The sequence below is a fragment of the Artemia franciscana genome, chromosome 17, assembly GCF_032884065.1.
Source record: "Artemia franciscana chromosome 17, ASM3288406v1, whole genome shotgun sequence".
Classification (NCBI taxonomy): domain Eukaryota; kingdom Metazoa; phylum Arthropoda; class Branchiopoda; order Anostraca; family Artemiidae; genus Artemia; species Artemia franciscana.
The window spans coordinates 35,653,266-35,725,354 of record NC_088879.1 but is presented as its reverse complement, the minus strand read 5'-3'; the positions used below and the strand labels follow the sequence as shown (position 1 = coordinate 35,725,354).

The following is a 72,089-nucleotide window of genomic DNA, read 5'->3' as shown; positions in this document are numbered from 1 at the left end:
TCATTAGTTTTTATATTGGCCCGAAAATTTACTAGGGCCCATTCAAAATGTTCGTAATAAATTCTACGTATAGGCATGCGCTAACAGCTATCCCTTCTCTCTGTGTGAAAGTATGTGCACATCTTCAACATAGCTGGAAAGCTTATTTCAATACTTGAAAAAGAGGGGCACTTGCCCCCCCCCCAAAGATTTTTAGAAGAACACCTTTTTTGGTATTTTCATTGAAAATGCTTCTTTTATGGTATTTGTATTGGAAAGATTAATAAAACAACGAAATTACCGCCCTAGATTTTGAAAAATAATAATTCGCCTCCCCCCCCCTCCTGCCTCAATATTCTTGAATTAGCGCCACTTTTCCATTAATACTTAAAATTACGCTAAGACCCTGGAAAGCCCTGAAAACAGTGCCATTTACTCGTATTGGCTCGCTTGCTCATAATTATAGGATGCCTTGGACATTTTGATATTTCTAAACGGGGTGAAAATACGGTTTGAAAATTTTTGTGGGAAGTTTCTTTTTTTTAGAGTTTTATCGACATTTTGTTTTAAATAAAACTTAGAGCTAAAAATTTGATACTACATTATTGTATGCAGCTGAATAATCTTTTTTTTTTCGTTCTTTAGGAAAGTAATTGTTAACTTAAGACAATTTTTATTTGTTAAAGAATAAAAAAAGTAAAAGTTAAATAAAAAAGACCTGTGTAAAAAAGGATCGAAAAAAGGGGAAAAGATAGTTTCTTTATTATTACTGCTAAAAACCCTCCTCTTGAATGAGGACGTACCCTTACATGAATATCTACACTAAGGAAAAAACAACAAAAGCACCAGTAAAACATTAGAGGGAAAGCAAAGTTGGGACTGATAATTTAGAATCTACAGGCGCGTCCATATCAAAACATGCTTTCGTCGAGTAACTTAAGCCCGATCAGGACACGTTATTTGGCCGCAATTCTCTCTTTATTCTTTTAAATGCTTGACAGGATCTTCTTTGGGGGATGGGATCAGTCTTAAAATAAGTCAAAACAGTCCCAACACCATCCAGGACAAAGGTTAAAATGTTTAAAAAATGGGATATTTCCTCCTGAAATTAGTTTTTTTAGATCAATAGAAACTGCTGACCTTCATAAAGATCTTAAGGCAGGCCAGTGTACCTTGATACTTGAGTTTTTTTTGTTTTTTTTTTTCTAAGGACTTGCAAGTTTTTCGAATTGAAAACATAATTGTTTCAACGAAGGGGTGGAGATCCCTTTGGACCAATCTGGAAGGAGGAATTCTTCCTGTTTGAACAGATTTTTTTGTAAATATTTAAAATCCATTAGTAATTAATAATCAGTAATCAATTAGTAATTAATCTGTTGTCAGTTTCTTTTGCCTCTGAAGGTCCTTACGGGGTTTCCCGGTGAGTAAATGTATTCATCTTTTTATATTTATTTTTCAATTTTCATGTTTTTTTATGTACCTTTTTTAATTAGTTATTAATTAGTAATTAATGAGTTTTTTTTTGTTCTTACTGTGTACTCTGGTAGGTAAATATATTGCCTTTTTTAATGTTTGGCTATTCAGCAGAGAAACCAGTTCGCCTTTTAAGAATCAATTCCCTTTTTCAATAAAAAAAACTGTTCGGATCCTTTGTCAAGGTCTGGAATTGTGTGCCTACATTCTTTGCCATACGAACATGTTAGTTCAGTCCGTGGGATTTGGAAGATATCCGAATATTCTTCCAACGAATGGGATGGGTGTCCAAAATGAGAGAATATTGGGTGACAGGACAGCGAACAGATGTGACATAAAACATGCATCACATATATGAGATATATGCGTAGCTCATGGTCATTATTCTAAAAATCCCAAAAAGTTGTTTTTTAGGCCACTATTTATAATTCTCCAAGAGAAGCTCTTGAGGCCATCCGTAAGAGGGGTAATTAACTTATCGCCCCCTTTGTGCAGGTTCCCCAAAATGTTTTTCAAGGTATTGCCCCTAGTTTGGATTTAATAGATAAATATCAGATATGTTTTTCTAGAGGAGAGGGTCGTGCTGCTTTAGTAAAGTATCTTTTAAAACTTGAACCAAAATTTGTCTTATAATTATCTATATTAAAAAGAAAAATTGGTGCTGGAGGGTGGGGCATTGTGTCAATACTCCACATATTCGTTCAGGTGTGTTTGTCGACATTTACATTGTAAGACGCTCGCATACAATGAATGGTATCGTTTTACACTCTTTTATTCCAACACCTGTGGAATTGATCGTCTCATTAATACTTTCTCTGTTTAAATTCGTGTGCGAATTTTTGGTCAGAACTCTCAACTGATAGAATTTTTGGCGCGTCATCTTGGTGATTAACAAAAAAGACATATTAATGATTTTTGCCAGGATTTCTTTTATTTTTAATTCGGTCAAACTTTTCATATTGCTTTTATGGCATGCAAATTGCAAATGACGGAAAGTAACCTTGCAAATATTAAGATGTGTTGAATGGATGTGGGCGAGGTATAATACATCTGTCCGTAATACCCCGCTTTAATCATGGAAAAAAAAAAACTTTAATGGGCTATTGACATTTTTTTTGTCATCTACTTCCATCATTCTCATTACTCTAGGGAGCTTGCGGGTATTACAGAAGCTCCATAGAGCATCGAGAGTGATCTAAAAGCTCTACGGAGCATCTTGTCATCAACTGTCATCATTCTCGTAACTCCAGGGAGCTTGTGGGCTAGCGCAAAGAGAAAAAGAAAATATTTCCTCGTAATTCTACGGTAAAAAGTGAACCTTAAGGAGAGACAAAAATCCCGCCTTTTTAAAATCTGATTGGTTATCGTGTATTTCTGTGTGGAATTTTTTGTTACTTTTTTTGTTACCAGTTCTTTTACACACCAGGTGGTAACAAAATGAATTCGCAAATGAATTTCAGTATATATTTCTGATTCAATCAATACCTGCTACCATAGTTTTAAATAGTAAGTACCCAAACCAAAATGAATTGAAATTGTGCTTGAATATCAACTCCCGACTTGCACACAAATAGTACATTTACAGCGCAGTTTGCTATAGTCAGTCAAACTATTTATTTAGATAATTGAAAAAATACACTTTGCTAAAAACCATGCGTTTACCAATTCAGATACTTGAAAAGTGAAGTTGTTTTTTGAATATGGGAACCAAACGCATCCTGGGAATGGGGGATTTTTTTTTCTATGAAATAAATTGCTGATGCATATCCTCTTGATTTAATTGGAAACTTTTTGTTCTATTTTTTGTGATCAGTTTTGGCTTTTTATATCCATCCTTAATGATTTATTAAATAAAAAAAACCTTTTTTTTTTACTGAATTTTTTTTTTATTGTTTAAAAAAATAGAGTTGGGAGAAAGAGTCAAACTTTAGCATAAAGAGCTAGGCGTAGAGGAAGGGACAGCCACTTTCATACATAAACCCTTTATGGAAACCTTCGTCGTTTCTAAATTTTAACTCCAGACGCACTTTCAAGAGGCTATATAATATAAAATATTATTGTATACTTGTGATTATTTATAAGCAAAGCCTGGACAAAATTTTATCGTGCAACGCATTGAAGGTCAACCACGTAAGCATGAATTAGTTTTTTGGAGGGGTCTGTCTCAGGAGCACCCTAAGTTGGTTTAACTAGGCAGGTCAGATACAATTTGTGATGAGTCATAAAAGAAATTTTGTGCTATCTCGGAAAAGAACAAAGCGCATTGCCTCTGTCAACATAGCTCTTGACAATCAGTATCTAAAAAGCAACCTTAACTGAAGTCGTAACCCTGTTGCAAAATGGTTATTTTTTTGGGGAGGGGGGAGGGTTAAACCTTGCTCCCCTGCACATGGGTTTTGGCTGCCTTGGATCGAACTAGCGTGATATCGAACTCGAATCGGAAAAGATCACTAGTCAGATATCAAAAGGTCGTATCTCGATAATTATAAATTTTCAGAAGAGCAAGTAAAAAACCTCATAACTTTTTTATTTCCCCTCAGGTAACTGTAAAAAAAACGGATTCATACGTATTGATTTTGCATATCAATCTGTTTTTATTTTACGGCTATTGGAGGGTAAACAAAAACCTTATGAGGTTTTTTATTTGTTCTTCTGAATATTTACAGCTATGGAGATACAGGCAAACAGCAATTAACAGATCTGGTAAACGACCTGGGGCTCGGCTTGACATGTGGCTAAACTTTGCCCTCGGTTCGCTTAGTTCAGGAACCACGTGCGCAGGCTCAGAAGCTAAAAAAAAAAAAATTTAAATCATGTAAGGTAGTTACACCATGTGTGTAGGGTGATAGCTGATAGAAGTTTTATAAATAATTTTGAACCAAAGACTTTATACTAGACGTAACCCAGTTCCTCTTAATCCCTTTGGTTTGCTCTGGATAGATTCAGATGAAGACCACTGGGTAACGGTGACCTACAATAGTTAGGATCCACCGATCGTTTTTATTTCGTTTGCAGAAGAAACCGCCCCACAAAGTTGATTCATGGTGTGTTGTCTGCGAGTTGATGGTTTTGATAAGCGGCATGTTTTCTTTATATATTCCGGATAATCTGGATAGGAGTATCCGGTGCATAACATCCTATGCCTGAATTTCGAATTGAATATCTTCTTATTTGAAATTTAGGGTATTCTCAGTCGCAGAGTGTTCAACAGTCACAGCAGCAGCGATATCCGACGGCAAATAATGTGTCTGGCTACCGTCAACAAAACTATATGCCACAGTCAACCAATCAGTATTAGCAATCCCCTGCCCAGTATCAACCACCACAACAGGTCTCCCAACAGTTATCAGGTCAAAGGCAGAGTCAAGTGAAATCAAATCAATCAACGGGATATCAAAGTCAGGGACAGTATCAGTCACCAGCCTATCAGGCAAACCCTGCTCCGCCACAATATCAAACAAATACGGCTTCACAATTACAGTAGAGTCAGCCACAGTATCAGAATAACAATATGCATGAGACATACTTGCAGCAACAGCAATATCAGCCTTACAATCAGGCGTCGATGCAAAGAAAACCACAAGGAGTAAGTATTAATCTTTTTTACGGTTAGAGTGGTGATCCTCAACGTTGGGCACAGGCCCCGTCGGTGGGACACAGCAATATTTTGGTGGGTCATGGGCAGAATGTGCACCCTTCGTCTGATCACATAATAAACCCTTAATTTTGAAAAAATAATTCACATTCCAATGTATTTAAAGACCAGAAAAATGCATGATAGTGTTGCAATGACGTTATATATTGTATAAAAGGGGCTGTTTTCTGACAATATTTATCATTAGCAGGTATGAAAAAAGTTCCAAAACTGCCAGTAGCAAAATTCGACAGAATTCCAAAGGCTGGCGACACTTTAGCAGCACACGTGTGTTTTGACAGCTTTTCTTTGAGCAAAAGTATTTTTATATGTGAAAAAAGGTATTTTCAGACAAAATCTGCCAACAGATTTGAAAATTACCAAGTAGCATTGCTACTTTGCTTCCCCCACTTTTTCTACGGTGGGTCATTTGTATAAAATATGCCCCCAAAAAAGATACCAAATTAATGGCCTTTAAATCTTCTTTCAGGTGAATACACGTAAGGGGACATTAGCATTTTAGAAATGTCTAGGTGGGCTATGGCCCAAAGCTAGTAGGGAACCAGTGGATTAGAGTGATGTTTTGAGTTCATAAATGTACATATAAATGTTTTCAGTGGAGGGACTAGACAAATATTTTACAGGGCTTCATCTTAGGCCCTCACTTTAGGCTTTTCCCTTCAGTTGTACATGTTTAAATGTCTTCATTGCTATTTGGTTTTATTTTTTGATTTTAAATGGCAATTTAGCTTATTTTAGTTTATGATAATCATTTTCAAATGATGCGTCGTCTTACCGGATATAATGCTAATAAGCAAAAATTTGATTTCTCGATCAAGTCAGATTGAATATGCCCACCCCCCACATGTCTTCAATTGTTGTCATAAAAATGGAGTTCAAACCATGAAAGGTTTTTGTTCGGAAAATTTTGGGCGTCGGTGTGGATCAGGAAGCCCGGTTTCCTCGTCTTCCTTCAGTTGCCCAGGAATGACTTGAAAGCGCATGATTGCTCTTACGTCCAAGGGTTGTATCAGACATTTTAACCCACTTCTGATGTAGTTGCCAGAAAATGTTTGCTAAGATGTTTTTTTTTACCCCAACAGGACAGTGTGTATGTTCAATCACAGTTCTATCTTCTTCATCTGTATTGTCACGTTGATCCTCAAGTTGGGAACAGCTCAACAAGCAGCTTTTGACAATATATCTATATATATAAAAATAAGTTGTCTGTCTGTCTGTGGATCAGGTGACGTCATATTTCTGTGTTGACTGACGTCATGAAATTAGTTGTCGTCATTTTTGCTTTGACGGTGACGTCATTAACGGTATTTAAGACATTTGTTCACGGAAAAATGTGACGACCGGGAACCTCAAAGAGAAATTACAGACTGGGACACCCGGACACAAATCACGACCGGGACACAGGGAATATAAATGACGACCGGGACACAGGGACACAACTACAACGGGGACGCCGGGGGCACAGGCGGGATATATAAATGACGACCGGGACACAGGGATTGTTCGAATAGAAATTACAGACCGGGACACCGGGACACAAATGACGACTGGGACACCGGGACACAGGGAATATAAATGACGACCGGGACACTCAAAGAGAAATTACAAACTGGGACACCGGGACACAAATGACGACCGGGACACAGGGAATATAAATGACGACCGGGACACAGGGACACATCATTAGAATAATGAGGTATAGATCTGAATACGGATTGTTTTTCCCATGGACAATTATATGTTGCATGTTCAAGAGTCAGTAAACCTGACAATCTATTTATATGCACAGACAATGGGACAGCGAAGAATGTTGTATATTCGCATGTTTTACGTAGTTAAAAACATATATTTATATCTATCTCTATTCACAGGTGGGACACAGGGACACAACTACAATGGCGCGTAACTAATATGGCGCGTAACGACTTACGCGCGCGGGGGGGCTTGGGGGGCGCGAAGCGCCCCACCAACTAGGTGTTGGGGTGGCGTGAAGCGCCACCCCAACAGCTAGTATATATATATATATATATATATATATATATATATATATATATATATATATATATATATATATATATATATATATATATATATACTACTCAAGAGTGTATCCAGGAATTTTGTTCAGGGGGGGGGTACAAAAAACTTAAAATACACAAAAAAATAGTCAAATCTTTGTTACATCTTTGCGAGTCAGACAAAATGGGGGGGGGGGGGGTCAAACCTCTCAACCTTCTCCCTCTTCCCTGGATATAGCCTTTGTGTTACTGCTTCTAGTACTAGCAACTCACAGCAACACAAGGCCGCTTGAATTCAACACACTCTACACGCTCATCTTCCGTCCCAATCCATTCAAAGCTCAATTTTTTGCAGGAATAGTTTTTTTTAAGGGAATTTAAAAAATTCAAAGATTACTTGTGAAGAGATGTGATTACTCAATCTTACCCAACCTGACGACTGCTGGGAAGGAGTCAACAAAAGCCCTTGCTCCTAACTATGTTCGCAGGGATACTAGCAAGTAACCACTCCAACTACAACATTTTTCTTTTATAAATATTTCGGGCGCTTATGAAGGAGGAAGGGACATTCAGGCCCAGAATCTCAGGTGTTTCCTATAATTGTTATAATTTTCAATTTATTTGCTCTTTTTAGAATTGGTACCCTTCTTTTTACTCCAAATGTGTTTCATGACATATGGTCTTCCCTGCAAATTTAGGACATGAATTCTAGAGTATGAGTGTGGTATTCCTTAAAGTTCCCTATAAATATATTATTTTTAGAATTATTGATTAAATGTTTAGTAGGGGGTGGGGAGGGCCTAATAGTATGGTTGAGATAAAGAGTAATTTTTTTTCCACTATTGCAATGAGATGTTGAAACATTCCTCACATGGAAAGTTAAAAGTAACTTTTATATATGGCTAATAGGTCGATTTTCATGGGCGACTGGATTCTACCCATGAAAACACCTACTTCTTGCCGTGGCCTACATTGGTCTTACACGGGCTTGGATAAATGGGACCACCGTATTATAATTATAATTTTGTTCTTCTTGAAAAGATTCACTACAGAATCTGGAAACAAAACATTTTTAAATTTCATTTTCAGTTCGTTGTGAACAGATTATCATTCAAAATTTCAAAACCCGAGAGGGTGGACGTGCTAAAATTGTGAAATTATTTGTCAGGTTTTGTTAAATTAACCTCTTAAACTGCCGGAGAAAAGAAAATGTCATTTCAGGTGCTATTTGAGTTGAGTTTACAGTTTTTAAGTTTTACAGTACTGTTTACAATACTGAGTGGTAATTCAATGTTTTTCTCTTTTCTTAGGCTTATTAAATAAAAAAAACAAGTTTTTTCTACTGAAAGTAAGGAGCAATATTAAAATTTAAAGTGAACAGAAATTATTACGTATATGAAGGGGATTGCCCCTCCTTAACACCTCACTCTTTACGCTAAAAATGTTCAGTACTTTTAAAAAGGCTACTTATTGTTTTAATTAAACGACTCTTGTGTTTTCAGGAGTCGTTCTTAAAGAATTAGACAAAACCAAACTCTAGCGCAAAAAGCGAGATGTTAAGGATGGGGCAACCACCCTCATATAGGTTTTAAGCTTTAATGTGGCTCCTTATTATCAGTTGAAAAAACTTGTTTTTTTAATCTAACTTCTGATTGTTTTTTTAAACAATATCAGCAAATCTGGCTCCACCTCCACGGAAATATCCTCTAGACAATTCAATCCCGGTGAAAATTTATCCCTTAAAAAGTCCATGCTTAAAATTGAGTCGGTGAAGAGAAAACAAGACATATGGAAACGAAGTTCACTTTGGAGATCTGCAAGTTCCCCCATGGTAAAATTTCCTGTTAAAAGTTTACCCCCCGGAAACTCCCTCCCAATGAAAAATTCTCCCACATTTTTGCTAATGTTTGAAACCTCTACAATAGGGTTTTCTGAAACGTTGAATCTGATTTTCATTCAGATTCTTTTTATTTCTCGGAGGGTTTCAGCGCTTTTTCGAAAACCAGACAATTATTCCCAGATTCGTAGCTATTAAGTTTAGTGCTCTTATTACTAAACTTAATGCAACCTATATATTTAAAATCAGCATAAAAATCTGAATCTTTCGATATATCTATTTGTATCAAAATTCCATTTTTTAGAGTTTCGGTTACTATTGAGCCGCGTCGCCTCAGTTCGTTATCACGAACTGTTTGATTATAGGAGGGATTAAGTACAAACGAAAGTTATGCTCGAAAACCAATTATTAACCCGTTATGACTAAGATGATTCCTTTTCTTTCTAAACTTCCGTGCTCGAAATAGCTCTTCATGCTCCATGAAACTTTTCCTCAATTACACAGGAGGTGCATAGATCTAAATAATGTTTATATGCTTTTAAGGGGAGTTGATACTTTCAAATATCGCCCTATCTTGTCCATTATAAACTTTTTAGTTTGTGTTGCCAAACTATTTAGAATTGAGTGAGTGAACTTGAAGAGCTTGGATAAAAGATCCAAATAAACGGCAGAAAACTGCAAGTTAACATCTACTTCCTAGAATTCGCAATTTAACTCCTTCTGTTTTGTGCCGAAGATAAAATATATTTAGTTTTAATGAAACTGTCGGTTTTGTGGGTTTGCTTTTTTCGTGAAGCGTGGTGATTTTTACAACATCGTTGTTTTTTAGGGGATTTGTATAATAGAAAGTAAATGTATGAGAAACGCAAAAACTATTAAGATAAGTTTTGGATTTTGGTGAGCAAATGGTGGCCACTTTACTGTGCCAGAGATAAAAGATATTTAGTCTTAATGAAACTGTCTGTTTTAGTTTTTTGGGTTTGCTTTTTTTGCGGGTGGTTTTTACAACGTTGTTGTTTTTTAGGGGATTTGTATAATTGAAAGTTAATGTGTGAGAAGTGCAAAATCTATTAATTTAAGTTTTGGATTTTGGTGAGCAAATGATGGCCACTTTACTCTCTATTTTGATCAAATTAAAGCTGTGTTATATGACGTATCGCCTCCTCTGTTCATCCTAAAACATTAAAATAAAGACCAAGCTCTTTAGATAATAAAGGTCCGTAAAAGTATATGCATAAAACTAAGTATATGAGTCGAAATACTCCTTTAAAGGTCGGAGTAATCATTTAAGAAGAAAAGATTTTCGAAAAATTGTTTATAAAAGAAGGCATTTAAAATTGCATCATTAGGAAATGTGAATTTGTTTTTTCGATTAAACCGAGCAGAATTGTGAGGGAATAAGTCCCTAAAATAGTTTGAGCATGCTCGCTAAGAAAGTGCTAAGAATTAGCTCAAAGGAAACATCATTTAAGTAAATTGGCAGCTTTGGGAGTTTTCTATGGTGCTAACTGCTTTGATTGTAAATCATGCGACACTGGAGATATAAAATTTCACATTTAAATATTTCAAAATTTCACATCTCACATTTGGTGCCTACATAATTTATTTTTTTGGATTTTTGAATTTCATTTTTGCTTCATTGCAAACAAATTACCATTCAAAATTTCAAACCCGAGAGGGTGGACGTGCTAAAATTGCGAAATTATTCGTCAGGTTTTATTAAATGAATAATATCTGTTCTTTTTAAGTTTTAATGTCGCTCCTTACTTTCAGTTATAAAACTTGTTTTTTTATTTAATTTCTGAACGTTTTTGAATCAATCCAGGTTTTGATTTTGGCTTACCGTACATGAGTAATTAAAACGAAATTTATATATTAATTTTACTTTGTTTTTACTAAATGACTTTCTCAAAATTTTGATCAGAAGATTTGGAGAAAAAGGGACAGAAGAGGGGGCCTAGTTGTCCTCCAATTTTTTTGGTTTCTTAAAAAGGGCACTAGAACTTTTAATTTTATTTACGAACGTGTTTATTAGTAATAAGTATATGTAACTTAAGAATTAACTTACGTAACGAACTTCTATATTCGTACATTTGTATTGTGTTTATTAGGGGGCTCACCCCTAGTCAGTGCCTCGCTCTTTACGCTAAAGTTCGAATTTTGTTCTAATTCATAGAGAATGAACCCTTAATCACAAAGACCGTTTAACTAGAATAAATAGTTCTTATGAAAATACTAATTAACCTTTGCGTAAACAGCGAGGTATTGACTAGGGGGTGAACCCCCTCATATACGTAATAAATTCTTTTCGTTTTAAGTTTTGATGTTGCTCTTTACTTTCAGTTTTTTTTTTATTTAATTTCTGACCGGTCTTAAATAATACTTAGAAATCCGGCGCCCCTTCGTAGCAATATCCCTTCCCACACGAAAACTTCTTTCATGGAAAGATCCTCCCACGTAACCCCAGACCCCCCCCCCTACCAGAAAAAATACCCCCTGAAAACGTCTGTATACTCCCAAATAACCAATACTATATGTAAACATTGGGAAAAGTACATGACTTGCAGCCCTTCCCCGGGGACTGTAGGGGATTTAGTCATTCTCAAAGACATATTTATTATAATTTACGACCATGCTGAACAAAATAGCAATCTCAAAATTTTGATCGGGTGACTGAGAGAAAAAATGAGCGTGGGAGGGGGACTAGTTGCCCTCCATTTTTTGCCACTTAGAGAGGACACTAAAACTTAATTTCCGTTCGGGGAGCCCTCTTGCGATATTCTAGGTCCACTGGGTCGATACGATCACCCCTGGGAGAAAGAAATAACCAATAGCACACTTTTGCAGATAGGGAGCTTGGAACTTTTGTACTAGGGTTCTCTGATACGCTGAATCTGAGTGTGATTTTTATTAAGGTTCTATGAGTTTTAGAGAGTGTTTCCCCTTTTTTTTTAAAATAAGGCAGATTTTCTCAGGCTCTTAACTTTTGATGGGTAAGACTAAACTTGATGAAAGTTGCAATACTTGAAATCAGCATAAAAATTTGGTTCTTTTGATGCATCTATTTGTACATAATTCTATTTTATAGAGTTTCAATTACTATTGAGCCGGGTCGCTCCTTACTTACAGTTCGTTAACATGAGCTGTTTGATAATCCAGGAGAAACTCTTTTCGATCTACTCCAAAAGGCTCGACTTCTGTATTACTATTATTACAACTAATAATATTACATGTCTTTGGAAAGAAATATCTTACTCAGGGTGATATCCAGGATTTTTTTTTTTGGAGGAGTGTTTACAAAAAAAAAAGGTTTAAAAAACGAATCAAAAATGTGATTATATTCCTTTTTGTTACGTTTTTATGAGTCTGACAGCCATTTCGATAGGGGTTCACCCCCTCCCCCCTCCCCCTCTCGGATACGGCATTGGTCTCGCTCCTCCACCCCAACTAAACTATTAATCAACAGTTTTAAAATTATTATGTTTCAGAGATTTTGAATGAATCCCAATGTCATAATTTACAACTCACCATAATTCCTGACACATACCGACGACCATAATAATGCAATATTTTTGTTAATTTGTATAATGTATTTTATTTATTTAGGAAGCAAACGTCCTGTTTGTCTAGTTGGAAACAAAGTTGATATGGTACCGCTAGATGGTAAAGGATCTTTGGATAGAATGAAGACGGCGCTCATTGAGTCTGCAACCGTTGCCGGTCTAAATAAAGTGAATCTGAAACACGTGGTGCTGGTTAGTTCTAAAACAGGTTTTGGGATTGAGGAACTTATTACCAAGCGTTGGAATTCGTGGAAAAATAAAGGTTAGATCTACTCTATTGTTTTATATGTTTTATTCGTTTCCTTAGTTGATTAATTTTGTACACAAGATGCCGAGTCGTAGTGCAGTTAAACTTCTTGATAAAAGAAAACTGTGGACGAGTAAAGTGGCATTAATACATCTCCTATGTATTCTGTTGATCTTGCCTACACCCAACTTTCAAACTTACTTTATATGATTAACTAACGGAATGAAGATCGAAAAAAGGATTTTATAAAAGGATTTTTTTTGGGGAGTTACAAAAAATAACATAAAAGACCCATCAAAAATTCGTCCCCCCCCCCTTGGTACGGCCTTGTCAAGTGTCTCTGTATTATGGCTCGGATGGCTAAAAAAGCTTAAAGCACAATTAACACAAAACAAAGCTACTTTTTTCGGCAGAATGTACTTTCATATTGCTAACACAGACATGAATTATGTTAAAAACAATAACAAGTAAAATAATAAGGGATTTATCTAAAATAGTGAAATTATTTATGTCTTACATGAAAATTTTGGCTCTATAGCCAAGAACCGCCCTCAGCAAACCATATAATCATAAGATTAATTTATTTTAAACCCTCTTTACATACATAACATGCACTTAGATGAGTACAAATACACAAAAAATAAAAAAATAAAAACAGAAACAATAAACAAAAAAAGACTAAAAAAAAGCAAACAATATTTCAGCTGCTTAAGCAGCACAATTAAGTGGAAAGTCGACAATATTTTCTCGACGCTTGTGGAACCTATCCACAAGCTGGTTTATTTTTTGGAACTATCGAAAACGTCATTTATACTCGAAATGTACTGGTGTACTGGCCCAGAGCGGCAATTGCAGAAAATATTTGCAAAAACGGAAGAAAAAAAAATCTAATTTTCTTCCGCTCAGATATTGGTCCACAAAGGGACCAAGAAGAAGACATGTGGGTCAAAAAAGTGTTGTAAAGTCTTCCCAGGGCTATTTTGTGAAACTTGCCTTTAACTCGAGCAAGTAGCCCGTACGATTTTCCAATAAAGACTATTTTAAATGTATGAAAATAAATTACTATGGGAGGGTCAAAAGAAAGGTTAAAAAAGATTTAATGGAGATACTTTAAAGCAAAAACCAGATTTTGCATAACTGATTTGCAGATTTTTTTAAAAAAATTCCTTACCAGCCAGGACTCGGCTGCAGAAAGAAATAGATCCTCTCTAATTGTAGATAAGGAATCTGTTTACAGATCTTAATTAATATGCTCTAAAGCACAAAAAGACTACGTACCAAAGAATTGAAGAATCATTTCTAACCAAGGAAAGGGTTGAGTAGGGAATGGGTTCTTTAAGCTCAAATTACGAGTAAGTCCTCGGACCGTTATGGGGTTAAGAAGTCCTTCGTAACCAGGAATGACCTCTTGGAGGGAATAGGCTTACCAATTGTAAACGAAGAGTGAGCTTTCCAATGTCAAATAGGCAGTGTGCTTGATATATAAAAAAATCGAAATAAAAAAGCAAGCTTTTGTTCAAATGAAAGTAAAGAGCAACATTAAAATTTAAAATGAACAGAAGTGAATCAGTGTTTAAGGGAAGCTGCACTTCCCCGACCACCTGCTCTTTACGCCAAAGGCTTTTAGTCCTTTACTGAAAATATTTGAGAGTAATCAATATATTATAGTTAATGGGCCATCGCATGGGAACCAAATTTCCTTTAAAACATTTGAAAAGAAAATTTTATTGTCTAAAGAAAAAGCCCATAAATGAGCTCTCCCATTATAAGACATTGCCAAACAAATGCTTCTCATTCTGCTCCTTGTCTACTTGTGGTGGAACAGTGGGGACCTGAAATCCTTATAGGCCTAGGGGAACTTTGAATACCTAGGGCACAACGAGTGAAACTTTAGTGCAAGAACAACACGCTGAGGAGGACCCTTAATTATTGAAGAATATCTGATCGTTTTGAGTTTTAACCTCACTCTTCCTGTTTGTTTAAAAATAGTTGACTTAACTTATTTAGGTTTTTGGACCACCCTCTAAATTTTCGAAAAGACTCTGTAAATCAGTTGTGCAAAATCTGGTTTTTGTGCAAAAATGGCTCCACTAAATCTTTTTAACCTTTCTTTTGATCCTTCCATGGTAATTTCTTTTCATGCAATTAAAATAGGCTTTATATAGCTATAAAGCTGTCTTGCTACAGTATTAGCCAATCAAACAGTTCGTGGTAACGAACTGTAGTAAGGAGCGACCCGGCTCAATAGTAACCAAAACTCTAAAAAATGGAATTTTGATACCAATACCTACATCAAAAGAATCGCATTTTAATGCTGATTTTGAATATATAAGTTTCATCAAGTTTAGTCTTACCCATCAAAAGTTACGAGCCTGAGAAAATTTGCTTTATTTTAGAAAATAGGGGGAAACGCCCCCTAAAAGTCATAGAATCTTAACAAAAATCACACCATCAGATTCAGGGTATCAGAGAACCCTACTGTAGAAGTTTCAAGCTCCTATCAACAAAAATGTGGAATTTTGTATTTTTTGCCAGAAGGCAGATCACGGATGCGTGTTTATTTTTTTTTGTTTTCTTGTTGTTTTTTTTTGTTTTTTTTTCCCAGGGGTGATCGTATCGACCAAGTTGTCCTAGAATGTTGCGAGAGGGCTCATTCTAACGGAAATGAAAAGTTCTAGTGCCCTTTTTAAGTGACCAAAGAAATTGAAGGGCACCTAGGCCCCCTCCCACGCTAATTATTTTCCCAATGTCAACGGATTAAAATTCTGAGATAGCCATTTTATTCAGCGTAGTCGAAGAGCCTTATAACTATGTCTTTGGGGACGACTTACTCCACCACAGTCCCCGTGGGAGGGGCAACAAGTTACAAACTTTGACCAGTGCTTACATATAGCAATGGTTATTGGGAAGTGTACAGGCGTTTTCAGGAGAATTTTTTGGTTGGGGGAGGGGTTGAGAAGAGGGAGATATGCTGGGGGAACTTTCCATCGATAATTTGTCAAGGGGGAAGAAAATATCCATGAAGGGAGTGCAGGATTTACTAGCATTATTTAAAAAAAAAACAATGAAAAAGTAAATATGAAAAAGTTCTTTCAGCTGGAAGTAAGGAGCAGCATTAAAACTTAAAGCGAACAAAAATTATTACACATTTGAGGGGCTCACCTCCTCCTAATACCTCGCTCTTTACGCTAAAGTATTTTTAGTAATTTCAACTATTTATTCTACGGCTTTTGTGATTCTGGGTTCATTCTTAATGAATTGGGACAAAATTTAAGCGTTAGTGTAAAGAGCGAGGATCTGACAAGGGGGCGAGCCCCCTCATATATGTAATAAAAATATGAGAATACAAAAGTTCTTTACGTAAGCTAATTTATAAGTTACGTAAATCTTTTACTAATAAAAATATTCGTAAAAAATTAAAAATTCTAGTTGCCTTTTTAATTAACCAAAAAATCGGAGGGCAACTAGGCTTCCTCCCCCGCTCTTTTTTCTGAAAATCATTTTATCAAAATTATGAGAAAGCCATTTAGCAAAAAAAAAAAATGCAAATTTTGTTTTAATTATTCCTCTGCGGAGAGCCGAAATCAAAACATGCATTGATTCAAAAACGTTCAGAAATTAAATAAAAAAACAAGTTTTTTTAACTGAAAGTAAGGAGCGACATTAAAACTTAAAACGACTAGAAATTACTTCGTATATGAAAGAGGCTGCTTCCTCATCAACGCCCCGCTCTTTACGCTAAAGTTTTTTACTGTTTTAAAAAGAAGAATTGAGAGAAAGAGTCAAACTTTAGCGTAAAGAGCGGGGCGTTGATGAGGAAGCAGCCTCTTTCATATACGAAGTAATTTCTGGTCGTTTTAAGTTTTAATGTCGCTGCTTACTTTCAGTTAAAAACTTGTTTTTTTTATTTAATTCATTCAGAACCAATTTTCCTTACCTTATTTTTTTATAGATTGTAACTTCACGTTCAGTCGGAAAATTATTGACATGAACACATGTATAATGTTTAACTCATTATTTGTTTAATGTTTTTTCTGTTTACGCTTCACCTTTTTAAGCCTCGCAATGGCCAATTTTGTCAAAAAGATTAACTTGTTGATTAAATTGAAACATACTCAAGAATTACGCTTAGTTAGATCTCAGAAAACTGGCTTCATAACAACAAAGACAAGTGACCGGGTGTACAGTACATTGGACTTGTATGATTTGGGCTATATATTTGCACATTAGGGGGGGGGGGGGGGGCGATGGGCGAGTAGTTTAGGTTATACTAGGTTAGGGTCGCTGTCAAAATACTTTACTTCCCCCCCCCCCCTAATGTGCAAATGTATAGCCGAAATTATATTAATATATAAACTCAAGGTAATATGAAGGTTTTTTTCATTAGGATCAACCTAACTTAACTCCTTCGTTGTGTTTCGTGTTTTAACAAGTACCCCTGTAGCTATTATCTGTGCTTAAATAAACGAAAATGAACGAAATTAAATGAACGAATGAACGAAAAATTCGTTTTTTTTTTGCAAAATACTTTGTAATATCCAGCTGCCTCTTAACGAAAGCAATTATAGACATAGACATAGACATTTTTTATTTTTATCTAAAATATATAAATTAAACAAAGAATTACCATTAACGGCCACTCTTAAGACAAAAGATTCCTGACTGTGGCCGCAATTCTAACCACCATAAAAACAAAACTAAAAAATTCACGATTGTTTCGGGACATTTATTTTCTATATCACTGCATTTGTAATGACTTACTTTTTTTTATTCTTTACTCTAATCTTTTCTTTACTTACTAGTCATTACTTTCCTTTAGATTCTCAAATAATTTTTTGTTTTGCTTTAATTCTACTAGTTTAATATGCGACTAATTTTCTTCAATGGCTTCTTCCTCTGAATAAAGTATTTTCAGATAAATGGAAAATTAACTGACATATTAAAACTTCTATTCAACCTATAAAAACTGTCTATTTAGTTTTTGGGTAAGGTGCAATTGACACTTTAGCCTTTTAAGGGTTTTGATGGGGTTGCAACAGCCCTCTTGTGCACATAATGTTAGTTAGAATGTTTTTGTTGTACAATGTGTTTAAATTTTGTTTTGTAATTTTTTTCGTTTTCTTCAGTTTTCACCGTCTCATGTTTTTAGTATTAGGTATCATTCTGTCATTTATTGCTATTTCTTGTCTTTTAAGTCTGGAATGGCATAAACTTATTGTTTCTCATTCGATTGTTGAGTTTGCTCTTTACTTATAGTGGAAAATCTTCACTTATTTCTATTTAGTTTCTACTATGAGTTGTTCTTGCGCAAGCGAATTTCTTTTAATAACCCGTATATGTTTTAGTTATAGATTTCAGGAATTTCTAGTTATAATGGTATCGATAAAAAACATTATTTCTATTATGTAGTTTTAATCTTTAATCTTAATTTGACAAATTATTAAGGCCATCTATATCTAAAGGCTTTTAAGAGTGTTATATCTAGATGGCCGTATAATTTGGCGTTGAAATCCAGTTTGGATCTTTTTTCTCCAGGTTTACTTTAGCGTGGCAAGACTGCTTATCTAGTTAGCTTCTTCTTCCTTAGATTAGAATGGAGACACTTTTGCATAACCTCATCACCGGAACCCCATTCCGAGCCCTGCAGTTTGTTGCTGCAGCTGAGTTTGAGCTCTGAGTTCTGTTTTGCTGAGCTGAGATCAAACCCAATACGCCACTACAGGATAAACCTGGCTATAAAAATTTGTTATCGATGTTTCTATCTTCTTTCTATCAAGTAGTTTTCATCTTTGAAGTTTTCATCTTTTCATCATCTATATCTAGAAAAAAACAGAAAACTTTTATCATGATGAATGGGAATAGCTTTGCTATAATTAATAGTAGCAATTTTGTCACAGTAAAACATATTATTTGCTGAAATGTCATGGAGAATCACCACTATTATTTACACCTAGTAATGCTGGGTACACCAAAACAAGCAAGACAGACTAGCCCCATGTGATTTCTAAGTAGCTATGGTTCTAAGCTAATGTATCAATTAAAGTGTTGGTCCCTTGCCCAGAGAACTATAGGTTATGTTTATTCATTTATATTTATATTAATGAAACCCAGTTGTGTCTAAAAAAATAGGGTATTAAACTGACTCATCTAATGATATAGACTTACTGAAATAAACTGAATTGCAAGACACTTCCCGAACCCAGTTTTTATAGAAAAATACTGTAGTTTTTGGCCTTCAATTCAGGAAACGTAATAATTAATGGAACCTTGAGTATTTAAGCTCTGATTATATAGGTAAAGCTAAAAGCAATGTTGTATTTTGCCCCCGAAAAAGGTGATATATTAACTAAATTTTGAGCTTTAATTTGAGCTTAAAACGTTGCAATACTGTTCTAATTCTTAGTTTTCTAAGCGGTTTCAGCCAATACATTGCTAGATAAGTATTGGTTCTTACGTATTATAGATGGCGTCTGAGGAAGCTTGTATTCGTCGGATAAATGGTCTTGTGGTACTTGTAACAACAGAGCTCACGTGCAAAGATCCAAATAGGGAAAATTCTATTCTAATTTAAATACATTTGTGTAAATTAATTAAGATTTAAATAGAGTCTTGGGATTTTTGGTATTGAATTATGCCACAGATTTCAGAATATAACCTATTTTGCTTTTATCTTTTGTGTTACAGTAAATAACTACTTTTTGAGCAGCTCTTGAAATTTCAAAGTCCGAGCCCTGTAGCCTACCAAGAGGTATCTTAGGTATATACTGTCTGACGTCTTAAGATACGTTCAAACTATATGGATTGTTACAAAGGTATTACCCAATAATTTAAATGTGCGCCGTCAAAAGTTGTTGTGTTTGTAGCAAATTGTAAGTTCTAGAATCTCTTATAAGCTTAAAATCGAGGTTTGAATTTGCCTCGACATATTATACCTTTCTATTTCCTTATTTTTATTGTATTTATTGTCTGTCTTATTGTTTTATAGGTGATATCTACATTTTGGGATGTACTAATGTTGGAAAATCATCGCTATTTAATGCATTATTACAGTCGGATTTATGCAAATCAGACGCTGTAGATCTTATAGATAGAGCCACAACTTCTATTTGGCCTGGGACAACTTTGAATCTTTTAAAGGTAATAAAATAGCCCCCCATTTATTCAATTTTTCTTTTCGAACAAAAAGTTGTGAATTGTGGCCTGTAACTCCCTTACTTCTACTTAATCCCTCTTTCTCCCAAAGCTCTTCACAAACTGGAGGTATCTTCCCTCCTTGTAAGACCATAACATGCAAAGCATGTCGCTTGGAATTATTAAAAATTAAAATAGTCTTTTTTATCTACATCCTCACCCCTCCTTTAAAAGACATTTCAGGCATAAGCACCACCTTTTAGTCTTTTAGATATTATTTTCGTTATCAAGAAATGAATTCTTTAATTATTGTTTAGATACGAAGAGTCCCTGCTGCATCTTGTTAACCATATTCAATATCAGAACCAGTACTTGGGCTATTTCTAATAATCTTCCTTTTCATCACCATTGTCACTGGTGATGATGACTTTTATGTGACTTTTACGTGACTTTTGTCTTTAAATCAATCAATAAAGGGCTAATTTTAGATGAAAAAAATTCCAAATTTACGCTTTTTAATGAATTTTATTGAATTTTCTCACTTGGATTATTTTGTACTGCTTGTGAATATTAGGAAGCATGAAAAATTCTTTTACCTCTTGATGATTTTATTGCTATACTTATTTTTATCTTTCTTGCCACCAGGAAAAATAGAAACATTGAGACTATGGCACTAATTTTATATTGATTCTTCAAAATGGAAATTTGGTTGCGTATCTTCTACTTTGTACTTCCACTCCATAGTTGAATCATGATTTTTGGAAACAAACGTGTTTCATTGGTCTTTAGCTCAGTTACTCAGTTTTCAGCTCAGTTGCTCGCGGTTTTCTGGAAGAGTGAAAATAAATTGGGAGTTTGGATTTCAACATTAAGCATTGTGTTAATATTAAGATTAAGTCCTATTAAAAAGAAATGATCTACTTAGTTTGTTGAAATTTACATTAAAATCTGAGTTTTTTTCTTACATCAAAATCTGAGTTAAGGTTTTTTTTTAAGATTCAAGTTTTTCTATAATATTATGAAAAAATGAACTGCTTTTTTTGACAAGATTTACGTTAAGACTTAATTTTTCTTTATTATTAATATTTTATTAAAATTAGCAGTTAGGTGTTTTTCTATTAAGACTTTATTAAGATTTAGAATTATTGTTAAGAATAAAATTTTCTTTTTCATAATAATTGCCTTTTCATAAAATCACATATACACTCAAATTAAAAAAGAAATAACTATTAACCTTAGTAAAATCGTAATTAAAAAAAAGGTAAAAATCTTGACATAAATATCAACAAAACTAAATGAGTCATTTCTTTTTTATAAGAATTAGAACTAAACTTTGGCTGCTTTAAAAAAACATTCTTGTACCATTTCAAACCGAGAAGCATCCAAGAAGACATGAAATCAATCTTTGGTGCCTAACCACAATGTTAAAAGGGTGGGAATAAAAGTAGTTCAAATTGAATTCAAAACCAAATCAGCCCATTTTAGAAAGTAACTTTTCAATTTCAGGTTTGGTCCTTTATACCTTCTGTGGAGGGGTTTTGAAAGAAAGGTTCTTTATCAAGTAAACATCCGCTGGAGGTGGGAGTGTGCCTGTTGGATTAAGTATTACAACCTTTAAAATTTTCTTGAAAGTAATGCTTATCTCTCGTCTTGTAGTCTTATTTTTGCCTGTATTGTATGACTTTTATTTCAGATGAATGGCAACCCTGGTTGGAAAACCAAGATGTATGCATAAAGGCAATATTAAGAGAGGATTGGTGATAGGATTTTTTTTTTCAAAGACAGAAATTTTAGGTTCAGAAACACTACATTTAAAAATTAGATTCTTGAATTTTAAGGGGGAGGGTGGCTTTAGGCATATCGTCCCAGGAATTCTGAGGGAGCATACTCTGTAACAATTAGACTTTTACATTGGTCAGCAGTAAATTTGTTAGACATTGTATTACTGCACTGAGCGTGTTTCAGTTATCGCGCTTTTTTTCGTCTTGTAGCAGTCATTCATTTGTGTGATTCTGTATCACAGAATTAATAAACTAGTATTTAGTGTGATTCTGTGGAGTGGTAACTCTTGTAAGTTAACGATCATATGTACATAATCACAAAGTCAATAGGGGCGTATCATAGGATCTTCGTGTACTGCAGCGTATATTTTGAGACCCACTTTAACAAATTTTTACTTTTTTCAAAATTTAAGAGTTTTTTTTAATTGAAGAGGTTTTTTCTACTAAAAATTTTCTAAAGAAAATATTCTGATGCAAATTGACTTTTGCAGTAGTTAGGAGCACATATATTTGGCATAGTGTTGCAGGGTTGAACTTTTTTCCATTGTTGCACTTTTTCGTTTTGTAGCATTTATCTATCTGTCACGTTGTGAGCTTCACTTATTCAAGTGGTTACTTGTTTGATCTCCCTTTCCACGAGTGAGTGTTCTCATATGAACTCCCACAGTTTAGTTCTAGTAAATAAAGTTTTTCTTTTTCGAGTTTCCACTGGCATCTCCCTCTGCTATTCGTGTTTAGGAAAGAACTCAACGATTAATAGAAGAACGTAACAAGAAAAATCTGGAAACTCAACTCCAAAAAGAACAAGTGAAGAAAACTCAAAATCCGGTCTATGCCTCGCTGATGGGTGAGTTGTTTTTTTTATCATACTTTTGTTTATCACATATTGTACAGGTTGTCTTCCATGTTTGTGTTTTATCATACAGGACTTAAAACTAGATTTTGTTTTTAAAATGGTCTTTTGGACTCATGGGAGGGATTTTTCTCTGAGGATACTCTAAATGCAATCCCCCCTGGTTACGAGTTTCTATCACACTTGAGCTGTATCGCTCCTTACAATTGAAACATTATCATGAATTTTAGATGTTGCTTTACAGAAAATAAGATATTACTGATAGTTAGAAATCTATATATATAAAAATAAGTTGTCTGTGTGTCTGTGTGTCGAGTGACGTCATGTCATCAGGTCATCATGTCGTCATTATGACGATGACGTCATTAAAGGTATTTAAGATATTCGTTCACGGAAAAATGTTTAATTGTAAAATGACTGAAGAACCTACAATGCCAACAGCCGAGGAAGCTGCTCAAAGATTTTATGCCAAAAAACTCTTTGCTGATAGAGAAAGTAAGAAAAGAAAGCGTAACGAGGAATCACAAGAGCAACGCGAAACCAGACTTGCTGCTAAAAGAGAAAGTGAAAAAAGAAGGCGTGCCGAGGCATCACAAGAACAGCAAGAAAACAGGCTTGCGGCTGATAGTGAAAGTAAGAAAAGAAAGCGTGCCGAGGAATCACAAGAGCATCATGAAACCAGACTTGCTGCTAAAAGAGAAAGTGAAAAAAGAAAGCGTGCCGAGGAATCACAAGAACAGCAAGAAAACAGGCTTGCGGCTGATAGAGAAAGTAAGAAAAGAAAGCGTGCCGAGGAATCACAAGAGCAACCTGAAAATTATCGCCTGGCATTCAGGTACAGCCCAGTCGATGATTATAGCTTGAGTAGATGTGGTCAAGTCGGGACTATGTCTAAAATTTTTCCCTATTGCAAGGCCTTGAAATTCAATGGTGAAACAAGGGGAATGTGTTGCGCCTCAGGAAAAGTTGAACTTCTTCTATTGGCTGCACCCCCAGAGCCATTGAAGACTTTGCTGACTGGAACTACGTCAGAATCTAAGCGTTTTTTATCACAGATCAGAAAATATAACTCATGTTTCCAAATGACTTCTTTTGGTGCCCAAATCGAAAATCCAGATCAATTTATGCCTACTTTCAAAGTAAAAGGGCAAATTTATCATAGAGTAGGGTCCCTTCTACCATTATCAGGCGAGAATCATAAATTTTTACAATTGTAAAAATTCATCAGTGATAGAAATTCTGAATTGAATGCACGTTGCGAAATTTCTCCCAATGTTGAAAGGACAATCGTTTCTCAATTGCAATATCTTTTCCACGAAAATAATAATTTAGTGCGTCTGTTCAAAACAGCCATCGATTTGATGCCTACTGATACGCATAAAATTGTTATTTCCGCTGACAAAACGCCTCCTGGCCAAAATGTGCGTAGATACAATGCTCCAACTATCGATGAAGTGGCAATCGTTATGGTCGGTGATTAGTTTTTACCTCGAGATATTATTCTTCATAAGAGAAACGCTCAGTTGGTAAGAATTGCTGAAACTCATCGATGCTACGATGCCCTACAATATCCTATCATTTTTTGGGATGGAGCCGACGGCTATCACTTTAATATTAAATTGATGAATCCAGCCACTAACAAAGAAATGAATAAGAAATGCAGTGCAATGCATTATTATTCCTATAGACTAATGATTCGGCAGGATGAAGACAATTATATTTTAAAATGCCGGCAATTGTTTCACCATTACGTCGTTGATATGTATGCAAAAATTGAATCAGAACGTTTGCTATTTATCCGTCTGAATCAGACCAAGCTCCGCTCTGAACAATACATTCATTTTCGAGATGCGGTTGTAAATGCCGGTAATACCACAAACGTTGGAAGATTAACGATTTTACCTTCATCATATGCTGGCAGTCCCCGTCATATGCATGAATATGCTAAAGATGCTATTGCGTATGTTCGTTTCTATGGTCGTCCAGATTTATTTATTACATTTACATGTAATCAATCTTGGGACGAGATACAGCAGCTTTTACTTCAAGGACAATCGGCGGTTCATAGACATGACATTACGGCCCATGTCTTCCGGCAAAAGTTGAAATCACTGATAAACTACATAGTAAAACTTGAAGTGTTTGGGTCAGTGCGATGCTGGATGTACTCAGTGGAATGGCAAAAACGAGGTTTGCCACACGCACATATACTAATCTGGCTACATTATAAAATTACTTCTAACGAAATTGATGATGTGATTTCCGCTGAAATACCTGATGAAAATGTCGATAAGGGTTATATGATATTGTTGTAAAAAATATGATACATGGACCTTGCGGTGCACTGAACGAAAATTCACCATGCATGGCCAAAGGAAGGTGCACAAAGCAATATCCTCGACTTTTAGTATCCAACACAATTACTGGCAATGATGGTTACCCACAATATAGAAGAAGATCTACTGAAGATGGCGGTAAAACAGCAATAATAAAGAAGCGTAACGGTACCACCATCGAAGTAGATAACCAGTGGGTTGTTCCATATTCCCCATTATTATCAAAAACATTTAATGCACACATAAACGTTGAATACTGTAACTCCGTAAAGGCAACCAAATACAAATGTAAATACGTCAACAAAGTCAGTGACATGGCAGTTTTTGGCTTGCAGTCCAAAATCAAAGATATCGACGAAATCATACAATATCAGGCTGGAAGATACATAAGCAGTAATGAAGCTGTTTGGTGAATTCTTTCATTTCCGATACATGAACGTAGTCCAGCTGTTGTTCACTTAGCAGTACATTTACAGAATGGTCAACGTGTTTATTTATCGGAATCCAACGTGAAACAAAGAGCCCTGAATCCACCGGATACAAAGTTAACTGCTTTCTTTTCGCTATGCAAAAATGATTCTTTTGCAAAAAAAACTGCTGTATAGTGAAGTGCCTTCGTATTACACGTGGAATACTAAAAATAAAGTATTTGAACGTCGAAAACAGGGTAAGTCAGTCGACGGCCAACCTACCATCTTCAAAGATACCACGATAGGAAGACTCTACACCGTTCACCCCAATCAACATGAATGCTTCTTTCTACGCCTGCTTTTGGTGAATGTAGCCGGTCCGACGTCCTTTGAGTATTTGAGAACTGTAAACGGTACTATACATGACACTTACCGTAGTGCATGCCAAGCTCTGAATTTATTGGATAATGACCAACACTGGGATAACTGCATCAATGACGCGTATGAAGCGTCAACTCCAAGTCAAATTCGTGCATTGTTTGGCATCATACTAACAACTTGCTCTCCATCAGCTCCTACAGAGTTATGGGAAAAATATAAATCAAAAATGTCCAAAGATATACTCCATCAAAAACGGTTAGAGACGTCAGATGTGACTTTTGATTTTACATCAGAAATTTATAACTACACTTTAATTATTATAGAAGATTTGTGCGTATATATGGCTAACAAACCTCTGCAGGATTTGGGAATGCCTTCACCTAATCGTACCACTGCTGTTTCGACATGTGTAGAATTGGATCGTGAACAAAGTTACAGTACGAATGATCTATTTTCGCATGTACAAAATAACATTGCCAAGTTAACGTCGGAACAAAAAGACATTTAGGATACGATAATGCATTGTGTCGATAACAACGTTGGAGAAATTTACTTTTTGGATGCGCCAGGAGGTACTGGTAAAACGTTTGTGATAAAACTGATTCTGGCATCAATTCGATCAAAAAATGATATAGCGTTGGCAATTGCGTCGTCCGGAATAGCCGCAATGTTGCTGCCTGGTGGAAGAACTGCTCATTCCGCTTTGAAATTGCCTCTGAATTTGCATTCTACAGAAACTCCCACGTGCGATATTTCCAAATCATCTGGGATGGGCAAAGTATTGCAGCAATGCAAACTTACTATTTGGGACGAGTGTACAATGGCACACAAAAAATCGCTCGAGGCTCTGGATCAATGTATGAAAGATTTGCGAGGGAATTCAAAACCTTTTGGCAGCACATTAATATTGCTTGCGGGAGATTTCAGGCAAACATTACCTATAATACCTAGATCAACCCCTAGAGACGAAATTAATGCTTGCCTGAAAAATTCTGATTTATGGGCACACGTAAAAACATTAAAATTAACTACAAATATGCGTGTCCGATTGCAAAACGATGACTCTGGTCAAACATTTTCACATCAATTGCTGGCAATTGGAAACGGAAAGCTCCCAGTAGACTCAATTTCAGGACGTATGCAACTACCTGCTGAATTCTGTAATTTAGTGACGTCCAAAAATGAATTGATTGAAAAAGTTTTTCCGAATATTCTAAACAATTATAAAAATAATAAATGACTAAGTGAAAGAGTGATTCTCGCACCCAAAAATATAGACGTCCAGGAAATCAACAATATTGTTTTGACCAAGATTCGAGACCAGGCAGTCCTTTACAAGTCAGTCGACACAGTTTTGGAACCAAATGAAGCGGTTAATTATCCATCTGTATTTTTAAATTCCGTGGATCTTTCAGGGTTTCCACCACACGTGCTACAACTAAAAATAGGCGTACCAATAATACTGTTAAGAAATATCAACTCACCAAAGCTTTGCAATGGCACGCGACTTGCCGTAAAAAAAAACAATGGAAAACGTAATAGAGGCCACAATCTTGACAGGGCCTTTTGAGGGTGATGCTGTTCTTATTCCTCGCATTCCCATGATTAAAACGGATCTGCCTTTTCAATTTAAAAGATTGCAATTCCCAATTCGATTAGCATTTGCAATAACCATCAACAAAGCTCAAGGTCAATCATTAGAAAAATGTGGTATAGATCTTAATACTGATTTTTTTCCCCATGGATAATTGTACGTTGCATGTTCGAGGGTCGGTAAACCTGACAATCTATTTATATGCAGCGACAAATGGGCAGCGAAGAATGTTGTATATTCGCAAGTTTTACGCAGTTAATTTGTATTATATCTATCTATCTATCTATCTATCTATATAAAAACGAGTTGTGTGTATGCATGTTTGTTTGTTTGTAAAAAGAGCGTTTGCATATGACGTCATTATAAGTACATAAGGCTTTGTATATGCACAGACAATGGGAAAGCCAAGAATGTTGTATATTCGCAAGTTTTACGTAGTTCGAAACACATATATAAATCTATCTATATTTATAGGTGGTACACAGGGACACAACTACAATGGCGCGTAACTAATATGGCGCGTAACGACTTACGCGTGCGGGGGGGCTTGGGGGGAGGCTCGAAGCGCCCCCACCTAATAGGTGTTGGGGTGGCGCGAAGCGCCACCCCAACAGCTAGTTACTGATATTACTGATGGTAGATATTACTGATACTGATAGACGCTGATGCTGACCCATGCAGATATTACTGATAGTAGATATTACTGATAATGAGATAACTCAAAATCTGTTCTTCGTCCGGTTGATAGCTATTTTTTTTCCATGCTCGTGTTTCGTCACACATATTCTACAAGTGTATCGTTTGTGTTTGAGTTTGTTGTAACTGGACTTACTATTGGATACTTTAAATGGACTGTTGGACTCAGCACGCAAAGGGTGAAACAGAAGGGAGGTATTTTATCTCTGAAAATAGTCTAAAATGCCCCCCCCCCCTAAAAAAATGAAAGAGTTGATCATTAAATCTATAGTTAAAAGAAAGGAAAATAACATACATAGTAGCCATTGAATTTTTAGCCTGCTTACCTTACAAATTAATGTCATTCCTATATTTACTTTGGATACTCCCTTGCCTCAAATACGTTTGTGTAAAATAATATTGCAGATTATAATCAAAAGTAATTTTTTCTCTGAGAATAATCTAAAAACAACCCCGAAAGATTGAAAAATTCCGAGCGAAACTGATAATTGAAGAAGAACAACAGATGTTGCAGCCCTTTAACTGAACAATGTTTCTAAAAATGCGGATGCCGATAGCAAGAAGTATATCTGGACCTCTCTCCCACCTTGAAAAAACATGACCCTTTGGCGAAAAGCTTTGAATCAGAAGAGCTAGATGAGGAATTTAACCCCCATTCCCTTAGAAGACCAAATTTAAAGAAAAATCGCAAGACTTCTAAATCTAGGGCAGAAATAAGTTAACACCAGATTTTAATTGATGTCCAATATTTGCCCTCGTTGGATAATTTTAGCGTAGTTACAAAGATTAGAATAAAAAGTCACAATGACATTTTAAAGGGCTCCATACTGGATTATTTGTTTTGAGTGGGCTGTTGAACTCTGTACAAACAAGAAGATAAAGATGTGACAGATTTTTTTTCTGAGAATAGCCTAAAAACAACCCCGAAAGATTAAAAGATTTAAAGCGAAACTAATAATTTAAGAGGAAGAAGAACAACAGATTTTGCAACCCTTACACTAAACAATGTTTCTAAAAATGTGGATCTCAATAGCAAGAAGTAGATCTAGACCTCTCTCCCACCTTGGAAAAACATGACACTTTGGCGAAAAGCTTTGAACCAGAAGAGCTAGATCAGGAATTTAACCCCCATCCCCTTAGAAGACCAAATTTGAAGAAAAATCACAAAACCCCTAAATCTAGGGTAGAAATAAGTTAACACCAGATTCAAATAAATGTCCAATATTTGCCCTCTTTGGATAATTTTAGCGTAGTTACACAGATTAGAATCAAAAGTCACAATAAAATTTTAAAGGGCTTCATACTGAATTATTTTTTTTAGAGCTATTGAACTCTGTACAAACAAGGTGATAAAGACGGGAGGGATTTTTTCTCTGAGAATAGTCTAAAAACAACCCCGAAAGATTGAAAAATTTAGAGCTAATCTGATAATTTAAGAGGAAGAACAACAGCAGATTTTGCAGCCCTTAAACTAAAGAATGTTTCTAAAAATGTGGATGCCAATAGCAACAAGTAGATCCGGGCCTCTCTCCCGCCGTCGAAAAACATGACAGTTTGGCGAAATACTTTTAAACAGAAGAGCTAAATCAGGAATTTAACTCCATCTCCTTAGAAGACCAAATCTAAAGAAAAATCGCAAAACCCCTCAATTTAGAGCAGAAATAAGTTAACACCAGATTTAAATATATGTCCAATATTTGCCTTCTTTGGATAATTTTTAGCATACTAACTTCGCAGATTACTGTCCTTTTTATATTTACTTTGGATACATTCCTGCCTTAAATGTATGCTATAATTTAGCATATTAGAATCAAAAGTCCAAGTTTCTGTATGTGGTAAAATTCCCCGATGCTATTTCTGAAAGTTATCCCCAATTATATAATTTGTTGTTACTGTGAGACCCTTTGTTTAATTTAAGCGCGAAAAATATTAAATAATCAACGGATGAAAAGCTGAGCTTGTCTATAGGATGGGAAACGCCCAATTAACATAGCTGAGATAGATCCTTGCAGATTTCCAGAAATTAAACCTATTTGATTTTTACTTTTCATAAAAAACTTTTTTTTTCTATTTAACTTAGAGGCTGATTTAATTGTATAAAAGGAAGTTTTTGTGCTTGTTATTGGTCTGAAATCCTCTAGGTAAAGCACGAAAGACAATGAAAATGGAATCTCATTGTTTGTAATGTTTAACTGGGGATGCCCGTATTATTATTTTTTTCCAAAACCACGCTCCCTTTTTTTATGCCGAAACAAATAAGAGTTTTAAGTAGGGACTGGTCTTTTTATTAGACATTGAAACAAAAATATATACAAAGGTTCTAGATATTTTGATGACACAGTCGGTCATCATCAGCAGTAGAATAATTCTAGCTCTATAATTTTTTTCCAGTTTTATGAATTTGTAAACAACCGATTGATATTGTTTGAATTTTTACCGACTAAAAGTGATGTCAAATTTAGCTATTTAGTTTTGTCTATTCATTTTCATGGTCTAACGTGGTGACACTGACGGAAATGTAATACTGGTTATAAAACTTCACGATTTTTAAATGGCGAAAAGGGAAGTCTTGGAACGTCACGGTTTTCAGGACGGAATTAACTTAATTTGAGCCACGGAGGAGGGAGTTCAAGAACTTTTCATACACAATAATAACTAGCTATCCAAAAATTAGAGCTTGTCCATGGAATGGAAAATACTTAATTACCATACTTTATAAAAGAAGAGACAAGAATGAGATGCAGTTCAGACCGAAATCTTTTCAAGTTTGATCTTTACTTTTCATAAAAAACTTCAGTTATTGTAACCTAAGGCTGATTTAACTATTTTAAGTGAGGTTTTGTTGTTGTTATTGCTGGGAAATCATTTACTTAATCAATCATACAAAATAATAAACAACTTATAAAAGAAGCAGAGTGTGTCCATGAAATGGAAAACAGTCCATTAACATACTGTTTAAAAAAAGAGTTCTTTGCTGCAGTCCAGAAGCAAAATATTTTTTTTTTCCTCTTTACCGTTCATGGAAAAAGTTGGTTTATTTTTATCTTAGACTCTAATATCACTGAATTGAACAGTTGAGAAATGATTGAAAAATAAAACAGGTTATTTTTAAGTTATTAAGTATTAAATAAAACACGAATTAGGGAACTAGACTATGTTAGAAAAAAGATCTGGATTTTGAGCTACATCAACAAATGTTGCTTCTCCACATCTGGGTCTTCGATAATTTTGGTATACACCTTATGTACAGTTCAAAATATTTCCATAATTTTGTGGATTTGCCTTTCAAAATTTATTTCCAACCCTATTTTTTAAAGAACCCCCATTTTATTTGTATGCTCGTCATTTCTGTTTAAGTATATCTTTTTTAGAATGAAGGTAAGTAGAGCAAACTAAAGAAAAACTTGCTCCAGTAGAGTTCTGATCATACCTTGGGTTTAGGCCTTGCTGGGTAGTTTTTGAAAAAGAAACATGGTACTTGTATGATATACCCCCTATCTAATATTTTTCTTATATGTTTTCCTGACGCTCAACCTTATTGAAATATACCAAAGTAAGATAAAAATATGATACTTTAGAACCAAATTCTGTCTATATATTTGCACATAAAGGGGGGGGGGGTAGAATATAGCGGGTCTTTATGCCTAAAGTGCTGGGTACAATTATTCTGCATATTATTTATTTTTTACTTCACACTGTCCAAATACTTTACCTCCCCTCCCCTAATATGAAAATATACAGACCAAATTGTATATTTTCCATCTATTCTGTCACTCCTCTTTGTCTTGTCTAATGCTAAGTTAAAAAAAAAAAAAAAAAACGGTTCTATAATGTGTCAATGAATTAACAACCTAGACAGTAGGAGGTTTATCATACAAGCACCTTTTTCAGCAACATATTTATCATTTTATCAGTAGCCATCCATTCAGTTTTGAAAGTCAAGTAATAATCCAGAAAAAGGCCCTCTACAAAATTTGTTAAAGACTGCTAAAGAAATTTTAGTGGGGAGTAGACAAATTTCACGAAATACAGGGCCATCTACATCTTACGATAGGTTTCATCTTAACATTTGCTATGAGAAATAATTACAGATTCCGTTTCATTTAAGAAAAATGACTAGAATCTTGAATTAAAAACACTGCATGAGGAAACTTTCCAAATTAATAGAAATGCTTTTACCAAAAATTGATAATTTTGTAGAAAAAGTGGAAAACACTTACTTAGGTGAAGAAAAGCTTAGCTGCATGCAAGATGTGTTAACTATAATTATTCTGCATTAAGGCAACGCACATTTATGCAGACGAAAATTTGGGTTGGTTCCAAAACTTTTGCACTGTTTATGCACAACCGGAACTAACAAAAGATTTCGAAAAAAGCTGTTGTTTTTTCTATTATCTTATAAGCTAAACTTGTGATTTATAAACGAAATCTGTTATGATGGGTAATGCAAATACAGTATCAAGTCCAGACAAAACCATTGAATACTCTTGTGTAGGTTTGTAAGCTATTTACTTGGTAATCTTATAAGAGAAGATACCATATATACCCGCACAACGTATCATTTGGTTGGAACCAAACTAAAAGCAGAACGTCATCCGATAGGATTGGATTTGAAGATATCATAAGGAAAGATTTAAAGGGAGTAGGGACCTCTTTGGGGGAGTAGAGCTCTGTACAGGGTGGTTTAAAGGAGGGCGTGTGACTATGCCAATCTCAAGTGGGTTGGTACTGCAACAAGTCAGAAGAACAGGGACGAATCTCCAGCATTTGGGGGGGGGCAAGGAGGGTCTAAATCTGGACAGTCAAGGGGCATGGGATATATAATAATTTATTCTCCGCATTAATGGAGGAGTGCAGCCCCCTCCCCTCCTAACGGCACCCCTGCAGCAGAATTAATAGTAATTATAGTAGTTCTAAGTTTAAAAGCAATATTATCATTCCAACAATATCCAGAATTCTGGATATTTATTATTCAAGATATCTGGATATCATTATACATTAATCAGTCAGTCTTGATTCATCCGTTTTTCTCCGCCTTTTATGTTAACATTATTTGTTTCATATCAATCCTACTTCTTTTGTAATAATATTGCTTCATTTATGTTAATATTGCTCCTTTTATATTAATGCTACTCCCTTTGTTTAATGATACCCCTATTAATAGTGCTTATATTAATGCTACACAACAACAGATTACATTAATGGGCTTGACGTAGAACGGACGTGGCATGGCCACTTTTCATTTTTTTACTTTTTACAATATCAGTGTGAACAATGGATCTCTAGAAATAAAAATCATTTCTAAATATTTAAAATTTTAGGAAAAATTGGAAGGACTTTTTTGTCAAAACAAGAGCTGAAGAAGATGAAAGAAGGTGAAAATGACCCATTTTCTGTAAGCTCGAATACAATTCCATCGACTGGAGATCCTCGCCCAATATATGACCCAAACGACCCACGTGAAAATCGGCCTAAATTCTGTCTTGACTCGCCTGGCACAGTAAACAACGATCAACTTTTGTCACTGCTCACTATGAAAGAATTGGAGCTTGTGGTACCCCGAGAATATATACGTCCAAGGAGTTTCTTAATTAGGCCAAGAATGACTCTGCTTCTTGCTGATCTTGGACAAATTGACTTTATTGATGAGAATAATTACATTTATGTAAGTTTTTTCTTTATATATAAAAACTTTTTATTTAGCTCCATAAAGTGGTAATTTTAGTGCAACTTCTTAAAACTCATTAAAATGTAATTCTTATAAATTCTCATCACCCCAATTTTTTGTGCAATAAATTTGTGAATATATAAAATATCGATATCGATAGTGTTTCGAAAAAAGGCCAGGAACAACTCTGCTTCTTGCTGATCTTGGACAAATGGACTATTTTCCAAAACAATAAGATTATACAATTTTTTCTTAATAGGTAAAAAAAACTTTATTTGGCCAAAAAAAACTTCATGGTAATTTTACTGGAACTTTCAAAATCTTAATTTAAAATTCTGTTATTTTAATTTTTCACCCTTAAGTTTTTGTGAGCATTGTCTATAGATAAAAGATTGATATCGATTTTACTGATATCGTTAGAGAATTTCTCAATAAGGCTGGGAGCGGCTTTGTTTCTTGTTGATGTCAAACAAGTATACGTTATTAATGGGAATAATTGTAGTAATATAATTATAGGTTGAATAATTATGCTGAACACTAGTAATTATAGCTGTTTTTAACAGAAGAAAAAAGCTTTATTTAGCTGAATAAAACTTCATAGTAATTTTTGTCACCCTTATGTTTTTGTTTAATTTTACTAATAGATTCAATGACAGATTTAACGTACTTTTCTGTTATTTTAGTGATAGATAAATAGATCAATCAAAAATTAGGTAAATTTAAATTTACTGTAATCAAAATAAAGTGAATTATTAAAATTCAATAATTCAATTAAAGTTATTTAAAGGAAATTTTATAACTGTGTAGTGTGTTTTCTTATTAGAGGACAAATACTTTTTATTTGGCTGAATAAAACTTCATGGTGATTTTAGTACCGCTATTAAAGCCTAACTCGTAAATGCGATCATTATAATTTATTGTCACCCCAAGTTTTGTGTCATCTTTTTGATAAATTAGTAGAATCGATTTGATTAAATTAAAATTGAAACGAGATAATTATCGTTTTTAATCGCCCAAATTTTTTTGCTTAGTGATTTTATTGCGATCAGATAAATAGACCTTACCTTAGGACTGTCTATGCTTCCTGAGGCACCCAGGTACTTATTTTTACTTGTAGCCTACTTGCTGCGGGACCAAACTTGGACGCCTCATCCAGAATCTAGAAGACTCCTTACGATGAACGCTATATGTCGCCATCTTTTGCCAGGTCTTCGGAACACTGGAGCCAGCAGCTCTCCCACTTTTTGCCAAAGTTTCGAAATCCGCCAATGTGTCGAGGTTGTTTTTGACAGTTGACCGCCAGGACGTCTGCGCCAATCTGGCAAAGGAGCAGCTAGACACACTTGCTTGGTGATGCTGTTATTGGATCTTCTCAGGACATGCCCAAGCCAAACAGTCTTCTTTGTTTGAAAATCGCGGCTGTGTGCTCGATGCTATAGCAGCCCTGACGCACATCAGCATTTGAGATTTTGTTGGAGTATCGAATCCTCAGGATTTCTTGTAAACAGCGGTGGTCAAAGACTTTCATACCATGCAAATGAATTTGACTCAGTTGCCAAGTTTCAACTATATAGGAAAGAACAGACCTAATAGCCGTTTTTATAGACATAAATTTTTGTCTAAATACTGATTTCACGGCGGTTCCAAAATGGCGGTGGAATTAAGACAGGTTTCTTTGGACTATGTTGATTTTGTTCTGTACATCAATATCCTAGCCTCTACGATAGTCTATTAGCGAGCCAAGATAATTGAAACTATCGACTGTTTCCAATTCCTCTCCGTAATGAACAAGCTGATAATCCGACTGTATATTTAGGTCCATAATTTTAGTTTTGACCGTGTTAATGGTCATGCCAAGTAGCTGAGAGAAATATGCTATTTTATTTAGTATTACTTGGCCAGTTGCTGGATTGGTAGCAAGAGCAACGATGTCATCGACGTAGTTCAGGTCAGATACCTTAATGCCCAAACATATAATGATAGCATTAAAACTTGAGAGTGCTTGGTTGTTGCTAATGTAAACCCACTTTTGGCAGTCTATGGTCATCTAGGCGCAGAACATGTCCCAGTTATCTGTATTGTCTGACTCTGATGGTGTCGGTCACTAAAGGATGTCGCACCATTTCAAGGATGGGCCGGTTTGCTGTCTGTAACCAGTGGATGTTCAATATTCTACAAAGGCATGTGTTTTTGAAAGCTATGAGTCATCTCTGTTGTTCTTGATTCAGTTGGCATGATTCAGTGGCATAAAGTAGTATTGGCATAACGTTGCTGTTAAAAAGGCCTAACGTTGGATACAGAGAAAATTTCCGGGATACACTTACTTTATGAGGATTGTTGAAGGTATCATTTGCTTGTCCCTTTTTGGTAAAAAATTCTTTCACCATCGCGCAAGAGTTCTGAATGATTATTCCCAGGTATCTGAACTGGAAAATCTGTTCAACATCATAGTCGTCACATTGGATGAACAAGAGAGTTGCTAATTGCAATGCATTTACTTTTCTCTCCGTAGAGCAAGATAGTTGGCCGTAACCAAATTATTTAAAAGTTCTTGAAGCCGGTTTTTTTTTTGCTTCACTCAAGCACTGTTATATGTAGTAAAGCAATAAATAAAACTCACTTGATTAGATTTGCATTACTTAATTAAAAATCATTAAATTGGAATTAAAATGATTAAATTATGCAAATTTTTTTTATTTTTTATTATCAAATAAGAAGCACTTTTTTATTAGGCTTAGTATAACTTTAGTGTTTTCAGTGAATATTTTTAAAGTTTAACTTGAAAATATAGTCAGGTTGGTTTTTTATCTCTCAAAGTTTTTGCGTATCAATTCTATTTATAATGTTAATCTTTATTATGATAGATAAAGTTATATTGAGTAGATAGATAGATAAACACATGAAAATTATACCTGAAGTTATCCAGAAGAAGCATGGATACTGTTATTCCTATTTTATTTATTAAGAAAGAAAAAAAAAATAGTGATGAATGTAGACAGAAATAGAATATTATTTTTACATACCACGTAAAGTGAATTGTTTTGTTAAGCTGATTAAAATCTCAGGATCTGTAGCTCATATTTGGGGCTAGAAAATTGCTAGCATTCTTCTATATTCAATTTTCTCCTGCGTACAGGTCTGATCAATTTCTTTAGAAACTTCCCCAACGTTAATTTAGGCCATAGGTCGTTCTTCAAGCTTTCATTCATGGAACATAACAAATTTCTGAGTTAGCGAAAATCTTCTCCATTCGGATTATGTTAAAAAGCATATATGTAGTCGGAGAAGATTTGTCCAAATGAGTTATCATATTTGTTTGGAGCTTCCATTGAACTGAGAGGGAGCATCCAAAATTTTATGGGAGGGGGGGAATTCTGTGGAAAAAGTTATGTCTTTGGTTGGCTTTTCTACCTATCTACCAAACTGGATATTGAGTATCATAGTATTGTCAAATAAGTCAGATAGTCAAGTTCCTGTTGACCTTTCCCCTTGTTTCTTGCTCAAAATACTTGTAGGCTTGAGTTCTATTGTCCATGTATTCGTCAAACAGAATTTTAATAACTCTTCTCTTTTCTCACCGACGTGGGGTTTAGCCCCCTCGACCTCGATTTATGGATCCACTTCTGATTGAGACTGAGTTTCGGTAGATATCTAACTTTAATTCTATGGTACCAATAGAACATAATTGAATCAAGGTCAATATACCTATGGTCCTCTTTCTGTGTGACCAAGTAACTTCTTACCTTGAATCAAGGCTTCTTAATTACAATACTGGTGAATGAATTAACTACCTTACCTTAATGATTATGTTAATTATCCTAATGATGATTTCCATAACTATAATACACTCAGTTAGTTAGCATAGTCTCAATCTAAAAAACAGAGTTTTTTCTGTCGCATTTTTATGGGTGATGTCAAATAAAGATTTAGCATAATAAGATTTTTTTGAACATTATTAATTTTGCAACACAGGCATTATTTGAGGTTGAATGTTTCTCTCCTTTTTGGCTATTCGAGTTTTTTTTAACCCTTGCCTATTGCAACTACAGTTTTTTATACATTTGTCGCTATGTTATTTTTTATGGCTGGCAAATAATACAGTTGTCTTGTTTTGCTTTCAATGAAAACATCATGGAGGGATTTTTTGAAAATCGAGATTTAAAAGACATATGCTCAGTTCTGTTTCCCATCTTTTTATGATTTTTCCAAAAAAAGACGACCAAATCAAAAACTAGTGAATTGCTCTCTTCGTTTCGTTGTTTTTTTGTTGTAAACTAGTGAATTATTATCTACAAAGTTTTTTTTGCTGTAATCTTTCTAATTTAAAAGAGTTTCTATTCTCCTGTGTTACCGCATACAAAATGACTGTATTTTACGTGTGTACACGTGTAGTTCAACTAGCATATTTTCAGTTGAGCATATATGTATTTTGGTGTTTACGTAAAGTATGTACTGGCATTTATTCAACTGGTAGTTTTTCACCTTCGCGGTAGTTAAGCTATGTTGAGGACAGATTTGAATTTTGCTTCAGTAACTGGATAATAGCAAAATTGGTTTTTAGTATTTGAGGATAATATCGGTCCCTTGCTCCCTTATCCATCACTACCACACTATAAGTAAAAAAAGAACTTCAGTTTGGTGCCCCCTTAGAGGCTGTACCCCAGGGATGACCCGTCCCCCTTTTTCCCCCTCTAGCTACGCCACCGAACCGTAGGACTGCAGAAAAATAACATAAAAAAATTTGCACAGGGAGCAGAAACCTTATCGCATTTAATTTTACCTTGCTTTTGTACTTGCTTGTGTTGTATTTACTAAATAAGTACTTACTTAATATACGCTGAATACTTAGAACCATTCATCTGAGGTCAACGGAAAGTAGATGTGCCCCGAATAAGGTTGGAATTGGTCAAAAGAAGAATTTAAAGGGAATTAGAACTTCATGGCGGGGATAGAAAGTGAAGTATTGAATAGATTGGGTTGGAGGAGGAACGTTGACAGCTTTGGTGGTCTCAGGTGGCTTAGGGTTACAATGAATTATTTGCAACAGTAGTGGGAATTAAGTAATTCACTTAATTGGTTTTGCTTAACATTCTTATTTTTATATCTTAGTTTTATTATCATTCTTATTTTTATATTGGTTTTTTTAGCTTAACAGTATTTTCTTCCAATTGTCTTCCTATTACTGTGTTGCCTACAGAAGAAGTGGAAAACTTTTTTGAGGAATGTGAAAATACACCTTTGATAGCTGTGCCGACTGGCGGACAAGAAAGAAAGAATATACAATTTAAAGAGTTTGAAATGAAAGGCATGTGGTGGGACGAGAGCTATGCTGACATTACCCTCTCGAGTGCTGGTATAGTTTTAATTTTTACTTTTTTTTATTTTTCATTTTTTATATTGTGTTTTACTTTTTAAATTTACTTTTTCAGTTCATTTTTACTTTTTAATTTAAATAAAAAAAAAACTAAGTTTTCTAGCTGAAAGTAAGGAGCGACATTAAAACTTAAAACGAACAGAAATTACTCCGTATATGAAATGAGTTGTCCCCTCCACAATCCCTCGCTCTTTACGCTAAAGCTTTTATTTGTTTTAAAAAGTAGAATTGTGGCAAAGAGTCAAACTTTAGCGTAAAGAGTGAGGGATTGTGGAGGGGACAACTCATTTCATATACGGAGTAATTTCTGTTCGTTTTAAGTTTTAATGTCGCTCCTTACTTTCAGCTATAAAACTTAGTTTTTTTTATTTAAATTTCTGAACGTTTTTGAATTAATGCATGTTTGGTTTTGGCTCTCCGCACATAAATTATTAAAATAAAATTTGTATATTAATTCTTTTTTTTGGCTAAATGGCTTTCTCTTAGTTTTGATCAAACGATTTTGAGAAATAAGGGGTGGAGAAGGAGGCTTAGTTGCCCTCCAATTTTTTGGTCACTTAAAAAGGCAACTAGAACTTTTAATTTTTAATGAACGTTTTTATTAGTAAAAAATATACGTAACTTAAGAATTAACTTACGTAACAAACTTTCATAACCTTATGTTTTTATTATGTATACGAGGGGGTTTGTACCCTCGTTAATACCTCGCTCTTTACACTAAATCGTAAGTTTTGTCCCAATTCTTTAAGAATGACCCCTGAATCAGAAAGGCCGTAGAATAAATAGTTGAAATTACTAAAAATACTTTAGCATAAAGAGCAAGGTATTTATCTCCTCCTAAATACCTTGCTCTTTATGCTAAAGTATTTTTAGAACCCCTCATATGCGTAATAATCTCTGTTCGTTTTAAGTTTCAATACTACTTCTTCCTTTCATTTGAAAAAACGTTCTCATGTTTATTTTTCATTGTTTTCTTATAGTAATGCTAGAGAATCCTGCGCCCTTGTCATTGAATTTTTCTTCCCCCATGACAGATTCCTCCAAGGAAAGACCCCCCTCAGCCCCACCCCCAAACAAAATAAAATCCCCCTGAAAACGTCTGTACACTTCTCAATAACCATTACTATATGTGAACACTGGTGAAAGTTTGTAACTTGCAGCCCCTCCCCGAGGGATTGTGGGGGAGTAAGTCATCCCCAAAGACATAGTTATTATGGTTTTCGACTATGCTGAACAAAATGGCTATCTCAAAATGTTGATCCGTTGACTTGGGGGAAAAATGAGCGTGGGAGGGGGCCTAGATGCCCTCCAATTTTTTTAGTCACTTAAAAAGGGCATTAGAACTTTCCATTTCCGTTAGAATGAGCCCTCTTGCGACATTCTAGGACCACTTGGTCAATACGATGACCCCAGGAAAAAAAAAAACAAAAACAAATAAACACGCACCCGTGATTTGTCTTCTGGCAAAAAATACAAAATTCCACATTTTTGTAGATAGGAGCTTGAAACTTCTACAGTAGGGTTCTCTGATACGCTGAATCTGATGGTGTCATTTTCGTTAAGATCATACGACTTTTAGGGGGTGTTTCCCCCTATTTTCCTAAATAAGGCAAATTTTCTCAGGCTCGTAACTTTTTATGAGTGAGACTAAACTTAATGAAACTTATATATTTAAAATCAGCATTAAAATGCGATTCTTTTGATGTAGCTATTGATATCAAAGTTCAATTTTTTAGAGTTTTGGTTACTATTGAGCCGGGTCGCTCCTTACAGTTCGTTACCACGAACTGTTTGATTTCAGTTTTACTTTAAAACTTATAGTTTTAAAGTGAAAACTTATCTTCTGACAGACTAATTGAAGTCCGGAACTGTATTTTGAATATGAAAAAAATTCAAGAAGATCTGCAGGAGCTGGTTAATTATGGGAAGTTTGACATTTTGAAATCCTTCTCTCTTTTTCACCCTCCTCTGTCTCCCTCTCATCGTCTCTCTTTATTGTGAGACATAAATAGCTAACTGATTTTTAATAACAATGGATTTCCGTGTAAAAGATATAGATTTTTGGAAACATGGTTAAATAGGAAATAGATCGGACTATCCAGACGGGTTGTCTGGATTATCTTAATAGTCATCAGACGAAGTTATGTGTTTTTCGTTTTGGAAAATATACTCATGTAATACAGAAGTATACCAAAATATTATTATAATTTTGTGGAAAATATTTATATTATATTATGTTATGTCTGCTTTACTATTTGGTATTTCGGAAAACATATCGTCCCCATTACCCTAAAGGTCGTATCTGACAATTTTGCATCTCTGGGATATTTGCCTAAAACTGTTGCAAAGATGCCTGTAAAGGAATAATCAGCAGAATAATATAGATCAAGAGGCCCAAACTGTGACTGAACGTACCCTGCTGATCTTCCCCTTAAGACCAGCTCAGCAGAGGTTTTTAATTGTTTCAAAAGTTTGAAAATATCAGATTTGACTTTTAGGGATAACAGCGACATTATTCACATTACACTGTGGCATGTTATTACTACTACTACTGCTAACAACTCACTGCAGCACTAAACCCCTTGAGGCCAACACAGCTATGCGCTTTCCTCCTCCATCCCAATCTATTCAAAGCCTCCTTCTTTGCACCATCCCAGGAAGTTCTCGTTTCTCTTGTGCCTTTCCTTACATGATCCTCCCACCCCAACTAAGGATGAACTGCTTTTTGTTTGCCCCTAGACGGTTAGCCCACGAGGACTATTTTGGGTGGGTCTTAGCCATCTCATCCTTTCTCTCATTAAAGCCCTAGAAAGTAGGATGGAACTACATTTTTTGGATTGCTTATTATTTGAGGTACGGTCAGTCAGTCGGATATCCTAAACATTCCGTAGGTAATTTCTCTGTAAACATCTAGCAACCCTCCTCCCTTTTTTAGAGCCGCCACGATTCGGAACCACACTTGACCTCTGCCATCTCTGTTGCATCTAGTATTCTAAAGCCTCGCACTTATCTTTATATTCTTCCAAAAAATTTTCAACCGTGAAAAAACACTCGGGGCCATGGCTTTTCTACTTGTAAGATCTTCACTGTATCCACCGTCTTTACCAATAATACTACCTAGGGAAGAGAAGCTGACCACTTGACCAATCTTGTAATTATCCAAAATCACCTCTTCACCTTCACTTATTCCTAGTCCTAGTGACTCAGCCTTCTTGACATTAATCTTCAAATACCTGTTTTTGCACCCTGAACGCGCAAAGCCTCTAAAGGTTCATTCATATTGCTAACATTTCCATCTAGAATGCTTAAGTCATTAGCATAATCTAATTCTTAGAGAGTTTAATTACCTATTAGATTCAGTTTTTTCCATTGCATTTGCTCTGCATCTAAGAACAAAGACCATCAAAATGATCCATATAATTGGGAATAGAACGCAACCCTGATTAACTCCTAATTTAATATGAGACCAGCTACTAACCTCATTTCTTACCTTAACCGCAGCAATGTTATTCTCATACATAACACTAAGCTCTTCAATGTTCTTACCTGGTATATCCTACAATGATCACGAAAGCTTCTCTATCAGCTGAATCAAACGTTTGCTCATAATCTATCAAACTGAGAACTAAAAGCTTTTGATGACTCAGCCACTTCTCAATTATTAACCTAAGAGTTAAAATTTTGTAGACGCTTCCTCTAAAAACTTTCTCTTAAATATTATCTAAAGCAACTCCAGGTCTAAAAAGTATCATCATACTAAGTAATTTGCTACTTCCTGTAGCCAAGCTAATCCCTCGAACTACCACAGTTAGTTTTATAACTTTTCTTACAAGAGATTTAATTCGTTTTCCTAAAATCGATAAGTACTTCCCCTTTTTCAAAAATAAAATTCATAATCTTCAATAACTTATCTCTAACCTCACAACCACCAGTTGAGTTTAAGAACAGTTTTTTCTTAAATGAGTTTAAGAAACTCATTTACCACGCTATCTGCACAAGGGCCTAATTGTTTCTAATCATTTTAGCACTATCACTAATTTTTCTTCACCGAATAAACCTTCCTTCACATCCAATATGTCACAAACTTTTTCACTCTCAAATGCGACAGACCGTTACACTCAATGTTCTGCCTATCTCTCTTTAACTCTTTCCTTATCGCTAATTGTGGCCCCGTTCACGCCTTTAACTGGTATAAGTCCAAATTTACCATTCCCTTTCAGTTTATTAACGTGCCAGTAAAATATTTTACTATTATGCCGTCTAGCTGCATCTTCCAGATCCTCGTCAAATTCATCCATGGCTTCCATTTCACACCTCCTTAGCTCATATTTTATTGGTTTCTCTACTTTCTTTACATTGCTCTTGTTTTCATGTAAATCCATCACTCAAATAGCTCTTGTTCAGACTCCTCTTTTTTTCTAGTAAACATAAAGCATTACCTCTAATATCCCTAGTCATGTTTCTAACTTTTATTCCTTAGGCATCCTAAGCGACCCCATTAACTATTTTCCTAAAATTATTCAATCCATCTTCTACATTTTAAAATTTTAAACATCAGGTTTAGTATTCAACTGTTCCTGGGGATTTTCCCTCATATTTTCATCCTGGAGTCTACCAACGTCATAACTTTTTGGAAGGTAGTTACCCTTCCTAAATTTCAGCTTTGAATTAACCTTAAACGCTACTGTATAGGGATTTTTAATTTTAACATCAATAACAACACTCATATATACCCTAGTATCTTTTATTGATCCTGCTAGTCTTTAATTTACAGTAACTTAATCAATAAGATTAGGATCTTACCAGAATGTAACTACATTGTATAACTACATTGATAACTACATTGTGACCATATCGTAACTACATTTATAATTGCACATCAGTGGTGCTATTTGGGTGCGTGGGGGTTTACACTTGGAACCCCCCCCCCCCCCTCCTTAGATTTTTAAATATTTGTTAAGTATTTTCATTGAAAAACATTCTTTGCTGTATTTTCATAGGAAAAATCTCCACCTCCCCTTTATTTTCTAAACATAGTTTATGACCAAATATTGTATTGGTTATAACTAGATTGTTTTATTTACCTAGGCTAGGATACCATTTACCACTATTTCCGCCGACCTGGGCATAAAATGTACCATTATGAACCATATTATAGTCATGTACCATTATAGTTATGTATATACTACTTTACAGTGATGAAGTAAATTTTTGTTGAAATGTTACTATTGTTCATTAAGAGCTGTTAGGTTGCAGTAATAAGCTTATGCTTAATTAAATCCAAACTATTAAAGTTTAGTGGAACTGCTGTGCCAACATTCAAATTATGACAAAACCTTGAATTCATTTTCTTAGATACTAAAAGGGCTTGATGTCCAACGTCCCAACGTAAAGACAACTGCAACAAATTACGTATGCTGGCTTGAGGTCCAAAGTCCCAACTAAAAGACAATTGCGACTTATTACACATGCGGGCTTGAGGTCCAACGTCCCAACGTAAAGACAATTTTGACTAATTATACATGCGGGCTTGAGGTCCAACGTCCCGATGCAAAGACAATTGCGACTAATTTTGGTCCAGCGCATGAATTTTTTATGTCTTGGTCGATGTTTTTAAACGACAGCTTTGGATAAAGATGGTTGACTCGATTGCCGAATCATGACACTTTTTTAATGACAAAAAGACTAAACAGTTGTTCTTTGTCAGATGACCAGAAATAACAATGACACTTTTTGTGATGACAAAATAATAATGCCGCATTGTCTGATATCACAAAAAAAAAGATGAACTTTCTGCAGTGACGGAAAAAACAATGATACTTCGTCCAATAAAGGAAAAAAGCAATGGCACTTTGTCTGATGCCAGAAAAAGGTTTAACACTTTTTTTTAACGACAGAAAAAACAGTGACACTTTGTCCAATGAAAGAAAAGACGATGACACTTTGTCTGATGACAAAAAAAATAAAAAAAAACAATGGCACTTTACCCAGAGTTAGGAAAATCGTTAAAAAGAATTACGAGTAGGACTAAATAAAATTGGAAAATGCCATTAAATAGTCCAATTTCTAAAGAAACTTAAATGGCCCCCTTAAGTCAAAACTGTCTTATCTACCTATTGGTGCAGAATCAGACAGATGTGTCAGATCAAAAATGAAAATAAATCATATTTGATTGGATAAAAAAACTCCATTTGGATTGGATTTGGATGGAAAAATCAGTGACACAAAAAGCGATAGCAAAATAGTTTTATGGCAAACTGGTGCTAAAGATCTATGTGGTCACGTGTTGAAGTCAATGGTGCTGATGCTGGAAACTGGCACTAAAAATACATGTTTTCACTTGTTAGAATCAATGAATAATTACTGAGACCTCATTGGTTAATCGTTAAAAAACAAAAAAATCGCGAAGAAGATAGAATACGAGGACAATAACAGCCAGTGAGAAACAGGAGAGAAAATTATGCAAATACTTCGGTTGTGACCTCCGCTCAACCATCCTCAGTGCAGAATACTAAAAAATGCAGATAAAAAAAAAACTTCAAAATATACTCTGAAACTAGAATAAGGACTCTTTCCAAGTAATGATGAAAGGATAATTGAATTAAAAATACAACATTGAACGATATTTCACAATCTTATTTTACGTAAAGCATTTTCAAAGGCTAATCGCTTGCCAGGTAGGGTATTATTAGAGACTATTTGATTGGGAAAATAATTTTGTGGACGGATACCAAAGGGATCGGAATTAATATGTTCCATATTTAAGTTTCAGTGTATATCTTGAGGTTTGTTTTTTTATCTGCATTTTTTATTATTCTGCACTGAGGACGGTTGAGCAAAGGTCTCAACCGAGATATGTGCATAATTTTTTCTTCTGTTTCTCACTGGCTGTTATTGTCCTCGTATTCTATCTTCTTCGCGATTTTTTGTTTTGTTAAAATCAATAGTGCTGGTGTTTGAAACTGGTGCTAAAAATACATGTGGTCACAGGTTGAAGTCTTTATCTATTGTCGGAAGGATTTATACCGCTGGAGGATGCTCCATATATCTCAGAGTATATCAATCTATAGTTTTGATGTGACTATCGGCTCTGTTCTTCTCTATGGTGAAAGATGGGCTCCTATGAACTTTTAGGTAGTTGTTCAGTTAGTCGATTAAAGATAAATTAATTAATCACAATGATCTGGTTAATTTACGTAATTCATTTAATGTATTTACATCCTGCAAGGACACCAGCACGATCAAGTCTGTGACTTTTAGCCTATGGATGTATTATTACATCTGATGCCTGAGAATGGCGTATTATTGTTCCTAAAATTGCTTAGGGCTCCTATGGACCATTTTTAGGAAGTAAATTTCTCTTGTCTTTTCATTTTAGCTAGTATGCTCTCTATAGGAACTTGACTCTTCCGAAGATTAGTTTAGACCCTCACCCCTTTCAAGAAGAAATAGAAAAGTATTGGCCTACAATAGCACCTATTTCGTGTTTTCAAGTGCGTGAGAAGGCATGATATCTGAAAACACCTGTTCCTATATATAACCTATAAAAGCAATCTTTGGAAAATAATTGGTATCAGTCTTATGTTCTGACTGGTATGCTTAGTATACTTCTCCCCCTAAAAAGGTAAGATTGGCCTGAAAATGTACCATTTCGTGTTTTCAAGCTTGTCTTGTATCATAATTGACGAAACAAATCCTGAAGTGGTTATTTTACTGTCGCTTCTATTCATAATGTATCTAGTCACTTTATAGATAGAAATAGTAAGCTGTTAATATACTTTTAGGATGGATAGCCGTGACGCTTGGTGCAAGAAAAGAAGCGAAGATTCGAGTTGGGACTCCTAATGCCCAAGGAATTTACATGAGGAAGCCATCACTATTACCAAAAGCAGTTAATCTGCGTGGTAAAAAAATTAGAGCTAGTTCTGCTTATAGAGATCATAAAGTGGTTTTCAGTCACTGAATTAGTCTAAGGAGTGGAAGAAATTTGGCAACGCTGTACCTGAAAACACAAAATAAAAGGACTGTGCAACTGTCCCTTCTTTCTGTCCTAGATAATTTTCATTAATATTTTCTTGAAAAAAGCGCTTTCTGATGTTTATTCACGCTGTAGGAATTTGAGTTGTTGTTAGCTTTTATAAATTTTCTTTTTTATTTCTAATGCAGTTTTTCATCCATCAAATTAACCAACTTTTGTATTTGGAAGGAGCTACAACCAATCTTCAGTTACTTGGTTATTCTAGGCTACTGTTGCTAGGATAAAAACAAGAGCTAAGAGCTCATATGGCACTTGTGACGAGGCAAGAAGAGCTAAGAGCCAAGAGCTCATATGGTATGAGCTCTAACAAAATCCTAATAATCAATAGATTGATTTAAAAGGAAATCAGAGGCTTAATGCCGGTCAGGATTTAAAATAAGAGCTCTGAGTCACGATGTCCTTCTAAATATCAAAATTCATTAAGATCCGATCACCCACTCGATACCTAATTTTTCCTCTCCCTTTAGCCCCCCAGATGGTCAGATCTGGGAAAACGACTTTATCAAGTCAATTTGTGGAGATCCCTGACACGCCTATTAATTTTCATCGTCTTAGCACGTCCAGAAGCACCAAACTTACCAAATCACTGAACCTCTCCCCCCAACTCCCCCAAAGAAAGCGAGTCCAGTACGGTTACGTCAATCACGTATCAAGGACATTTGCTTATTCTATCCACCAAGCTTCATCCCGATTCCTCCACTCCAAGTGTTTTCCAAGATTTCCCCCTCCAATTCCCCCCAATGTCAAAAGATCTGGTCGGGATTTGAAATAAGACACGAATCTCTGTCATGTCTCTGAAAATAAAAGATCTGAGTTACGAGGTCCTTCTAAATATGAAGTTTCATGAAGATCCGATCACTCCTTCATAAGTTAAAAATACGTCATTTTGTCTAATTTTTCAGAATTAACCCCCCCCCCCCAATACGTGATACGTGATTGACGTAACCGTACTGGATTCGCTCTCTTTGGGGGAGTTTTTTTTTTCAAGCTATTTTTGTTTTTGCACTCATGATGGTCAAGCGGAAGTCTCAGCCGAAGTATTTGCATTACATTTTCACTGGCTGTAAATATCCTCATTTTTTCTTCTTCCCGAGTTTTTTCGTTGAATTTTTAAATCAAACATAAAGGTCTAAAACAAAGAAACAAATGGGACTAGTTTTTTTCGTATCTGTAGCAAAGTAAAAGCAAAAAAAAAATTTCGAATTTAATTGTGCACAACCCCTTGTCACTGGACGCAAATTCAATCCCTGAAGATAACTTTTTTTAAATTCAAAAGTAAAAGTCCCCCCACCCTAATGGGGGGGGGGGGGTAGAATTTGCCATTGTTTTCATTTTTCAATGGAAACACAATTAAAAATCATTTTCCAATAAATAAAATCTCTTCGTGTAAAGAATGTGATTAAAGGCTCTTTTCCTATTTCAAAAGTTTTAGTTTTCGGGGGTAATAGCTACGTCTGTGGAAAAAATGAAGATATTAGACAATTTTAAGATTGCAAATGGTAAAGAGTTTACTTAACTATACTTTTCAGTGGGGTTAATCAGGCAAGCCTATAACAAATTCAAACCAGACTAAGGCAAGTTCAGCCCATATGGCATTGAGAAGCTAATGTTCCTGAAGTGACACTGCTAGATCCTAATTTTGTTTTGGATAAAATTTATGTGTAAAAATTTTGCTAAAATTGCTCCAAATTCAGATAAGGCATGTTATTCTGACCCTTCAACTGAAATTCTAAAGTTTTCGAACTCTATCGACATATTTGCCCAGCACCAAGTGCTTCCGTTTGGCTTTGTCTTCAATGTGTGGTCGAACAAACTCTAGCCACACCTTGCCCTACTTGTGAGTATCCTTGCAGTATCCCTCAAGTGGCTTCACATATTTTATAGCGATTTCATGATAGGATTTCATTGGGTCCAATTTTTTTTCTTCCATGAAAAAGATGGGGCTCATGTTAGCACCTGGCATACTAGGGTCAGTTCTGGGTACCTCATTACGTGGTCTAGAAACTTTATAAATCTTACCCTTATCATGATGGAGACGCCTGGCTCCTATCAACATACTTTCATTGGCTGCTGTTATTTATTTAAAATCCAACGACCAGATTGTTTTTTAATTTTAGTCTATTAAGCTTATGTCTAGGATATGTCCTTATGAATACGCAGAGGAAGTAGCCTTTTCATTCGCTTTGATGCGACTTTAAAACAAATAAATAAATAAAAGGGGATATATTTGACTTCCCAAGGGCTCAAATATCAAACACCAGCTTAGCCGCATTAAGTAAAAAATATCAAGTTACAAACATACATTTTACACAAGACAAAAAACACTAAAAATGTGCTTCGGATTTTTTTCTTATTTATTTCTAGTTTTGACTTATTGCGAGCCGTTGTTTGTAAAAACAGGGATTTTTAAAGATCAAAATACAATTAAAAACAAATCTACAAATTTTGTGTTGATTTTATTCCTTGAATCAGTTTTTAAATTTCATTTTCTGAATTTTTCTACAAAGACAAGCAGAAAATATTGGGTAAATAATCTATTGTTCCGGGATTAATTTTCTAATGTTAATCAAGCTAATTTAGCAGGCGAAAAAATGCATGAAGAAAATTTTACATACCTCTCATTATGATACCTTCTATATTCAGTAAAATGGGACAATTTTCACAATCAACACTTTTGATAAATAAAAAAAATATTATATTCTGATATTTTTATTTTAATAAAAAAATTTTATTTTATATTAAAATATAAATTATTATATTTTATTTTTTTATTTTTTTAAATATAAAATTATTATATTTAAAAAAAATTATTTTTTCCCAGAGGCTTTTCATATCTAAGGGGTCGTCGTATAAACTTCAAAGGAGGCTCATTCGAATGTAAATTAAGACTTCTAGTGCCCTTTTCAGAAAATCTTTTTAATGCTGATTTCTTTTAACACGTACAAGTTATGATTCAAATGGTTTAATAGGCAATGGTTAAGTCAAACACTTGTAATTATCAATTAAATCCGTTTGTTTCCCTCATAAATGCTTTCAGTTAAGAGCTATAAAACTTAAGTGCAAAAACAAGGAATTGATAGGGAAGAGAGTTCTATTTTTCATACACAGAATAATGTAATGAAAAGTAATGGAAAGAATTCATTACACAGATTAATGAAAAGGAAGGGGAACGGTAGGGCTAATTCTTGTTGTGTTGTGGGAGGGGCTAAAACTATTTTATATCCCATCCACCTGAACCTTTTTGCACCATACGCTTCTATAGAGCACAAAATCTATGCACGATTCACTAACAAGGTATCAAGAGACGGTATGCATTGCCATGTCATTGAAATGGCTTATCTAAAATATCTTTGGGACGGCTTAGGGTATCAAGTTGAAACTTTCAGGGAGTGTTGGAAGGAGATGGGAGAACAATCTTACTTTGAATTTTGATTTGAGGGGAGGAGACAGAGTTATATTGAAATAAACTATGTGCAACCATGTTATCAAAATAGTATATAATGCAATATCTAGGGAATGACTCATGGGACTTAGTAGAAACTTTCATATTTCTATTGTTTCTGAAGAAGGATCAGATGTGTTATTTTCATTAAAGTTGTATGACTTGTAAGGGGTGTTTCCCCCTTTTTTTCGAAAAAAAGGTAAATTATCTTAGGCTTTTGACTTTTTATGGGTACGACTAAACTTGATGAAACTGAAATATTACAAAATCACCATAAAAATCCAATTCTTTTGATGTATCTATTGGTATCAAAATTCAGTTTTTAGAGTTTCGGTTAGTTTTAAGCAGGGTCGCTTCTTACTTAAAATTCGTTACCATGAAATATTCGATAATAATACAATGTACAAAAGCGTATCGACGGGAAAATTTAACGGTTTGAATCCCCAAAATCTTTGTCCAACTCGAATTATGTAGTAAAAATGCATTGAAACAAATTTTTTATGTGTTTTAAAATTATTTGCTTTTGTAAATCCCCCCTGAACTAAAATCCTGAATACGGCCATCGTCATGCATCACCGTATCAAAATTAAGCCAGATAAAAATAAATTAGATTCCCTGCTTAGAATCTATACTTCAGGTGGAAATATGCAAGAATATATAAGTGCTAGATTTCCGTTATTCTTCTTATCAAACAGTTCCTCGTAACGAATTGTCAGTGAGGAGTGATTAGGCTCAATATTAACCAAAACTCTAAGAAATAAGGGCCTTAATTACAATAGCTACATCAAAAATATCAAACTTCAATGATTACTCAAAATAAGCAAAACTCATCAAGTACAATTTTACGCTTCGAAAATTACAAGTCTGAGTTTTGAAAAAGAGGGAAACAGTCTTAAACATTAAGTGATCTTGATGAAAATCACTCCATCATACTTTAGGAAACCCTACTGTAGAGGTTTAAAGCTCCTTTATACAAAATGTGGGCGCGCACTTTATTTGCAAGAAGAAAGATCTGAAATTCATGTTTATTTGTTGTTGTTTGTTTCTTCACAGGGGTGATCGTATCGAACCAGTTATCTTAGAAGACTGGGAGAGGGCTCAGTTAATTGAGAAATAGAAATTCCAGTGTCCTTTTTAAGCGACTAGAAATACTGTTGAGCAACTATTCTCCCTGCCACACCCGTTTTTCCCTGTTTCACCTGATTAAAACTCTGAGATCGTTATTTTGTTCAGTTAATAACTAAAATACAATAATTATGTCTTTGAGGATGACTTGACCCCAAAGTCCACGGGAGAAGGGCTGAAAGGCTATGAACTCTACCCACTGTTTATATTATTAGTTATTGGTAAGTATACAGTCGTTCTTTCGGAAGGGCATAGCTCTGGGGAAGAGAAATCTCCTTGGGAAGAGAGCCGTATTTCCATGCATTATCTAAAAAACGATCATAAATGAAATAAAAAAGTTTTTTTTTTTACTGAAAGTAGGGAGCAACATTAAAACTTAAAACAAACACAAATCATTATGTATATGAGGATTGTTCTCCCCTCTTCAATACCTCGTTCCTTACCCTAAAGTTTGTTTTAGAAAAAAAATATTTTGATTAAATGACCCCTGTATTTCAGGCGTTGTTCGTAAATATTTGGTACAAAACGTCAAAATTTAGCGTAAAATGCGAGATATTAAAGGGAGGACAACTCCCCTCACATAAGTAATAATTTCTGTTCATTTTAAGTTTTAGTGTTACTCCTTACTTTTACTTGATATTTTTTTATTTAATATTACTGAGGGTGGCTTTAATCCTACATTAATCCTGTTTTTAATTATTGATTGTTTCCTCTTCACCATTTAAGTGTTTATCGTTAATAATTGTTAGAGTAGAAAGGACAGCGAGAACTGAATCTGATTGTTTAATTAAACTAAGGGGGCAACTGCCTCTCCCCTCCACCTTGACCCAGAATTGCTGCTGAACCTACCTAATTAAATATATTAAAAAATAGGACGATTTTTGTCGTAATCACAGGTATCGGTAATCCCAAGTAATTTCTTATACATTAGGTTATACTTGGCGTACAAAATGTTGGAAAAAATGCCTATCTAAAAAATAATAATATTAACTTATTCGTGACGAGACATGTCGCGAGACATCAATCCATTTAAGTTGTGCATAAAAAAAAGAACTAACAATTCCGGAGGCCTGTATTTGCAGTAACAACTCTTTAGCCTGTATTTGCAAGACTTTGCCGTTTGTACACATAGAAAAACAGAATCAATTTTCATTTAACCGTCATTTAAGACTCAAGAGCAGGGGAGGGTTGGTTATGTTCAAGGAACGAAAACTAGACTAACCAGTAAAAATTTAAGACGAATTATGTCTATATTAGAAATTTGTTGTGTGGTCAGAGCCAAAGGCACTTAGTAATACGTTTACCTCTAAATTGTACTTTACTGACTGAACCTCAAATGTAGACTGATGTAGTTTGAACTTTTTTTTGACAGTAAAGCCGTATTTAATCTTTCAGACCCCGAATTAAAATCGATTGTATTGAGTTTAGCTCTAGGAAAACTGGAGTTTAATCCTGCTTTCTTGGGCCATAATGGAAGAAATGTTGAGATGGCTAGGGCACGTTCCAAGAGTGAAGGATGACTGCAAGTAAAAGGTTGTTCCTTTGGGATAACCGTCCAGGGCTGAATGAAAAGTATGTCGTCCTCGGTTGGAATGGGAGGATGTCCTCCTTATTATTCAATAAGGATGCCCTTCTTATTGTATAGTCAGTAAGTCTCCAATTCACATACAAGAGTATACGTTATATTTCGTTACACCTTATGTCTCAAAGGCTATTCTGCCAGTTATAAGGAATTCATCTCTGCCAAAAAAAAAGAAAACAAAAGACCACAGTCTAGAACTATTTATCAAAATTACGAAGTTTATATAAAACAAAATAAATATTGTTTGCCTTTTTGCTCCTTTTTTATAATTTGGCATAGTAATAGACTGAATATCACTGAACCAAATTGATGCATGGACATATTAACATGATTTTATATTTATTTTTTCAATATTTTAGGCGGCACTGTTTTGCCTTATTATTATCCTAATTTTACCCATCCTTTTGCTCATCACCCATTTAACTACCCTAGATACCCTAGTATTAATCCTACCAATTTAACTGATCCTACCATTTGTATCTGAATTTAGCCCTTCAACCCCTTCAAAACAGTTCAACTACGGCGCATATGCTACCCCATGGACACCAAATACAGGCTACATAGTCAAGCAGCAGTTAGTACTCCTCCATCAACTCTTGCAGTGCCACACTACCAGGATTAAGAAGCACAGTGCAAGTTTTTATAGATTTGTTTATTCGTGTATAGTTCGGGTTCGGGTATTTGTATGTTCGGGTTTATTTCGTGTTGTATGTCCGGGTTTATTTCTTGTAGTTCGGGTATTTGTATGTTTAATTAAGTGCAGTTTTCATCATATTGACCCAGGCACGTAGACAGGATTTTTTTTTTTTTGGAGGGGGGCTAAAACCTTCGAAATAGCAGATATAAAGTAGCACTTTTTTAATTTAGTAACTAAATAAATGCAGAAAGTACGTATATTGGAAAATACAGATTAACTTTATCTTTACTTTAAATTCCAACCATCAAGCTGAGCTAATAGAAAATTTCTCCAAAATTTCATTGACTGATATAAGAACATCTCTGTGGACATTCAAGAGTGCCAAGTCATTCAGTCAGTCTTCACTCATCCGACGTCGAAGATACGTTTTAATCCTTTTCATCGAAGAAAATGACCTCTCAAAACATGCTGTAGACGTGGGAATGACACAAAAAATGCTCATTAACTTGTGAACATTTGGAAATATTCCATGTTCGCACTCAGCCAAGCTCCAACCAATGGGTTTTTACTTGTATGTCTTCTGGAGAATTATGAAATGTTTTCTGCTTTAAAATGAGTGGGCCCCATACTGCAAGTGACTAGCCAATTTAAGAACATTGATATGCAAATATGACGAAATTTTTTTTTATAAAAATAAATGTTTTATAAAAAAATGCTAATAATTGCTTTATAAAATCCTAAATGCTTTTCGAATAAATGCTTAACCTAAAAATCTTGGAAAACACTTAGAGTGGAGGGATCGGGATGAAACTTGGTGGGGAAAATAAGCAGAAGTCCTAGATACATGATTGGCATAACCAGAACGGATCTGCTCTCCTTGGGGCAGTGGAGGGGGTTAATTCTCAAAATTAGAAAAAATGAGGTATTTTTAACTTACGAACGGGTGATCGGATCTCAACGAAATTTGATATTTAGAAGGATATCGTGTCTTAGAGCTCTCATTTTAAATCCTGACCGGATCTGGTGACATTGGGGGGGGGAGTTTGGGGTGGAGGAGCCTAAAATCATGGAAAACGCTTAGATCGGAGGGTACGGGATGAAACTTGGGGGGGGGGGAAATAAGCAGAAGTCTAAGATATGTAATTTTCATAATTGGAACGGATCCACTCTATTTGGGGGGGGGGGGATTAATTCTGAAAAATTTGAAAAATTATGTATTTTAAACTTACGAAGGAGTGATCGGATCTTCATAAAACTTCATATTTCGAAGGACCTCGTAACTCAGATCTCTTGTTTAAAATCTCAACCGGATCCAGCGTCATTGGGGGGGGGCAGTTAGGGGGGGACCGGAAATCTTAGAAAATACTTAAAGCGGAGAGACCAGGATGAAACTGGATGGGAAGAATAAAAACCTGTCTAAGATACGTGACTGACATAACCGGACCAGATCTGCTCTCTTTTGTGGTGCTAGGGGGGGGGGTAATTTTGAACATTGAGGTATTTGTAACTTACGAAAGGGTGACCAGATCTTAATAAAATTTGATATTTAGAAAGACATTGTGCTTTAAAGCTTTAATTTTAAATTCTGACCAGATCTGGTGACATTGGGGGGAGTTGGAGGGGGACACCTTGGAAAACACTTGGAGTGGAGGAATCGGGATGAAGCTTTGTGGATAGAATAAGCAAATGTCTTTGATACGTGATTGACGTAACCGTATTGGATTTGCTCTTTTTGGGGGATTTGAGGGGAGGGGTCCAGTGATTTGGCGAATATGGTGCTTCTGGACGTGCTAGGACGATGAAAATTGGTAGGCGTGTCACGGAGCTGCACAAATTGACTCGATAAAGTCGTTTTCCCAGATTCGACCATCTGAGGGGCTAAAGGGAGAGGAAGAATTAGGAAAAAATTTGCCATTGGCCAACTTTCATATATCACTATTAAAAAGACCTAGAACCACAAATGGCCAAGGTTAGAATTCAACACAGCTATCCAGCATAAAATGCAACACTCATAAATTTATTCTTAAGTATATAAGTTCCGTAAAAAAATTGGAGGTTAGAATACTGGAGAAATCTCCCTGGAGGTTTGAATCTCAGTAACTGGAGGTTTGAATCTCAACAAACTGAAATCAGTAATGGAGTTAATATAAAATGAAATTAAAAGGATAAATTGAAGGTTACTCCCATGAGAAAATTACCACATATGACAATGGTGTTTGCGCTTTTATGATTGATTTGTTATAAAGAGAAACTTTCTATTTAGAACTCAAAAGATGGAAATTTCTTTGAGTTTACCTTCAAAAAAACATGATTTCCAACAAAAGAAGCTTTATAAAAAAAAAAAGTAAGGAGCAGTTATTAAGACCTAAAACTTCAAATAATGCAGAAACACAAAACTAGCACGAATTAATACGAGTACATAAATACATACCAAGACGGAAAGAAGTTAAAATGGGAGGGATGGTGTTTTCCTCTTGAAAAATCACCGAGAAAATTCCACCCAAATGGAAAATTCTCCTTACGCAAAATTGAGCAGTCAAAGAGAAAGTTCAAAATAGGTACAAAATCTCACAGTGTCAATCAAATGTCTTAAGGGATGGAAATGGCTCTAGGACGGGCTGGTTGGGCTCTAATCACTTTCGATTTTTAAAAGAGGAGTAAATCGCTAAATTTCCAATCAAGTGAGCATCCTCCAAAGTTCACGACCGCAAAGGGGAGATGGAGGATGAGGAGGGGGAAGCCCCCCTTCTTATACAGAATATATTCTACTCCATTTGGTGTTTAATGTTGCTCTTTAATATCTTATTAACAGCGCAGGCAAAAAAAATATTCCCAGAAATCAGGAGAGATTATATCAATTTCTGCCTCCACTTCCCATTCCTTAGAACTAATTCTGTATTCATCTAAAGCCTCAATGAGAGTTAGAATATATTCGTATTAAAATGTACTCTTTGAGGCGCCTGCTCTTCTCCCTAACTAAGTTTTGTTTGGAATAAATTTCCACATATTTTAAAATTAAACAAAAAAAATTCCTTTGAAGTAGTATTTGTAAATCTTTGATGAAATCGTGATATTCTTGATTTTGAGGAAAAACAATACTTTAGAAATACAAAATCGTTTCCATTTAAGAATTTTAAGCTACCAGGTTTAAAAATTGCAGTGCTTTAGTAGGTATTAGCTTAAAAAAAACACTTGTTCTCGCTCCATAGTAATTGAGACTGTTTTCCGGACAATGGTGCTTACGTGCTGTACTGATCAGTGCTTCCACTTTCCCTGAAATTTCCGGGATTTCCCCGAAAATTTTGAAATATCCCCGAAAAAAAGACGTTCCCCGAATCCCCAAATTTCTTTCTTTTCCCTTGATCTACTCGAAAATAGAGTAATTGGAAGGCTCACTGTTCGTTCCACAATTTTAATACTGTTTTGGCCCTTTATACTATGGTACGATGGCAATCGTATGATATTGGAAACTCCATGTTGCAAACCAAAATGGGAATGAAACATTTGGATGCGGATTCTTCCTCTCTTATTGTGAATATAGGAATGACAAAAATGTTGTTATATGTTAAGGCTGATGCAACTGCCAAAGCAGAAGCTACGATTATCTTTAGACTTCCAATTTTAACAGTAAGCCATTTTTGTCACTCTTCTAATTTTTCTAGCTGTTTATTGTTTTTAAAGCGCTCATTCCTATTTTGGTTTTGTAACACCAAAAAACAAAATACTTTGAAGTGATTTTCATTGCTTTATTTTATGTGATAATAGACCAAATATCTGATGATTTTATCTATTCAGCATTTAAGGTTCTATGTAAATATGGCAATCATCAGATAGTTCATGGTAACAGACTCTAGCTAAAGAGCAACACGGCTCAATAACAGCGGCGGATCCGCGGGAAGGGGGAGTGGGGGGCACGCACCCCCCGCCTGAGGTGGTGGATTTTCTGGTTGGTAACGTTTGCTCTGGTTTGGGTTGGGACGAAAGTTATTTTTTTGCAACTGGTTTTTAATAAGTTTTTAATTATTAAGTCTGTCTCCTTTAGCAAACAAGTTTGAAACATGTTTTAGTCACTTTGTGTGGTCTTTGTTAGATTTTACCAATATTGCATACTTCCAAAAAGTATTTAGTTAAATTCAGGTTTATTTAGGGAATCTGTCTGTATTACCACAAAAGCCAACTGGGAGGCGAAAATCTTCATTTCGTAATAACAATGAGGGGAAATTTAATATCCTAACATACTTAGGCTGTCGGTTTTTTGGCTGTTTCGGTTTTTTGGGTTTGCTTTTTTTTCAAAGCAGGGTGATTTTTTTTCAACAATATTGTTTTTAGGGGATTTGTATAATAGAAAGTAAATGTATGAGAAGTACAAAAACTATTAATTTAAGTTTTGGATTTTGGCGAGGAAATGGTGACCACTTTACTTCCTATTTTCATCTAATTAAAGCTCTGCATTATATGACATATCACCCCCTATAATATCTGCTATTTGGAAGTATGCATTCTTTTTCCGGGTAAAGGATTGAACTTTCTGCTGAAGGATTTTCCGCAGGGAGAACTTTCCATTGGGAAGTGTATTTCCGGGGGTTAAAATCTATAGGGGAAATTTTACACGGGGGGGGGGGATTGGCCAGAATTCCTAAGCAAAATTCTTTTTGTTTATTTTAAGTTTTTCTTTGTAAGCCCAATCATGCGCAAGGTGTTAAGGGCAATTGTAAGGGATTTTTCCAGGGAGAGGAATAATTTTTCCGTGGAGCTGGAGCTGGACTTCCTGGCAATCAAAAAAAAAACATTTGAAATAAAATAGTTTTTTCTGTCTGGAATTACGCATAAGGAGCAACACTAAAATGAACAAAAAATATTACATATATGAAGGGGATTACCCCCTCTTTCCTTACGCTTAAGTTGAATTTAGTCCCGATTCTGTAAGAACGACTCCCGAAACATAATTATAGTCTAAACAGAACAATGAGAAGCTTAAGCACTAAAAAACTTCAGCGTGAATAATCGGTTGTTCAGAGGGGGCAATCCCCTTACTATGTTATTGTTTCTATTCGTTTTAATTTCTACTGCTGCTCCTTGCTTTCAGGTGATTTTTTTATTATATTCCTGGCGTAATACAGCCATTTTTTTTTTTTAGTTTGAAAACAGTTTTGAGGTTTTTTCCGTAATATCAGCAATAATCGTTTTTAGCTATGGGTTCCAATCCCGTACTCTGGCTCTAAAATCTACTCTGTTAAAAACTTACCTCTATATACTACCTTACCTCTATAACTACCTCTACATATTAAACATTTAATTAATAAATGCCTGCATAGAACTATATTTCGCTCAGAGCGAGCTGATTATCTCCAAGCGGACACGGAAAAACGGTTTCATTTCAGATCAAGAACATAGTGCAGTCACTATAACACGTAAATACCCCCACTATTTCGCTATTTGTGTTCACTATCACTTGTGTCTCCCGTCTTATAGTTACAACGTGTCAAAAAAGAGTTGGAGACACCTTACACACAAGGCGTGCGTGTCTCTGAGTTGACGGTGACATAGCAAAGAAGTGGTTAGTTAGTGCCTGGAACTGTGTTGCCAGATAGGCTTGTTTCAAGCCCCGGTGGCTTATTTCTTTGGGCTGGGGCGGGCGTTTTTTTCGCGGGCTTGGGGCGGGAAACTGGGCTTATTGTTTTTTAATTTGGCTTGTTTTGGGCTTTTTCTACTCAAAAGAATATTTTTTTTTTTTTAAGAATTTCTTTTTTCAAGTTCAAGTTCATTCTTTTACAAAACTTTCGAGGAAAAAAAGCGAACGGATTTAAGGAAAAGTTTAACTATGCTCTACGATTCACTAAAAAAGAAGAAGAAAATAAGTAAAGTGAGTCACAAAGAACTATTTATTACGGCAGATTACTAGTTACAACTATTGAATAGAGACATTTCAAACAGTTTGTGGTAACGAACTGTAGTAAGGAGCGATCCGGCTCAATAGTAAACAAAACTCTAAAAAAGAAAATTTTGATGCTAAAAGACACATCAAAAGAATCAAATTTTCATGCTGATTTTAAATATATAAGTTTCATCAAATTTAATGTTTGTCATCAAAAGTTACGAGCCTGAGAAAATTTGCCTTATTTTGGAAAATAGGGGGAAACACCCCTAAAAGTCAAAGAATCATAACAAAAATCACACCATCGCATTCAGCGTATCAGGGAACCCTGTAGCAAAAATTTCAAGCTCATATCTACAAAAATGTGGAATTCCGTATTTTTTGTCAGAAGACAGATCACGGGTGCGTGCTTATTTGGGTTTTTTTCCAGGGGTCATCGTATCGACCATGTGGTCCTAGAATGTCGCAAGAGACCTCATTCTAACAGAAATGAAAAGTTCTAGTGCCCTTTTTAAGTGACCAAAAAAATTGGAGGGCACCTAGGCCCCCTCCCACGCTCATTTTTTCCCCAAAGTCAACGGATCAAAATTTTGAGATAGCCATTTTGTTCCGCATAGTCGAAAACCATAAAACTATGTCTTTGGGGATGACTTACTCCCCCACAGTCCCTGGGGAAGGGGCTAAAAGTTACAAACTTTGACCATTGTTTACGTAGAGTAATGGATATTGGGAAGTGTACATACGTTTTCAGGGGGATTTTTTTGGTTTGGGGGGTGGGTTTGAGGGAAGGGGCTATGTGGGAGGATCTTTCCTTGGAGAAATATGTCATGGGGGAAAAGTAATTCAATGAAAAGGGCGCAGGATTTTCTAGCATTACTATAAAAAAAAAAACAATGAAAAAAAAAACATGAAAAAGTTTTTCAATTGAAAGTAAGGAGTAGCATTAAAACTTAAAACGAACAGATATTATTACGCATATGACGGGTCCTAAAAATACTTTAGCATAAAGAGCGGGGTATTTAGGAGGAGATAAATATCTCGTTCTTTATGCTAAAGTATTTTTTAGTAATTTCAAATATTTATTCTATGGCCTTTCTGATTCAGGGGTCATTCTTAAAGAATTGGGACAAAAGTTAAGATTATGTTAAAGAGCGAGGTATTAACGAGGGGACACACCCCCTCATGTACATAATAAAAATATAAAAATATAAAAGTTTGTTACATAAGTTTATTCTTAAGTTACGTATATTTTTTACTAACAAAACCTTCGTTAAAAATTAAAAGTTCTAGTTGCCTTTTCAAGTAGCCGAAAAATTGGAGGGCAACTAGGCCTCCTTCCCCACCTCTTATTTCTCAAAATCGTTCTAACAAAATGTTCGTTAAAAATTAAAAGTTCTAGTTGCCTTTTTAAGTAGCCAAAAAATTGGAGGGCAACTAAGCCTCCTTCCCCACCTCTTATTTCTCAAAATCGTCTGATCAAAACTAAGAGGAAGCCATTTAGCCAAAAAAAGAATTAATATGCGAATTTCATTTAATAATTTATGTGCGGAGAGCCAAAATCAAAGATATATTAATTCAAAAACGTTCAGAAATTAAATAAAAAAAAACTAGTTTTTTTAACTGAAAGTAAAGAGTGACATTGAAACTTAAAACGAACAGAAATTACTCCGTATATAAAATGAGTTGTCCCCTCAGCAATCCCTCGGTCTTTACGCTAAAGTTTGGATCTTTGTCACAATTCTACTATTTAAAACAATTAAAAACTTTAGCGTAAAAAGCGAGGGATTGCAGAGGGGACAACTCATTGCATATACGGAGTAATTTCTGTTCGTTTTAAGTTTCAATGTCGCTCCTAACTTTCAGTTAAAAAAAAAAAAAGTTTTTTTATTTAATCATCTACAAAAGGTTAGATGCCAAATACGACATTGTGTTTGAAACAGATGGAGATGGACTTCATAACCCCCAAGCATGTAACATTCAAAATACTACAAAACAATACCTTGCAGTTGTGTTTGAAACAGATGGAGATAGACTTCATAACCCCTAAGCACTTCCCAAAAAAGTTGAAAATCCAACGATAAAGCTTAATATTCTACGTTTTCCTGATTATTCTAGCAAATAATGTTCAAAATAAGATACGAAATTATTTTTAATACGAATTTTTCAGTTTGCACCTCAAGGTACGAATAGGAATTTAATAAGAAACCATCGGTTTCTTTAAAAAGGAAAATAAATGTCGGAATTCTTCAGATTCTGTGAAATTCATATAAAAATGAGCTCCTTCAGTGGAGCCAAAACTAGGAGACTTCGGACTGGAGCCTGATAGGTAAAAGAAACCGATTGATAAGCTGCATCTAAAAACCAAAATGCTGTATTACAAAATAATCGGCTTTTGATATGCATATTTTTCCTAAGGTGATGACACTGAATTTCTAAATTGTAATTAACTTTTTAGCTGTTGTAGCATCTTTTTTGTCAAAAGCTGTACATTATAATTCATTTCTTAGAAATTATTTTTTTATTTTTCTTGCGTGAGGTATTAAGAAAATGTACCAAAAGTAGTGAGAGCTTTTCAATATTACATTGATTCTCTTGAAGTTTTTTTCCTTTGTGATACAGAATTTCAAGATTCAATTATTTTCTTTTTTGCATTTTACTACTCTATCCAAAGAAGTAATTAAGCCTGTGTATTTCTAGTTGTGATAATTTGGTCATGATTCTGTTTTGCTCACTAAAATTATTTTGCTTATTGAAGAGATCTCGTTGCGTTTTCTGTTACTCGTGAAATTTTTTTTGTTGTATTACGATGTCAATGCACTAAGAATTAGCTGAAAGCCGCGTTCATTAAACAGTGACAAGAAGAAAAAGAAGGTTTTCAGTGAAAAGTCTTGTCTTAAATAAGTGACAAATTAACACAATTTATCCAGTATTAGGGAGATAGGGCATGGGGAAGTGGCTTTATTTGTATAGGGCTATAGCTTTCACGAGGGTATGGAGAGGCGGCAACTCTGTTGAAAGGTGTAAATTTGGAGGGAAAACTAAAACTGTAAGGAATACTAACATATTAAGATTTGTCTCGAGGGATCGGCTGGGAAATGGCCCCTTTGTCTTTTTTATTTTACTCTCATCTAAAATAGCAGCGGTTACAATTAAATCGCCCAACTTTTGATCCTACGTCTGAGCACATGTTCTTTGATTTCAAAAGTCTCGAGTTTGAGAATTCCATGGACGAATTTGTTTCCAAGTAGACAGTTTCACTTTCGCACCATAAGTTTTTCAATGCAAAGGCTTAGCTTCAGAAAAAAAAAACCCTGAGTTCAAAATAGTAAGCTGCCAAACAGCTGAAGGTAATTCTTTTACATTTCAAACTTAAAACCGGCAAAAAAGTCAAGTATTCCCGTCTGCTGGGTTGGTTTATCCTTCTTCCCTACGAATGTTGAGGTGAGATAAACAAAATTACGACGCTTCCTGAAGTTTAAAGAAAAAACGATGAGAATAGCTTTCGGACTGAAAATTCAGCATTAATGTTGCATCCAGTAGTAGCATTCTCCGTGGAACAAGCTTTCGGACACGCTCACTATAAAGTGAAGTCTCAAAAGTGGATTATTTCGATACAATTTTTTGGAGCTTGTTTGGGCTTATTTTGAAAATCCCAGGGCGTTTTTTTTACGCTGACAATGTGGCAACACTGGTCTGGAATGGTAATGAGATACAAGTAGAAAGACTTTGAAGTGATGACACGATGATGATGCCCATGATTACATTCATAGGATTATTTGGTTTTTCAATTGCGGTGCCGTACGATTTTGGTAAGCAACTGCAAACCTGACCATTTGAGTTGGGCATAGGCAACGGGAAACCCCACTATTATTGGGGAAGTGGTAAATTTTTTGTAGTTCATATAATTGACTTACCAATAAAGTGAACATACCACTCGATGCCTTTTTTTTATGTTCTTTACGAATATTATAATCGGCTCTACCGCAAATTTTTGAGCTTGAACTTTTTGAGCTCTTAAGCATGACGAATTTTCTATTAAATTATGAGTTATCGGTCGTTTTTGACGAAGTAATGCTATATTTTCTCAGCATTGTTTTTTCTCTGTCGTTTTTGACAACATAATACTACATTTTCTCAGTGCAAAAATTATTTATAGTTTGGCTAGTCAAAAAGTGCATAAATTTGAATTTGCGATGGAAGCGACTATTTTATTCGTAAAGAAGGTATTTTAAAGTACCCACCTCCACTCTCTCTCTCCTTCTAGAGGGTATTGACCTTTGATGACCTTTAAAATATGTGTGTTATACAAGTAAAACCTTGCAAAATAGATCTTCTGCTTGAATGAAGTACAACAAAATTGTTTTCAGCTTCACAACTTTGTTCAATTCCAATTTATAAGGTTTTAAAGATATGAAAATACATTTCCTAAATTTTGAAAAAAACATTGATATATCTCAGAATTCTACTCAATAACAGGAATTGCATTTTCAGAACTAAAGGCAGAGAAAAAGCAACCGGTAACTGAAAATTAATGTAAAATGTTGTTTTGTCAAAATTTCAATAGGTATAGACCTGTCATGTAGGCGAATTTCAGAGCCCTCTAGAGGGAGAAGGAGTGGAGCTGGGTACTTTAAAATACCTTCCCGGGATATCCTTAAGCTTGTAGACCCATTCCCGAAAGTTTTATCTTCCTAACTTAACCCCTTTCCAAGATAGCAAGATGTCACTAAAATAGAATTTTATCATACTTCATAATAATTAACCCTTATTTCATTTTTCGAGTGTGTACTGGCTAATAAGGAAATAACTTCCTTTGTTTCAATATTTTATTTTATCTATTTATATATCCTGCGGACCGTCAGGAGGAGGTCTATCGGGGGGGGAGGGGATTGCTTTGTTTCAATATTTTATTTCATCTATTTATAAATCCTGCGGACCGTCGGGAGGAAGTCTATCGGGGGGGGGACTTTTTATAATCTGAACTTTTAATCAAAATCAACAATTTGGTACTTATTAAACATCCCAAACACATTTTGTTTTCCATTTGTAATATACCGGTTTATCTCTGTATCTCAGTATCTCAGAAACCCAAAAGGGAGGGAGGATGAATAACCCCACGAAGCTTAAAGATAAGATAATTTTGTGGCTGAACAAATGAATATTAAAGACACAGAAATTTAAATGAATAATCAAGTCAGTCTTAATTTAAACAGAAATAACAGCAAACAGAAGTAATACCCCCTTAATTTTGTAAAGGTAAGAATGGCATTTGTACTTTGCTGAAGATGATTTGTATTTTGCCCAGTGAGGTCCTAAAAACAATAGACCTATCACAAGACAAAAAACACAAAATCACGTTACAAATCAAAACTACTGGAAAGAACTTATGAAAATAAATTTCAAGTCGGTCTCCAAAACTGCACCTGTGGTAGTGCAGATAAACTATTTTGATAACCTGGGCACACATGGTCTCCTTGGTAGTGCTGGAAATAGATCCTAGGCCAACAAAGAACAATGTCAAATATTCTTAATAGCCTACAGACTAAAATCTACAGTCACTCTACCTCTGTCTCATCTCTGGAGTAAAGGTTCAAGGTCCGCTTGTCCCCTCCCCCGTACTTCCAGAAAAATACAACTTGATCCCCAAAGCAGTTGCCAGGATATTGTAGATTCGCCGTTTTGATCGCCTGGCAACACATACGTGTCTTTTTATTTACGTAGCTGCTTGATCGTGATTAGATTACATGTCACATAGGAGCTTATTGTGCAAGAACCTTTAGATTGATCAGAGACATAACACTTTTTGTCATCCCCGACATAAAATTTTGAAGTCTCCTTGCCTCTTTCTCCACACTACCTGAAAGTTTTAACTTTATTCCCGAAGATATTCCTGAGATATTACAAATATGTAACTTTGATAGCATGAATACGCATAATTCCTTAGATTTGTCTTCAACCCACCCCCAAAAAAAAATTTGAAGTCTATTTGATCCCCTCAACACCCCCTAGAATTTTTCAATTTGATCTCCCTAGTTATTTTTGAGATTTTGCAGATACCCCTTTTTGGACCTGCGTGCCTATAATATCTTTCAAATTATATCGCTTCTTCTCCATGAATTGATTTTGCCCTATAGGGGCTTAAAGTCTCAACTTTTAGGCAGATTTGATTGAAACAAATATGTTTATCACTTCTCTGTCTCCTCCTGCAAGTTTAAGTTCAAGTTTGAAGTGCCACTTTTATTACAAAAATGCTTTGGTGAATTGGAGACAAAAATATTTCAGCCCCTTTCTCTACCCCCAGCACAAAATTTGAAGTTTCCTTGGCCACTTTTTCCCCTTCCTTTCCCTAGCAGTACCTAAAAGTTTCAACTTCATCCCCGAAGCCGCTCCTGGTCTATTGTGGATTTTCTATGTCTATGACCTATATACGCATAGTGTTTTCCAATTTAGGTCTACCTCAGCCCTCTTTCCTAAGTTTAAATTTGAAGTCCACATTATTTCTTCCAACTCCTCATTCATGAATATTGCAAAAGAATATGAAAATTCGGATGTACCTAGCGTTTACTCAGGTACAAGTGTCCTCTAGAGCATGCTGTTGGGAAACATGATGAAATTCGACATAGCAAATGATGCTTAAGAGCTCCTAGCTGATCGGACAAGACCAGATAGGGCCCCCTTTTCTAATATTAAATTAAAAAAACGAGTTTTTTTAACTGAAATTAAGGAGCGACATTAAAACTTAAAACGCACAGAAATTACTTCGTATATGAAAGAGGCTGCTTCCTCATCAACGCCCCGCTCTTTACGCTAAAGTTTGACTCTTTCTCTCAATTCTTCTTTTTAAAACAGTAAAAAACTTTAGCGTAAAGAGCGGGGCGTTGATGAGGAAGCAGCCTCTTTCATATACGAAGTAATTTCTGTGCGTTTTAAGTTTTAATGTCGCTCCTTACTTTCAGTTAAAAAAACTCGTTTTTTTTATTTAATTTCTGAACGTTTTTGAATCAATGCATGTTTTGATTTTGGCTCTCCGCAGAGGAATAATCAAAACGAAATTTGCATATTTTTTTTTTTTTGGGGGGGGGGGGGGGCTAAATGGCTTTCTCATAATTTTGATCGAATGATTTTGAGAAAAAAAGAGCGGGGGCGAAGCCTAGTTGCCCTCCGATTTTTTGGTTAATTAAAAAGGCAACAAGAACTTTTAATTTTTTACGAATCTTTTTATTGGTAAAAGATTTACGTAACTTATAAATTAGCTTACGTAAAGAACTTTTGTATTCTCATGTTTTTATTACATATATGAGGGGATTCGCCCCATCGTCAGTACCTCGCTCTTTACACTAAAGCTTAAATTTTATCCCAATTCATTAAGAATGACCCTTGAATCACAAAAGCCGTAGAATAAATAGTTGAAATTACTAAAAATACTTTAGTGTAAAGAGCGAGGTATCATAAGGAGGTGAGCCCCTTATATGGGTAATAACTTCTGCTCGTTTTAAGTTTTAATGCTGTTCCTTACTTCCAGCTGAAAAAGCTTTTTCACATTTATTTTTAAATTTTTTTTTAAATAATGCTAGTAAATCCTGATCTCCCTTCATGGAAGTTTTCTTCTCCCATGACAAATTCTCGATGGAAACTTCCCCCAGCATATCCCCCTCTTCTCAACCCCTCCCCCCAACCAAAAAAATCCTCCTGAAAACGCCTGTATACTTCCCAATAACCAATACTATATGTAAGCACAGGTCAAAGTTTGTAACTTGTTGCCCCTCCCACGGGGACTGTGGGGGAGTAAGTCGTCCCCAAAGACATACTTATAAGGTTTTTCGACTATGCTGAATAAAATGGCTATCTCAGAATTTTGATCCGTTGACTTTGGAAAAATAATTAGCGTGGGAGGGGGCCTAGGTGCCCTCCAATTTTTTTGGTCACTTAAAAAGGGCACTAGAACTTTTCATTTCCGTTAGAATGAGCCCTCTTGCAACATTCTAGGACAACTGGGTCGATACGATCACCCCTGGGGAAAAAAACAACAACAAAAAAACAAAAAAACAAATAAACACGCATCCGTGATCTGCCTTCTGGCAAAAAAAGCAAAATTCCACATTTTTGTAGATAGGAGCTCGAAACTTCTACAATAGGGTTCTCTGATACGCTGAATCTGATGGTGTGATTTTCGTTAAGATTCTATGACTTTTAGGGGGTGTTTTCCCCTATTTTCTAAAATAACGCAAATTTTCTCAGGCTCGTAACTTTTGATGGGTAAGACTAAACTTGATGAAACTTATATATTTAAAACCAGCATTAAAATGCGATTCTTTTGATATAGCTATTGGTATCAAAATTCCATTTTTTAGAGTTTTGGTTACTATTGAGCCGGGTCGCTCCTTACTACAGTTCGTTACCACGAACTGTTTGAAAGCATAAAAAAGAAATCGAATTTCTCAGCTATCTGTGAATTTCGGGTATTTTACATAATTTAGGGTCAAGGCCCCTGGGGCTCTGGGAATGATGTTGAGCTCAGAGCCATGCTTACCAACGTCTTTGACATTTTTGACCAAAATGACTATTTCAACATTTTGATTTGATTTTATGGGGGTTACGGTGGGCCGTGTGGTAGCAAAGGGCACGGGAGAGAAGCTAGTTGCCCTCGATTCAATCTCGGCCATTGAAATAGGATCTATAGCTTTAATTTCCAATTGAATGAGCCCGACTGCAATTTTTTACGACCAGCTCGGTCATTACAAAGGGGCCGGGGAAAATCCTTTTCTTCCTTTTTTTGGGCCTTTTTTCTATTGCGTTTTAGGGGGGGGGGGTAATTTATTTTTTTTCCTTCTGCTTGTGTTCCCCATAGCCTACGGACTTAAGGATATAATTTTGGAGCCGATCGAGACGAGAGTTTTTCTCACCTTTTTTTTGTGCCGTATTTTTTGGGGAAGGGGACAATGCCCTGAAAGAATTTTTCTTTCATTAGGTTCCTCTTGACCCAGAGACATGGTGCTAGAAGTTTTAAACTGGGCAGGGACAAAAAGCAATAGACAATTTTTCCAATCCTCTAATCTTGCCCTCCTAAAATAATTTGTTTTTTTATCTTTTTGAACCAGGGAATAGTCCTTGAAATTTTCGAGCTGCCTGACATCTAAGGATGATATTTGTAAAACTGAGTAATAAGTAATTGTAATTAACAATGATTAACAATTAATTAAATAATTAACAATCAGCGAATTTACATCTCTTGTGTCAGGAGCTGCGAGGGTAATATTATTCCCGAATGCATATTCTTCGGACCTTTCGACTATTTTGAACAAAATCTCTATCTCAAACTTTGATCGATCAATAGAGGGAGGGGGATACGATGTAGGGTGAGGCTATCAAAAAAGGACAAGGGAGGGGATTGGATGCCCTTCAAAAAAATTTTACTTTTTAAAAGGACACTAGAACTGTCAATTTTCAATCGACTGATTGTCTTGAAGATTCAATCGAGAAAAAATGTACATGCAAGTGACGTGGGTATTTATTTAGGCAGCTTTAAAGCACTGCTTCTGTGAATTGATCTTATTGCAAGTTGTCACGGAAATGACAGTACGCATGAATAAAGTCAAATTTAGAAGAAGAAAAAACATGTTATGAAATACTTGCATCTAGTTGCATCAATTGCATATATTTCAATAATTCACCTTTTTCATTTATAGCAGTTAATATGAAAAATTTGTGGGTTTTGAATAGAGATTAAATAAGAAAAAACTATTTTTTTTTCAACTGAAAGTAAGGAGCGAAATTAAAACTTAAAACGAACAGATATTAATCCGTATATGAAATGCGTTGTCCCCTCCGCAACGCCTCGCTCTTTTCGCTAAGGCTTTTAATTGTTTTAAGAAGTAGAATTGTGGCAAAGAGTCAAACTTTAGCGTAAAGAGCGAGGGATTGCGGAGGGGACAACCCATTTCATATACGGATTAATTTCTGTTCGTTTTAACTTTTAATGTCGCTCCTTAATTTCAGTTAAAAAAACTATTTTTTTTAATGTAATTTCTGAACGTTTTTGAATTAATGCATGTTTGATTTTGGCTCTCCGTACATAAATTATTAAAATGAAATTTGTATATTAATTCTTTTTTTGGCTAAATGGCTTTCTCTTAGTTTTGATCAGACGATTTTGAGAAATAAGGGGTGGGGAAAGAGGCCTTGTTGCCCTCCAATTTTTCGGTTACTTAAAAAGGCAACTAGAACTTTTAACTTTTAACGAACGTTTTTATTAGTAAAACATATACATAACTTAAGAATTAACTTACGTAATAAACTTTTATATTCTAATATTTTTGATTATATATATGAGGGGGTTTGTCCCCTCGTTAATACCTCGCTCTTCACACTAAATCTTAAGTTTTGTCCCAATTCTTTAAGAATGACCCCTGAATCAGAAATGCCATGGAATAAATAGTTGAAATTACTAAAAATACTTTAGCATAAAGAGCGAAGTATTTATCTCCTCCTAAATACCTTGTTCTTTATGCTAAAGTATTTTTAGAACTCCTCATATGCATAATAATCTCTGTTCGTTTTCAGTTTTAATGCTTCTCCTTACTTTCAATTGAAAAAACTTTTTCATGTTTATATTTTAATTTTTTTAATAGTAATGCTAGAAAATCCTACGCCCTTTTCATTGAATTTCTCTTCCCCCATAAAATATTCTTCCAAGGAAAGATCCTCCCACATAGCCCCCTCCCCTCAACCCAACACCCAAACCAAAAAGATCCCCCTGAAAACGTTGATACACTTCCTAATAACCATTACTGTATGTAAACATTGGTCAAAGTTTGTAACTTGCAGCCCCTCCCCCAGGGACTGCGGGGGGTAAGTCATCCCCAAAGACATAGTTATTATGGTTTTCGACTATGCTGTACAAAATGGCTACCTCAAAATTTTGATCCGTTGACTTTGGGAAAAAAATAAGCGTGGGAGGGGGCCTAGGTGCCCTCCAATTTTTTGGTCACTTAAAAATGGCACTAGAACTTTTCATTTCCGTTAGAATGATCCCTCTTGCAACACTCTAGGACCACTTGGTCGATACGATGACCCCTGGAGAGAAAAAAAAGGAAAAAAAGACAAACAAACAAATAAACACGCACCCGTGATTTGTCTTCTGGCAAAAAATATGAAATCCCACATTTTTGTAGATTGGACATTTTTGTACATTTTTTTTTCTAGAGGGTTCTCTGGTGCGTAGATTGTAGATTGGACATTTTTGTAGATTTTTTTTTCTAGAGGGTTCTCTGATACGCTGAATGCGATGGTGTCATTTTCGTTGAGATCCTATGACTTTTAAGGGGTGTTTCACCCTATTTTCCAAAATAAGGCAAACTTTCTCAGGCTCGTAACTTTTGATGACAAACACTAAATTTGATGAACGTTATATATTTAAAATCAGCATAAAAATACAATTCTTTTGATATATCTTTTAGCATCGAAATTCCGTTTTTTAGAGTTTCGTTTACTATTCAGCCGGGTCGCTCCTTACTACAGTTCGTTACCACGAACTGTTTGATCAACTTTTTTTTCCAAAAATGTATTTACTTTTTGATACTCTGATTTTGATCACCTATGCAATTTACTTCTTCCAAGTCTCTCTAATTACGATTAAATAAAGAAAACAAGTTTTTTTTTTAAAATGAAAGTAAGGAGCAACATCAATACTTAAAACGAACAGAAATTATACCGTATATGAAAGGGGCTTTTCCTCCTCAACACCTCGCTCTTTACATTAAAGTTTGACTCTTTCTCTTAACTCGACTTTTTAAAACAGTAAGAAACTTTAGCTTAAAGAGTGGGGCGTTGAGGAAGAAAAGTCCCTTTCATATACGGAGTAATTTCTGTTCGTTTTAAGTTTTAATGTTGCTCCTTACTTTCATTTAAAAAACTTGTTTTTTTTTATTTAATTTCTGGACGTTTTTGAATTAATGCTTGCTAAAAAAGGAGCGAGGGAGGAGGCCTAGTTGCCCTCCAATTTTTTGATTACTTAAAAAGGAAACTAGAACTTTAAATTTTTTACAAACATTTTCATTAGAAAAAAATTTACGAATTAACTTACGTAACGAACTTCTATATTCGTATATTTTTATTGCGTATATGAGGGGGTTCATTCCTCGTCGATACCTCGCTCTTTACACTAAAGCTTAAATTCTGTCCCAATTCCTTAAGAATGACCCTTGAATCACAAAGGCCGTAGAATAAATAGTTGAAATTACTAAAATTACTTTAGCGTAAAGAGCAAGGTATTACGAGGAGGTAAACCCCTCAAATGTGTAATAATTTCTGCTCGTTTTAAGTTTTAATGCTGCTCCTCACTTTCAGTAGAAAAAAACTTTTCATATCTATTTTTTATTGTTTTTTTAAATAATGC

The 72,089-nt window shown here is 35.1% G+C and overlaps 1 protein-coding gene across 1 annotated transcript; it reads left to right on the top strand.

Annotated features, from left to right (window-relative positions):
- Positions 1-12,571: 12,571 nt before the first annotated feature.
- Positions 12,572-46,963, top strand: LOC136037552 (nitric oxide-associated protein 1-like). Its single transcript, XM_065720275.1, has 7 exons — positions 12,572-12,787; positions 19,758-19,909; positions 22,387-22,531; positions 33,276-33,619; positions 34,830-34,972; positions 38,770-38,975; positions 46,781-46,963. The coding sequence occupies exons 3-7, from the start codon at positions 22,528-22,530 to the stop codon at positions 46,957-46,959; spliced, it is 876 nt and encodes a 291-aa protein (XP_065576347.1). The 5' UTR covers positions 12,572-12,787; positions 19,758-19,909; positions 22,387-22,527; the 3' UTR covers positions 46,960-46,963.
- The last annotated feature ends 25,126 nt before the right edge of the window (positions 46,964-72,089 follow it).

What these genes read in the sequence shown, in the direction of transcription:
- LOC136037552 (XM_065720275.1), top strand. An exon ending in CAGCTAGACACACTTGCTTG is followed by an intron (nt 34,973 to 38,769) that starts GTGATGCTGTTA and finishes TGGTTTTTTTAG; the next exon opens with CTTAACAGTATTTTCTTCCA. An exon ending in CATTACCCTCTCGAGTGCTG is followed by an intron (nt 38,976 to 46,780) that starts GTATAGTTTTAA and finishes ATATACTTTTAG; the next exon opens with GATGGATAGCCGTGACGCTT.